General features: G+C 50.9%; 1 protein-coding gene across 1 annotated transcript; it reads left to right on the forward strand.

Annotated features, from left to right (window-relative positions):
• The first annotated feature begins 23,416 nt into the window (after positions 1-23,416).
• On the forward strand, positions 23,417-60,681 carry B3GAT1 (beta-1,3-glucuronyltransferase 1). The gene is made up of 6 exons (XM_083877862.1): positions 23,417-23,745; positions 46,045-46,181; positions 46,335-46,481; positions 49,264-49,772; positions 53,342-53,638; positions 60,019-60,681. The coding sequence occupies exons 3-6, from the start codon at positions 46,370-46,372 to the stop codon at positions 60,103-60,105; spliced, it is 1,005 nt and encodes a 334-aa protein (XP_083733988.1). The 5' UTR covers positions 23,417-23,745; positions 46,045-46,181; positions 46,335-46,369; the 3' UTR covers positions 60,106-60,681.
• The last annotated feature ends 3,590 nt before the right edge of the window (positions 60,682-64,271 follow it).

Genomic DNA, 64,271 nt, shown 5'->3' on the forward strand with positions numbered 1-64,271 from the left:
TATTAATTCTTATCTATGTTACAGTCTTACCAGTGGAGAGTTCTACAGCACTGCTGATAACAAAGTAGAAAATTGCCCCATCTCTCTCTCTACAAAGCCTTTTAAGGATAAACTGTCCAATTATGAAATGACACCTAAATTATTTTTACTTTTAACCCAATAACCAACCACCTGTGGCCTGCAATGAGGATTTTTCTATCCAATTACAAAATCCCACCCAGACCCACAGAGAAGATGAAAAAGAAGGACTCAGCCTCTGCCCTAAACTCTCCATCTTGCTTTATATATATATGTATATTACTATATTCTAAACCCTTAAACTCTGAGTTTTGCACCCTGTGCTATCACACACTTCTATCCAAACCCCACACCCACAATCCCAGGGCTGTCACTCAATTTTGGGAGCCTTTTCCACGGGCTCAGGTCAATGCAGTGTTTGCTTGGGGGTCAGTGCCTGTGAGCACAGAAATCTGGAATTCTCAGTGCCCAGGGTTCCAACACTCAGTGTTTGGATTCTCTCAGGTCTCCACCATAAGGAGCATCCCTGATCTCCTGAGCACTGTCCTCCCCTGGGAATCCAGTGCAAACAGGCTGTGCTGGAGTTGCCAATGGCAGGTTTGATCCAGGTGGGAATGCTGGGCTCCTCCCCCTGGCTGGAGCATCTCCCCATGGGCTGATGGAATTGTCTGAGCCCTGCAGTGAGCCTGGATGGGCCATGGACAGCAGAGATCCCCTGGGGGGAGGATGGGCCTGGCAGGGATAAAGAACTGCCCCAGCTGGTTTAACAGCTGGAGATGGAACACAAGCTGCTGTTTGCACCAGGCCCTGCTGGAGGTGGGGTCTGGGGCATTGTTCACCTGCTCCTGTTTTCCCTCTCTGAGCTGTTGTAGGAACACCTTTGAGGTGTTGCTCCACTCCAATGGCCTCTCCAGCTTTCTGTGCGAGGAGAGTGGTAATTCCACGATGATATTTCAAGAAATATCACTGGCTCTCTGTGTTTAAGGGCTTTGGATCGTGAAGAGAAAGGGGAAGTGTAATCTTCTTACATTATCATTAAAGGCATCAACTAATCCTGCTGCAAAAGGTGCGATTTGCTGATGGAAGGGAGAACCTTGCTGCTGCCTGGGAATGGATCTTGCCAGCTAATGAACACTTCTCCCCCAGTTCCTCAAAAGCTTATCTGTGCCTGATAAACTCCACATCCCCTCGTTAATGCACAATCCCCACCTGGCAGACGCTGTGGCACTTTCTGTAAACATTTTATTTTCCGCTGTGGAGTGAAAACAACAAAACTGCTGGTGCTGGGAGCTGGAGGTGCTGCAGATCAGGCAGGAGGGGGCACAGGCAGGTGGGCAATCATCAAACCAGCCAGGGTCACACACAGGTTCCTCATTTTGCTGCTGACTTGTTCTGCTGCCTCAGGCAAAGCACTTTGCTGCTTCCAGTTCCACCCACTGCAGAAATAAATATCAGCACACAAATATCAGTTTTGTCCCACTGCTCTGGAAAACAAAGGAGGGGAGGTCTGGGAAGAGGAATTTGGGCATTTAGCTGTGTGGCAGTGATCTCTGCCTGTTTTCTGGGCAGGATGAGGGAAAGTTTAATTGTTCCTTCCTCAGTTTGCAGACATGGGGCTCCTGTGCCAACCCCCAGGGGGAAGAGGGATGTGACTGAGGTTTGGGAGCCTCTGGGCACAGGGATTTATGGAGGACAGAGGCTCCAGTTTGCTGACAGAACATCTTTTTTCCTCCCTTGATAAGTTTTTTTACCATTGCAGGTGCAAATTGGTCAGATTTACCTTGCTGCTGTGTGATCCCAGTGTTCCATCTACAGCCACACAGCAAATTGCTTCTGCTGATAACTTCCCTTTCCTCACGTCCCTACACACATCAACCATTCTCTCCAGCACCCAGTGGCTTCCAAAAAGTGCTTGATGGCTTGGAATCTGCACAAGGAAAAATCCAAGCCAGAATGTTGAGGGCTGGCTAAAATGGTGTGAATAAAAGGAATTTTGGGGTTGGTGCAGAGTGTTGGGGTCCAAGCTGAGAATCATTTAGAGCTGAGTGGGCTGGGGACAACAACAGGGTTTGGTTCCAGAGAGTGAAGGTTTCACAGGCAGAAGGTTTGTGCAATCAAGATGAACCCAAAGAGGGGTTTTTTATGACTATGGAGGAGTTGAAGCATCTAAGATGTGAATAAGAAATATCCATGAAGAAACCCCAGGCTGGCAGGGAGCAGCAGCTGTGGGACAAGAGCAAGGATTGTCCTGGACACGCGGCTTGTCCATCCCAAAAAGCAAAGATAACCCCAAACCAAAGATAACCCCCAAAATCAAAGATAACCCCCAAAATCAAAGATAAACCCAAAAACCAAAGATAACCCCCAAACCAAAGATAACCCCCAAAATCAAAGATAACCCCCAAAACCAAAGATAACTTCTGCCAATGCTGTCAGCACCAGGAGCTGTGCAGCCAGCTGGCAGCAGAGGGGAACTCTCTCATTTCCACATTTATTTCGTGCCAGGGTTCCTCGGTGCATCTCAGTGACTGCAGCACTATTGGAAAACGAACACAATTATTCTGGATTTCACATTTCTTATCTCTATTTTTTTAAAAAACTTTTTGTTTGTTTGTTCCTTAATGACTTTCTTTTAGTTAATGAACTCTCCTGCTGCTTGGGAAAGGAAAGGATAGGCCGTGATTTCCAGCCAGATGTGTGTGTGCAGATTTGGGCAGGGATCTGAGTGCAGGAGGCTGATTGAAGGAGCAGGACATGAAATTCCTCTCATCTGCCTTTTTCTTTGTGAGCTGGAATTCAAATTTAGGGTTCACTTGTTGATGTAAGAACTGAAAATGCCCATCACCATCACTGATCTGGGTGGGGACATGCCAGGAACTAGAGTCTGGAGAGAAAATCAAACTTTCTGAGCTTGGACTCCACACCTCCATCTCCTGTTGGGTTGGACACAGAGGATTTTCAGAATCCTGGTTGAAAAATGGGCAACAGTTGTGATTAAAAAGGAAAACCCTTTGTCAGCTTTCTTAAAAGCCATTTTATCCCCCACGTGGGGAGAAAAAGGGGGAAGGATGTCTTTGAAAAGCTCCTGTGCCTTGGAAACATCTTTAATATCCCTTTAAGTATAAGCTGCAGCATATTTCTGGCTGATATGAATTGCTCTTATATTAAAAATGTAGCAGCGGTGTTTTATGAAGGGGAAACATTTTTAATGCCAAAGTAGTGCTATTTTAAAATGAGTTGCTTTTATGAAATGGATGAGGTGGTTTTATTTAAAAAAGACCATTTGGGAGAGAAAACTGTGGCTGTATTTCTGTCTCACAGTGTAAGACAAAGCTGCATTTTTTTACAGCACCTCTTTTTTGAAAACAAGGGGCTAGATTTGAATTTTTTGGGAGTTTCCATGGAGTCTGTTTAGGCTCTGCCTGCACATAAAAATGCAGTTTTGCATGAAGGGTGTGGTATTAGAAATAGTCAAAGGTGTTTCTTTGCCCCAAATATAAAGTGACCTTGTGAAAAACCCCTTTGGAATAAAATATTCATTTATAATTATAAATAATAACTATAAATCCTTCCCCTCTCACTGTGAAAATGTTGCTTTGACAGCAAACATGGAGTTTTAGCCACAGGCTCATCTTTCCTGCCAAAGTTGTGCCTGAGGAGAGGGCAGCGCCAGGAGAGGACTGTAACACAAACCCTGGAGAATTCAGAGAGGTGGGAAGGGAAGGGAAGGGAAGGGAAGGGAAGGGAAGGGAAGGGAAGGGAAGGGAAGGGAAGGGAAGGGAAGGGAAGGGAAGGGAAGGGAAGGGAAGGGAAGGGAAGGGAAGGGAAGGCAAACTCATCATCACAGCTCTGAACAACAAACCCCAAACCCAACAACTACTCTGAAAACGACAACAAACCACGGCTGCTTTTCCCACAGGAGCATCCAGGGCCAGTTTTCCCTGTGCTGGAGCAGGGCAGGGATGTTCCTCTGGGGCTGCTGCAGCTGATGGCTTCTCACCTTTGTTTCCTCATTAAAAGCCCTGGTTCTGCTCCATGATCCTGGTTTATCACCTTTGTTTCCTCATTAAATGCTCTTGTTCTTGGAACTATGTTGTTTCCATTCTGTGATTTGTTTCTCACCCTGATGCTTTCTCCATCTCACCCCTCATCTCTTACCTCTTCCTGCTTGTGGGCAGAGGGAGAAGCCTTGGGAATGTGCCTTCCAAAGATCAAATAAAAAATTAAAAGCCAGGAAAACACTTTTTTGAGTGTTCAGTTTGTACAAAACTGAGTGTGGCCATGGCTGTTGCACAAAAGAGTGAGGCTGATCTGTGCTCACACAGAGTGATTTTGAATCCAGACTGTGGGTGGCACAGGACCAAAGGCAAATTTAAACACTTTTCAGAGGTGAAATTCCTCCTTTCCTAAATTACCATCTTGGCTCATTTCGGGGTCTGAGTGGCTTGCAGTGTGTCCTGTGCTGGAGAGAGGCTGCCAGAGAGCTGGTAATGCTTTGGCAGTCCTGACTGACCTCAGGTGCTGCTTCCACCATCCATCCCAGGAAATTCCTGTTCTTGTGTGGTCCAGACACGGAGAAGTCACCAATTGTGTCACCTCACTCAGAGGGGTCACAAATTGTGACGTGGGTGCAGCCCCACACAGAGGACAGCAGGCAGCAGCAGGGCAGACATGGAAAGCTTCTTTATTTTTTCTGATTCCATCACTTATATACACTTTTTAAAGAAGGCCAGGGTTGGCTCAAAAAGGCTGTGACCTCATGGACTTCATTCATCACTCTGAGCATCAGTCAAGTTCTCCTCTCAGAGAAGAACTATGCAAAACACAAGATAATTTCTAAAAATACATATAGTTTACGTCAAGCTCCGTGAGAATCATGCTGTGAGGATTCAAACACTTGAAAGCAAGAAAAATCAGGGCAACATCCTTGAGCAGAGGGAGAAATCGTGGGTCCCGTCACCCAACAGCACATTCCATGCAGGAATCTCTCTCCCTGATCATCTGGGATGGAAATCAAGAAACTCACAGGGCTCTGCAGATCAACTGGTTGCACACAGAGTTTGCTTCAGGTTAAGTTTCTGTAATTGCTGCAGCTGAAAGGCAAAGGGGGAAAAAAACTCAGCGGTGTTTGTTTTGTCTTTAATCATTCCTGTGCAAAGGCAGTTCTCTGGCTCCCTGGGGTCTGGCTGGGTGGTTTTGCATATCTGAGAGATGCAGCGTTGGCCTCCCCCTTCCCTCTCCATTATTTATCTATTCCTTTGTGTCGGGTCCAGCTTAAGTTGTGAGCGTTCTCTGGGCTGTGGTGATAATTATATTTATCCCTCTGAGATGGTTTTCCTTGGGTTTTCAAACAAGACAGGAGCCTTTGAGATCCCACTGTCTTTGGCTCTCTGATAGCTTTTGAACCATTTGTGGATTTCCAGCAGATTTCTGCAGCGTGTGTCAGTCTCAAAGAGAACTCAATGAGGATGTTATTTTTATTGCCCAAAAGGACTGGTGGAATCCTATATTTCTGTGAGTTTCATAAACACAGGTGGTGGAGAAAAGGGGTGTTAATTCTATATTTCTATAAGGTTTGTAAAGATATAAGTTTTTATTTCTGCTATTAGTAAAGAAAATTAAGCATAGTGGTATTAGTTGATATAGTCTGCTTAAACTGTCTGTTTGACCAAAATAACACCCAGTGAACATGCAAGGAAGACCCTGCTATTGATAAAATATGATTAAACTGTCTGTTTGGCCAAAATAACATTCAATAAACATATAAAGAAGACCCTGCTATTGATACACCAACTGTCAGCATCTCCCATCTGAAGAAAGTCTGGCCCAAGGCCCAGGCTGGAGGTGATAGTGAAGACACAGCCCAGAAACACAAATGCTCTAAAAAGGCAAACCCAAGGAGGGGCCAGGCTAAACAGTTCCTGGAATATGGAAACTGGTTTGTGGAAATATATGAATTTTCAACAAATTAATACAATAGAAAGCGTATTTAAAGAAGGCCTCTGAAATAGCAGGTTGTGGACTTGGTTGAATGCCAAGTCATCTGGCCATACTTCTTTTTGTTTAATTTGTTTCCTAATTGTCTTATATTTTTTATTATTAAACCTATTTCTTAAAATTTACCAGAAAAGCGAACTCCATTTTTCACACCTGGGAGCAGAATGAGGTATCCGTGTTTGGGATGGAGGGGACGACGTGTGAGGAGCTCACAGCTCGTGTCTGGCATTTTGGGAGGCTCAGAACGCCCTGATCCCGTCCCTTCCTGCAGACAGAGACTCTCCCTGGGTGCGTGACCGGAGTGAAGTCAGTGATTTTGTCTCCCTGCCATCCTCGGGGGCTGGCACAGATGAACTCATGTCTGGGAGAGCACAGGGCACCCCATCCTCTCCTTCCTGAATGAACAAATCCTCTCCCTGCGTGTTCTGAGACCTGATTTTCGGCACTGCTCCCTGCTGAGCATCCCCATCCCACACAAAGGTGTGCAAAGCTTTCTGTGTCCAGTTTCCAAGGGAATTCCTGCGTGAGGAAAAGGTATGTCCTGGGTATAGAACAATTATATTTAAGTGCTTTATTCATTTTTAAAAGAGCAGTTTGTTCCTTTAGTGATTGTTGTGGTTTGAAAGCAAAACGAGTGAGAGGCTCCAAGTCAGAAATACAATTTAATAAGAAGAAAGGTAAAAGGTAAAATAAAATAAAATAAATGCAATAACACAAAAGAGCACTGACAGAGTCAGAACACACCCTGAGCAGGGTGGTGGGAGCAGTCCAGGGGAGGGGCTCTTCCTGAAGCAGTGATCCCACAGAAAGGTCTGGGAGCTCTGCTCCTCTGGGAATCCAGTGGCTCAGGGCTGCTTGTCCTGTCCCAAATCCCAGATTCTCTCCAGGTGGGAATGCTTGGCTCCTCCCCCTGGGCATTGGGAGCATCTCCCAATGGGATGAGGAGTCGTGCAGTGGCTCCTTGATGGCCCATTAAACAGAGAGAGCTCCTGGAGGGAGTTCCCTGTGAGTCCTGGGCAAGGCATTGATGGGCCATGAGCAGAAGAGCCCAAAGGAGGGGCCTGGGAAAACACTGCCCCACCTGGTTCCAGCAGCTCATGGGGATGGGGATGGGATAAATACTGTGTGCACATCCTGCACTGCAACCCAGGACAGTGATCTACCTCCTTCCCCACCCATCAGTAAATCAAAAAGGCTTTTTGGTGTGAGCTGGAGGGGACCTGCAGCCTCCCTGCCTTGTGACACAAGGACAGCCATTGCTCTTCTCTGTCAAAAGCTCTAATTCCTAATTTAGGAGGCAATTCTAGTGCAAATTAGTGCTCCTTGCAGATAGAATTAGAGTCTGTGTGATGATTTGGAAAATACAATCAATTTACTCCAATTGTTTGTACATGTCAGATCTCTCTCCAATAATGAAGAATTTACTCCTCGTGCATGAATACAAACAATGAGCCATTAGGCACGGAATGGGAGACAGGAACAGCAATTCCGGGGTGTGATGGGCTCCTTTGGAACCACAGGGAAGGTTTTTCCAGGGCAGGGAGGATGTTTCCAGGTTGAAATCCCCAACCCTGCCCAGTGGAAAGCTGCAGGTAGAGGAGGGTGACTCCCCCTAGTCAGGGATGTCCCTCCCCTGTCCAGAATGATGTTGGGAGGAGGATGAAGGACACCCAGTCCTGCTGCCCCAGCAGGGGAAGGGAATTCAGTGCTGGGGTCAGGGTGGCTCTGCCCCTGCAAGGGACACCAGGTCCTCCCCCTGTCCCCAAGCTCAGCTCTCACAGCGTGGCTGGAGTGGCCCTGTCCCCCAGCCAGGGGCTTTCACACAGTTCCTGCACTCCCCAAAGTCTTGCTCTGCCTCTGGAGCTCCTAAAAAAGCGCATTTATTGCGATATCCCACTGGGGACTCTGCTGTGACCATCACTAACAGTGAGGGGGTGATTTCTGTGCTGCAGTAATTCATCCTTGGAGGCTCTGCCTTGTGGGGAGTCCAGGCTGGACTTACAGCTGCATCCAAGAGCTCTGGACCATTTCTAAGAGCAGCAGAGTGTGTCCAGTGCATCCCTTGCAGAGCTCCTCCAGACCATCCCTTTGTTCCACATCCACCCCGAGCTCATTAGAGGCCACTCGGGGAGTGATTGTTACTTAAATTCTCAATTTCTGCTCTTTTCACGCCCTGATCTAAATAGCTTTTCAGAAAGCAAACAATGTGCATATTTCATGAAATTCAGCTCAATATCTGTTTAATTGTGAACGCCCTGGGTGAGTTTTCAGGAGCTGCTCCAGTGAATCACTCGGGCTGAAAAACAGGGAAACTGGGAATGGATTTCTGAGCTCCAAACCCTCATCATCTCCTGCTCCTCTCCCTCTTCCCTTCAGAAATCAGCTCCTCTGCCTTGGTCTGCCAGCCTGGGTTTTTCCCAGCAGAGTTTCATGGTTTTGGACTTTGAGCAGTTTCCAGGGAAAGGCTGTTCCCAGGAAAAGTTCCTTTTGATCCCCATGTCAGGAAAATTAATGTACAAACACCAGAGGTTTATGTCCAGAAAGGAGACAGAGGAGTCCTGGAAATTTATTCCAATAAAGGGAGAGGCCATGGGGCATTTCCCCTGGGGTCTCTCAGATTTTTGGAGGATGCAGCCTCCTTTTTATCCCAATTTTCCAGTCACATTTCCCTCTCTCTTTCCCCACTGGCTGAGGCACTTGGGAGTAACGGACCTGCCAAAGTGCCCAATACCTAAAATTCCCCATTAATGTATAACCCCCCTTTTAATTTCTAATTCTCATGGAATTTATGGCTTTTCCCCATTGTTTCATCTTTCAATATCCAATTTAATTTCTCAGCAAACCCACAGTTTGTTTGTAAAGGCAAATATCTCCTTTTCCATTCATCAATCAGTGGGATCCTCCCCATTGTTTCTTTTATTTCTCAGTACTGGTTTTATCTCCCAGCAGACCCAGAGTTTGTAAAGACAAATCTGTCATTCCTCTCACCCAAGGTGGCTGGAAAAGGCTGCTGTATCAGGTATGAGTTTTACCCATAACTTCTGATGGTCCAGCCTGGCACAGGCGTGGCTAAAATTAATTACGGCACAATCGAGTGTACATTGAAAAATCAAAAAGGTTTTATTAAAGAAGGAAAATAATGCAAAAAACAAAGCCAGGCACAGTATAGAGACAAGTCTCCTACTTGCTTCAACACTAAAAAGTGTAGAGTTTCTTTGTTCTCTCTCTTTAGCACTGAACAGCCCAGGTGGGCTTTTTGGCCCTTGGCCCAATGAGATGAACAACAGACCTTGAGTTACATTCTTGGAGTCCAATCCGTGCTCCTGGGCTGCCTCTGAGCCAATTACAATGAGAAAATCACAGAACTTTCCAGTTAAACTCTCTAAAATGTCCAAAGATAAATTGAAACTCTTTCCCTATTTGGAAGCACCTGCTGGAGGTGTGGGGATTGTATCACCACAATCAGAGCCCTGTGCTGGGGCTGGGCACCAGGGGTGGTTTGTACTGGATCCAGGTGGGAGAATCCCGGGGCTGTGAATTCCTGGGGCGTGCAGATGTTCCAGCATATGTATCCTTAATGCTGGGGGGAAACGCACGAGATGCTAAAACCTACATTATCTGGGATTTAGGATGTTTGCTTGGCAGAACAAGGGATTAGAGAACAGAAAGCTGAAATGACCATCTGTCTGCAGGAAAAGGATCCCGTGAATTCAAATTCCCAGGGTCGTTTTCCCTAATCTGCTTGACTTCATTTGATACCTTCTATCAGAGCTGAAGTCCTCGTGCCCCAAACAGTGACAGAGCTCATTCCCACATGTGAAGTTCTCTCCCATTTGTCTTTCTTTCTACAAGGAGCTCTAGAAACAATTTATAAATTCCCCTAGAAACCATTGATTAGCCATTTAATGTTAAACCATTTATCTGTCGCTCTTGAGTTTCCCATTGTTTGAAGCCCATAATTTTTTAGGGCTTCCAGCTCCTTCTACATTCAAAGAATGAGAGCTGGGTTTGTTTTTCTTCTACATCTAGAGCTGAGACATGTTTTCCTCTGGTGTGGGATGACTCACACTGTTGGACCCTATCGCTGCACACGAGTTTAGTCACCAATTCCTGCTGTTTAGACACCAGTGCTGTCAATTTTTTGCCACGTGCTTGTGAATCTGATGGTATTTGGTGTTTCACTGCAGAGCCCCTGCTCCTGGAAATGTGGGAACCTTGAAGTTTGGGGTTTGAAAAAGCTTTGAGGCCTTGTGGCTGTCGAGGAGAAATCTGAAAGTGTGTTAAAAGTGCTGCCTGTGAATCCACAACCCAGAGAGCTTAAAGCCCCAAGTTTATTAATTTTAAATCTCATTATCTTTAAGAGCAAATTATATTTTCCTTAAAATAGCAGAGGCAGAACACCTGCAAAGAGGCAGCAGATCCTTGGCTCTGTGGTGGGGCTGTGCACTGGGAGGTGCAGGAGCCTCTCCTGACTGACGAGACACTCAGAGCCTGAAGGAAATAAAGTTCTTTGCTGTGTTTTCAAACCTTGCCTTGATCCCGTTCTTTAGGATTTAGTTCTGAAGGCAGAGAGGCTGCCTGGGAGACCTGGATTCGGGGTATCTTCAGCAAGACAAAGAGGTTGCTGGGCACTAATCAGCTCTGCTGGAATGGTTTGTAGCTGTGCTGGCGTTACCATGGGCTCCCCAGGGGCTCCCTGAAACACCAAATAGATTGGGGTCCTCACCCCTGTGCAGCCTGCCTTGAAGCATAGAAACTTGAGATTTATTTTATATTTTTTTCCCCCACTCTACTCTGCGTTCTGCTTTTTCTGCTTTCCTCCTCTTTTAGCATTTCCTTGTTTACAGCAAGGTGAGTCGTATTTACAGCGCCGGGGAATTTGTCAGGAGCTGCATTCTGCTCGTCATCTGTTCCTCGCCCATTTCAGAAAGCAATTAGCAGGCGTAGCATGAGAATAACAAACTGTGCTGGAAGGGGCTGCTCAGCCGAGTGTGCCGAGCTGGGCTGCTCCTGTCAGAGCCGGGGGCTGACAGCCACAGCCACGGCCAGGGCCAGGACATGGAAATGCAGGACAGGACAGGGAGACACGGCTTTGGGGACATGGCTTTGGGGACACGGCTTTGGGGACACGGCTTTGGGGACATGGCTTGGGGCAGGGAGTGACAATAGGGACAGGGATACACAGCTTTGAAAACACGGCTTTCGGAACACAGCTTTGGGGACGTGGCTTTGGGGACACTGCTTTGGGGACACGGCTTTGGGGACATGGCTCTGGGGTCTTTGGGGACATAGCTTGGGGCAGGGAGTAGCAACTGGGGACAGGTATCAGCTGCAGGGAGAGGACAGGGAGCCATGGCTTTGGGGACACAGCTTTGGGGCATGGAGTGGCAGTAGGGACAGGGATGCACAGCTTTGGGACCCTTGGGGACACGGCTTGGGGCAGGGAGTGGCAATAGGGACAGGGATGCACAGCTTTGGGGACACAGCTTTGGGCAGGGAGTGGCAGTTAGGGACAGGTATAAACTGTAGGGACAGGAGAGGAATCCACAGCTTTGGAGCCCTTGGGGACACTGTTTTGGGGCCTTTGGAAACACTGCTTTAGGGCAGGGAGTGACAATTAGGGGCAGGTATCACTTACTTGGTCTTTCCTTTTCTGGTAGAAGCTGACGAGTTGTGCCTCCAACTCCTAGAGGTGTCCTGAGCTGTTTTAGTCTTAGAATCAAAGAAATGAAGCTTTCGTGCTCAGTTCTGCTGCTCGATGATGCAGCCTGGGCTCAGATGGAGCCTGTGACTGGGGGTTTGGCCAGGGGAGAGTTAAAAGGTGTGGGTAGTATTTCAGGGTAATATTTCAGGGTAGTATTTCAGGGTAGTATTTCGTAGACTCTCAAAAAAAGTCATCTACAAATATAAGTTAATATTTCACTCTGTTTGCATGGGATGTTTCCCTGCCCTCAGCACTGCAGCGAGTTTGGATGCTGGAATCAATCAGGGAAGGGCGAAGCAGCGGGATTTGAGTCTGCTTCAAGTGCAAATGTCTGTGCAAACAAACGTGGAGCTGCTACAGCCTTTTCCATTATTCATATACTGGGTGCCTCGCTCTAAGGTTGAACTTGGTATCTCCAACACTCAGCCTTTCCTTTATCCCTGCTCTAAACCAGAGGATGTTTTCTGACCCCTGTGATGAGGAACCAGGAGGAGAGGAGAGGGAACACCATCCTCTATCCCAGGCTTTTGGAGACTTCCCAGTATTTTCCTTCCCTCCCAGTTTTACTGTGCTGCCTCTCAAGCCAGCCTGAAAAGCAGCCCCACTTCAGCCAGCCTGGCCTCCAGCCGCCTTCCCATGAAATAATAATCACAGCATTTAGGAAATGAAACCCGCCAGTGTCGCCCGAGGGCAGGCGGTGCAAGGGGAGAGTGGAGAGCGTTTGGTGGGAGCTGGGAAAGAGCAGCAGGATGGAGCTGAGTGCAGGAGACACCCCCTGAGCCTGATGCTGCTTGACAGGCTCTGGCTGCTCCCTCCATCAGCCTGTGCCCCAGGGAATCCACCCCACCTGAGGCTGGGCTGGAAAGGTGAGGGAAGGGTGGGCATGGAGCAGCCCCAGTGTGTGTGTGGATGGTCTCAGGAAGGATTCCCAGGAGTGGTTGAGGGCACAAAACCCACTGTGGTTGATCCAGATGTGTTTCTGGAAGTGGTTTGCCTGGTGGGAATGCTGCTGTGCCTCACACAGATGAGAAATTATTGTCTTTTCCGGGCTGTTCCTTGCACTTGCTTCTTTCATGGCGAGGGGAAAATGTTATTCCCGTCCTGCCTGTTTATTCCTCAGCTGCTGGTGGGGGCTGCTTGTGTGTATCAGCACTAATCAGGGTGATATTTAATTTACCTGAACAGACATGAGCTGCTGGACTGTCACAAAGCAGAGCCTGGTGTCCTGTGCTGCAGTTCAGAGCCTGAAGGGCAGTGCCATGACCAGCCAGGCTCCCAGTGAGCCCTGATGGTTTGATTCCCTGAACAGCCAGCTTTCTTGGAACAGAGAGGGGAGGAGAAACTGCATCCAACATGACGTTAAACTGGGTATTTGCAGGTTTATTTAGTTCTGGGGACACTTTGGGGCAGTTTGGGAATGACCCTGTGGCCTGAGCAAGGGCTCAGCCCTGTTGCAGTCTGTGCCTGTGTCAGAGGTGCTCCAGCAGCTGTGCAAAAGAGCTTTGAGACCCAGCAACAAAGTGGTTATTGAGGAGTTTGTCACTTTTATAACAGTGTGGTGCTTTGAAATGCTGGGCTGAGCTCCCTGGCAGAGGCAGCTGCTGGCTGGGAGTGCCCTCAGCCCTCCTCTCCCTGCACAGAAATGCTCTGGGGGCTCTGCAGGGCCAGGGCACCTTGGTGTGTCTGTGCCCCTGTCCAGGTGCTGAGCCCTCCCCTGCCTGTGGTGATGCCTTAGGATTTCAGCTTTTCTATTTTTCATCCATCTGTAAACCTGCAGTTCTTTAGTGCAGAACTCCAAACTCCACACACACTGTGAGCTGCTGCTTCCCGACTTTGGGCAGACACAACAATTCCTCTCCAGGCCTGGCAATCAAGGAGCCCTCACTGCCTCAGGCCCCAGAGATGGGAACAAAAGGGAGTTGGGGGCAGCAAACTTGGGCTCAATGACTTCATGACCTGGAGCTGGAATTGGCAGATGAACCCCCAATGTGCAAATGGCCCAAAGTGATCCAAGTGTGCAAAGCCGTGCCCATTGTCCATTTTGGGTGCAGCCCCTGGGGGGCTTTGTCTGCCCTAAATGGACCTGAAGGCCCTTCAATAAACAGAACTGCTTTTTATTCTCTTCATTTTGTCTGGCCTCTGTTTTTAGGTAGCCGCAACAAGCCATCAGTGTGATCAGTGAAGATGGGAAGGAGACTGCAGCCCCTGCTCCTGCAGCAGTGCAGTCTCCAGGCTGCAGCCAGCCTTGGGGGGTTTCTTCCTGCAAGACTTGGGCAGTCCCTCCCCTGGAGTGTGCTCTGCTCTCAGAGGGAGCACAACATTGGCTGGAGGTTTGTCTCTCTCTCTTTCTAGACAGGAATGAGTAGCTGGGAGATGGGAGAAGAAAGAGAGGATTGTCAATAATTAGAAATTCAGCTAACTATAGAATGGTTTGGGTTCAAAGGCACCTTATGGATCATCTGGTTCCACCCCCTGCCATGGGCAGGGACACCTTCCACTATTCCAGGTTTTCTCAAAGCCCTGTCCAGCCTGGAACACTTCCAGGGATGGGGCAGCCACTACAGCTTAACAAATGTTACATTTTTGTTTATGAAAAGGCTCTTTGGTGAGCTGGTAGGCATTTAAACAGCTCCCTTAATATAGTGCAGTCTCTCAGAAAGGCCAGCAGTGGATTTGCAGCACCTGAGATGGATGAGACGGCTCCTCTGCTTTCACCAGGAACAATTTATTTGCAGGGCGAGGCTGTCAGCCCTGCATGAACGCTGCCAAAGCTGGCAGGGCTGCAGGATGAGCTTTTGTTGGGTTTGTATTTCCAGCTCCTTCAGCCAAAGCAACCCTGCTCGGGCCATGGCTTTGTTCTGAGAAGGATGAGGTGGTCAAAAGCAGCCCCTGTTCCTCTTGCCAGCTCCTCCTGCCTGGTGTCTCCTGCGTTTGGCATCGTGTGTGGGATGGCTTGGAGCAGAAATGAGAACTGCAAAGGTGTTGTTGCTCGTACCTCCACGGAGAATCAAAGCCTGATTTTTCTCTTTAGCTGGGAATTATTTGGGGGAGTGACTCACTCTGCTGTTGAGGCGGCTAATGCTGCCTGCAGAATGATCCTGGCCACTGCAGCTTGGACTCCTCGCTCACTCTGTTCCAGTTGCTCTTGGCTGTATTTAAGATTTGTAATTGTGGTTGCTTGTGCTTTGCTGCTCGCTAAGCTGATGAGGGGATCAACAAAGGAGGTGGGAGGAACTGTGGGGAAAAATCAGGGATTTCTTGGCGTTGCCAAAATGCCAGAGCTCAACCTGGCCTGGCTTGTGGGCTCCTTTATTCACCAGGAGAGATCAAATACCAAGAGCTTTGGATCTGCTGCCTGTAGCAGATTAATGTTTCTGTTCTGCTGGAACCTATGGCTCAGAAATAATGACCTGGTGAGAGGCACATCAAAATAGTCCATAGAAAGGTCATGATAACAATTACAGGAGTGTAATAAAAGCAATTAAGTATTCACAGCAAGCTTATTCCTTGGTAAGGGTAGAGATCTCCCATTTTGGAGAGGAGCAGAGGTCAGGCAGCAGAAAGGTGAGGAGCATATTTGATGTGGCAGGTAATGAATTCCCTGACTTGAGCAGGGTGAGTGTCCTTCTCATCTGTGCTCAGGGCTGGGCAGGAGCAGGGATCAGCACAGATTATGGAGAATCCTTCTCTGACACCTGGTCTGAAGGCAAAAAACCTGCAGGGCTTTGTGCTGTGGAGAGACAGGGAGGATTTTCACCAAACCCCAGTGAGGGCAAAAGTCCTTTGGGTAGAGGAGCAGCAGCAGGATCCTGGAGCCTCCTCCAGCAAGGAGGGGAAGGTGCACACCTTCCATGGCTTCAGCAGCTCATCCCTGGGCTGGATGGAGCGAGGTGGGAGAATCCCTGGGTTGGATGGAGCAGGATTGGGAGCATTCCTGGGCTGGATGGAGCAGGATGGTGTTGGGAAAGATGGGGCTACTACAGGATGGGAGAATTCCTGGACTAGATGGAGTGGGATGAGAACATTCCTGGGCTGGATGGAGCAGGATGGGAGAATTCCTGGGTTGGATGGAGTGGGATGGGAGCATCCCTGGGCTGAATGGATCGGGATGGGAGAATTGCTGGGCTCAAGGGAGCAGGATGGGAGAATTCCTGGGCTGGATGGGGTGGGATGAGAGAATTCCTGGGCAGAATGGAGCAGGATGGTGTTGGGAAAGATGAGGCTACTACAGGATGGGAAAATTCCTGGGCTGGATGGAGCAGGATGAGAACATCCCTGGCCTGAGTGGATCAGAATTGGAGAATTCCTGGGCCAGATGGAGTGGGATGGGAGCATTCCTGGGCTGGATGGATCAGGACTGGGAGCATTCCTCACGCCACAGGCTTTATCTGCCGCGCTGCAGGCCCGTTCCTTCAGCTCTGCCAAAGGGTTTGTAGCCTGCATCCTCTGCTGTGCAAAGGCAACGTTTTGCTGCCAAGGTGATGGTGTAACTGAGATTGAAGGCCTGTGTGTGTGCAAAACCCTGCAGTGTTTGAAATGGGACTGGGAGCAGCCGTCCTCAATCTGCTCTTTTGTTGCTGTTGTTGTTGTACGATTCGCAAGGGGGAATTCTGAGCCTTGAAAAGGAAAATACGTTTTCTGTGCCAAAGGTAAACGTTGTGACACTTCTGGGGGCAGTGAGGGTGTTTGCAGGGCTGGATGGATCCCTCAGTGCTGGGTTAGGAAGCGTTTGCTTTGATTGCTGGAATAATGATGAGTCCCAGGAGTCCCCACTGGTGAGGGCACATCCTGAGCCCCCCAGTGCCAGCAGTGGCTGTAGGAGCCTGCAGGAACATCCAGGGAGTTTGTGGCCCGATGTGAGGCACTTGCAGGAGACTCTGGAGTCTCTGCACACTCTTGGATTGTTGGTGTCCCTGAACATCCACCTCAGGGAGTGGATTCACCAAGGTTTGGCTGGGAGGCACACGGCCCATCACCTCCATCAGTGCCAAGGCTGAAGGGGCTGAGGATTTCAGTGCCTGGTGTTTGGATCCACAGCAGGGCTGGAATTAGGAGCCTGTTGGCTGCTTCTCAATCTTCTGCTAATCACAGCAGCCGAGGTGGATGAAGCCTTTCTCCAACCTTCTGCTGATGGTGCCCAGGGCTGGGAGGCAGAGCTTGGAGCGGGAATGGGGAAGGAGAGCTGTCAGTGCTGCTGCCACCCTGGGATGCTGTGGGATGCTGTGGGATGCTGGAGGGACCAGAATTACACTCCCTGCTATTAACCCCGGGCTGCTCTCTTTGCTCCTCCCCTCATCCTGCTGGCTCCCATCTCCTTTCCGTGGGATTTTTGTTTAGCAGCAATTTCACCTTTGTTGGCAGAGCGGGGCTGGACGAGAAGCAGAGTAATTAAAGTTTGCTCAGACAAAGGCGCTCGGTGACGAGACGCAGCGTTGCTGAATCCACAAGGGGCACAATTAACTGATAAGAGTAAACTAATTGTTATTCATATTAAATTAGGGCACAGGTGATTTGGAAAATCTATAGACACTCCCATATGCTTTGCAGTTTTGCATTGCAGATTATGGTTTTATAAGGCCCTTCTGGGATTCGGATTAGAGAGGCAAAGTGTGGAGCTGGATCTAAACTGAACATACTCCTTCCTGATTAACTACACAACAAAAAAACATAAATGTGACCATCAGAGGATTTATCACTGTTTGCATACTAATTTTTCTTTTCTAGGCCCGAACACAACAGGGGTTTTTTTTATATATATTCCAGTGATTTTGTTAAGTGGCAGCTTGGAAAACTCAGACAAGGTGACGTGATTCCTGTGTTGTCACATAATAGTTTGGAGGTTGATAGCAGAGAATGGGGACATGGCAGGGACATGATTGTCACAGGAGCTGCTTCTTTTGTGCTGTGCCCTCACGGTGCGTGGAATATTTGCAGGGCTGTGCTCACCCTGCCGGGATGAGGTGAGGCTGCAAAGAGCTGTAGTCTCTCCACACTGCCAGGCTGGAGCTTTTGGAGCAATTCTGTATCAGGCTCTGTTGGTTTGAAACATCTCCGAAATGAATATTTATAAACGGGACACGAAAAAAGAATCCAAATTGGTTGTGTGATCTTGGGACGTGAGATATTATGATTATTTATGCGCTTCTATGTCTCGCTTTATCAGTTCATTGTGTTGCAATCCCAGAGTGTCACAAGCTGCTCTTGAAGGAGGTTCTCTCTCAGTAAGAGCCAAAACTGCCTGGAGAACTGAAGTGGTGGAAAATGTGGGGACAGCAGAGCAGGAAATGGGGCAGAGGATGTGCCAAGAGCACGGCTGGAGTGTTGAGGAAGAGGATGAGGCAGGATTGGACCCCTAAAAACAGAAGGTCTGTGACTTTTGTCATCCTGAAGTGCCCATTTGGGGTTGTCTCAGCACGCCCCGGGACCCAGCAGTAATTCCAGCAGTGCCCAGATGTGTTGGCTTCCCCTCCTCCCTTCTCCAGCTGTGGCATCCAGCAAAGACAAGAGTTCAGAGTTCCCGACCTGTGTGAGGGGTGTGAGGAGGGTTTGGAAAAGGAGTTTAATCACAGAGCAACGTGGGGAGAGCTGGTGGTGTTTGTGTGCTCAGAGGGTGCTCCCCAATAAATCCAAGCCCTTGGGAGAGCAGTTTGATGTATGATTTAACATGGTCTGCGCCCTTCTGGTCTCTGAGCAATCTCTGCCTTGGAGCCTGGCCAGGATAACGATCGGGGAAAGGCTGGAGCTGGACAAGGAGTCTGGGGGTTATTGAGTGCTCTGCCAGCTCCCAGCAGTGTGTTAAACCATTTCCTCTTGGATGCTCCCCGAGCTCAGCTCACCTGAGGCGGGTCTTTAGCCCACGAAGAGTTTCTCCCAGGAGGTGAAGGAGCATCTCTGTCCATGGGGAGCTCCAGGCAAAGCTCTCACTGCCGGGCTCTGAGCTGGTGCAGGCTCAGCCTCCAGCAGGGCAGAGAATAAGGGGCCCAGGTGTCTTTACTGGAGGAAATCCCGGTGGAAAAACGCCAGGCTGTGGCTTAATTGAAGGGGAGAGCACCACCTGCTGATACAGCACCGGGGCTCCTCTGGTCTCCTCTGCCTCTGACCTGCTCCTGAGCACAGCCTGGAGCGTCCTGAGGGCTGCACACACAGATCAGGGAGCACAAACCTCCTCCAGACACTTCCAGAGCCTTGAAGGGGCGGACAGCTCCTCCTGCTGCCGGGGAGGAAAGTGTCCCGCTGTCTTTGAGGAGGGAAGGGAAGCCTGGTGGTCTCTGGCCCCTGGTCAGTAAAGCCAGGACAGCAGGTGCCTGTTGGAGGATGTTTGTGCCCAGTGTGCAAATGACAACTGAAGGGGGAGCAAAGATCTGCTCCAGAGAGTGGGAGGGACTGGGGTGGTGGAAGGGAGCACCATTAGCACTGGGGTGGGGGTTTGGTTGGATGGAGGGGGAACACAATTTGTTGGTTTGGTTTCTGGGCATGAGCAGCCACAGCCGCTGTGGGAAGAAGGGGAATGGTGTTAGTTTGGCAAAGTGGCCAGACTTGGGCATTTTTTTTCCTCCACAAGCTCTGGTCCCTCTCACCTGCATGCCAAGGTGAGTGGGACCATCAGGTGACACACACACAGAGGTGTTGCTCCATCCCTCTGGATGAAAATCACAGTGACGCACCCAGAGCTGCTCTTGGTGGTCAGAGCAGCAGAACAACCACGCAAAGACACTGCCCTGACATTTCTCAAGGTTGTTCCTTTGAACCTTGTGGGTTCAGCCCTGAACCAAGGTCAGGGTTGGGTCTGAGGAGCTCAGGCTGGTGTTTCAGCACACGGCCCATCCCACTCCTCTCCCCATTTCTGCAGAGAGTCACATCTCCAGTCTGGCTTCACAAGATGATGATAACCTGGGGAAACTCTCTGAGGGGAGGCAATTCCTGTGTTCAGGAAAAGGGGAGGGGAGGGGAGGGGAGGGGAGGGGAGGGGAGGGGAGGGGAGGGGAGGGGAGGGGAGGGGAGGGGAGGGGAGGAGAGGAGAGGAGAGGAGAGGAGAGGAGAGGAGAGGAGAGGAGAGGAGAGGAGAGGAGAGGAGAGGAGAGGAGAGGAGAGGAGAGGAGAGGAGAGGAGAGGAGAGGAGGGAGCTGAAGCTCTGTTTCCTCACAGGACAAAGCCTGGTGGGATCCTGCCTGCCCCAGCCCTGCTGCTGCCTGTCTGTGGCGTTGGGAAGGGCAAGACAGAGCAGGGTCAAGGACTGAGCCTGGCTGGGGCAGGCACAGGCTGTGGGGCTGGGAGCATCTCCTTTAGGCTTCCCTGAGCCTCCAGCCCCATGGTAACAAACCTTACATAAACCTAGCCGGAAGCAGAGCATTAATATTTAAAAAAAAAATGCCATTCAAGGTATTGGATCTATGCTGTATTCTCCAGCTGAGCGTCCCTGTGTCTGCGTGTGCGCGCTCACGCTCCGGGCTTTGTTTTCCTTTTATAGTGGATTGTTGTGTGTATGTATTTTACTCGGGGTGTTTTGTGCTATAATAAGAAGGGGGAGGGAGCAGGGAAATGCTGCTCTGTTTATACACACTGCTGTCAACAGCGATGCTGCCTCTGCCACATTCACATGCTCTGTGAGGCTCCCTGGATCCAGGCAAAGAGCACATTTTTTATCCCAGGATCCTGTGGAAGGGCTGGCTGAGCCTCTCTCTCCATTCCCCTCTCCTGGAATTTGGCCCTGGGGAGCGTGGCACAGTGGATATCAAGTGGATACGTGAAGGTTCAAAGGGACAACCTTGGGAAATGTCAGGGCAGTGTCTCTGCATGGTTGTTCTGCTGCTCTGATCACCAAGAGCAGCTCTGGGTGCGTCATGCTGTAATTTTTGTCCACAGGGATGAAGCAATGCCTCTCTATGTCCCTCCTCAGCTTCCTCAATAGTTTTCCCAATGCTTTCCACCTCTGTGAGCCTTCTGAGGCACTGGAGCAGGGCTCAGCCTGAAATGTTACCTCTCACCCATAATTTTTATAAATCTCAGGTGTAGCACATCTCCCTCCCCTCCCCCCCTGAATTTTTATGAGTTTAGGTTTTGTGGCAGGAGCATTTTTATTCCTCTTCTCTTTTTTTTTTTTTCCCCTGAAATATTCAACGAATGTGCCCTTTTCTCATTCTGATATGGGCCTCAAGGGACAGATCCTTCCTCTCCATCTCCAGCCTGCCATAACAGCCTGGGACATGCTGGAAAAGCACCGGCTCTGAATCCACCCTTTTGATATAAGTGGACATTATGCATTTTTAATAGGCATGGAGCTCAGTGAAACCCTTAGTACTAGCTGAGCTGGCACAAAATTCCCAGGCAAGGAGTCTTTGGAGCTGATCTCTCCCTGGGTACCTTGCAGAAAATGAGACCAAGGACAAAAAAAGGCCACGTTCCCTTTGATTGCAGGAGCTGCCGTGTTTTGCAGAGGAGGTGGCTGAGCAGGAGCTGCCTGGCTGTGCATGAAGGGCTCTGGGCTGGCAGTCCTTGCTCATCCTGTTCTTCCACACAGCAGGGGAGGCTGTTTAGAGCTCCTTCCCTCCAGCACCACCCTGGACAGTGTTTCAGCACATCCTGGAGGCATCATCTCCCTGCTTTGTCCAGCACAGGCTCAGCAAAGCTCGTTTCCACCTGAGGCAGTGGTTGTGGAGTCCTCCAGCTCATATCACTTCAGGAATAAGGAGTGTGAGAATCCCTGGATTTGTCAGTGGGCCTCGATGGCTGATCATTTGTGGCTGATGTTTGGATTTCCAAACTCGTCACCAGGAATCTCTGCATCCCCTGGAGATGCACAAGTGAAAACTGGAGTCTGAATGCTGCAGGTTCAAACCCAAAAAGTCCAGTGAGAACGGTGGGAATCCTTGGTGGAGACCACTGAGGTTGTGGGGATCTCAGGTCCCTGCAAACTCCAGCTTTCCCCAGTCACTGAAATGTTTTTTACTTTGTTCTTCCTTTTTTGGTAAAACATAAGTAAATCTGTCTATACCTACAGGTTTCCATGGCACTGTAACCTTACAGAGAGGGAACAGCAGATCTGTGGATCTGTGCGTGTCCGCTGTGGAACAGGAGCACAGGGTGGTACTGGAGGGGATTGATGTGCTGGGAGCAGCTCAGGACAGGGGAAAGGTGTCCTCACCCCCAAGCTCAGCAGTGGCTTTTGGCTCAGGTTAAACTGCCCAGCCGTGGCATTTGGAGACACTGTGGTGTGCAGGCAGCTGGCAGAGATGTGCTGCTGAGCATGAGTCAGCCCTGCTGGGTCAGCTACTAAAGGGCAGCTCCAGGAGAGGAGGAGAGAAGACCTTTGCTCTCCCTGCCCCTCCAAGCCCTGTCTCCTTCAAGTGGTCCCTGAGGAGGAAGGGAGCATCCTGATCCATCTGTGCATGGATAGAGGTCACACCCGGGTCCTGTGTGCTGCTGGGCTGGGTGCAGGTGTCAGCAGCTTAAGGGCAGCCCTGGTCACATCCAGAGCCTCCTTCCCATGGGAAATCACGCTCCTGCTGTCCTATATCCAGTGCCAGGAGCCTTGGCCAGCCCCAGGAGGGACAGGGGGGAGCTCAGTGTTTGGGTGGGGGTGGCTGAGGGGGGCCATGGAAAGGCTGGTGCTACAGAAAGGGGGGTGGGATGTAAGGGGTGCTGCCCACTGCTCCCAAAGCCCAGGAGGGCTCAGCTGGGAGCCACCAGCGTGGGCACAGGCAGAGAGGAGCCCAGGGTCTGCTCTGAAGAGCTGCAAGGGGAGCCCAGCTGTGCCTGCCACCCTAGGGGCTGCAGGGGAGCCTCGTCTTCATCACCTTCTGAGCTTCCTCTGAGCGATGCTGAGCACCAGCCAGAGCTGCTCCTGGCCCCATCCCATCCCATCCCCATCCCTATCCCCATCCCAATCCCATCCCCTCCCATCCCAACCCATCCTATCCCCATCCCATCCCCATCCCATCCCCAAACCCAACACCTTCCCCATCCCTATCCCCATCCCTACCGTATCCCCATCCTTATCCCATCCCAACCCTATCCCTATCCCCATCCCCATCCCCATCCCCAAACCCAACACCATCCTCATCCCATCCCATCCCCATCCCGTCCTATCCCATCCCATCCATCCCTATCCTCATCTCCATCCCCATCCCATCCCCATCCCCTTGTCTATCCCCAAACCCAACACCATCCCCCATTACCATCTCATCCCATCCCTTATCCCTATCCCATCCCTATCCCCATCCCATCCCCATCCTATCCCCATCCCCATACTCAACACCATACCCATTCCAATCCCTGTCCCTATCCTATCCCTGTCCCTATCCTATCCCCATCCCCATCCCACCCCATCCCCACCCGTCTCTCCCGTGCGCCGCTCCCCGATCCCGGATCCTCCCGCCCGGTGTGTGATGAGGTGAGGGGGGTGAGGAGAGCAGGACCCGATCCCCGTGTGGACCATCCGGGATCCATCCCCGCTTCCCCCGGCGGCTGTGGCCGGGAGCGGAGCCCCTGCCGGGGCGGGATAAATCGGTACAGACCATTAACAGCGCCGGGTCCTCCTCCTCCGGCAGGGAGAGAGAGAGAGAGGCTGTGGGCGCTGCTCTGGATACAAAGCAGCCACGCTCTGGCTCCTTCCTCCTGCATCCCGCTGGCCTCCTCCTCCTCCTCCTCCTCCTCCTCCTCCCCGCTCTCTCCCTCCCTGCCTTTCTTTCCCCGAAGGCCACAGAAGGCTGCAGAGGCAGAGCCGGAGCCGCACGGAGGGAGGGAAGGCAGAGCCGGGAGCTCTCCGAGGATGTTCCTTCGCGAGTGAAAGGCGGGCGGTGGAGAAGAAAGAAAGGGATGCGATGAAGCAGCGCCGCGGTTGCTGCCTGGATTAAGAAAGAAAACATTATTTTAAAAAATCCCAACAAAAACAGCACCAAAGGAGGAGAAAAGGGAGGAGAGGAGGAGCCGCTTTGAATCGCGCCTCTGTTCGCAGGGATTAGAGCATGAATGGGAGCCGCTTCCCGGCCGCGATGGAGAGAGAAGGCGGCCCCGGCTGTGGCCATAAGGTAACTCCTCTCCTGCATGGCTGGGGCGGGCAGGACACGGCTCTTCATGCTCGGGCTGTGGGGATGCAGCGGCCAGGGGATGGGAGGCAGCAGGAGACACTCGGAGCGGTTTTCCCACCCTGCAGAGCAGGTCTCGGGGGCTGCAGGGATCGCTTTGCCCCCCCTGTGCCCACCCAGCCGCTCTCCCCTGGGCTCGGGAGATGCTCCGGGTCTCCCCTGCAGGATCCCCCCAGCATCGCCCTCCCATCCCTGCTCTGCCCCGGGGCTCCCCTCGGGCTCCACAGTGCCCCTGCACCCTCCGGTGCATCCGTGCGGAATCAGGGCAGGGAGGAGAGAGCTGATTTTCCCTTCCCTTGGTCATTCTCTGCCTTTTCCTCGCCCCAGGAAGGGATGGGGCTCAGCAGGAGGGGGGACTGGGGTCTCTTCCATTCGAGCCAACTTTGATGCTGCTGGGAGGGAAAAGCTCCCCAAGTGCTGCGTGTTTTGGGGGAGCAGGAGATGGCTGAGCCAGGCTCGGCTGTCTGGGGAGGGATCTCTGTGTTGTGTTATGGAGTGGGAGTGGGAGGGGATGGAGAACAGCGATTGTGAGGGAGAAAGTCGGTGCCGATCAATGGAGCTGCCCACAAATGATGCTTTCCTCTCCCTGCTGGGCCTCTCCCTGACTCGGTCCCTGGCTCTCTGACCGTGAAACTCCCAATTTCTCTCAGTCCGAGCACAAAGCACAACTTCAAACAGCGCTGGGAGGTGTCTGAGCCCAGATGTTTGGGGCAGCCCCGGGGAGAGGCAGATGTTCCCAGCTGTGGATGCCCCATCCAGCCATTCCCAGCCAGCAGAGCTCTGCCCTGGCCATCCCCCCCTGCCCTGGGCAGGATCCTGCTGCTGCAACATCCATTTGCTCTCTGCCACATCCTCCCCCTGCCTTCAGGGGCTCCCTGATGGCTCTTGGCATGAAATTAGGAAACATTTGCTTTGATTGCTGAAATAATGACGAGTCCCAGGAGTCCCCAGTGGTGGGGGCACATCCTGAGCCCCCCAGTGCCACCAGTGGCTGTCAGAGCCTGCAGGAACATCCAGGGAGTTTGTGGCTCTGGAGTCTCCTGCACTGGTCTGAACACTCTTGGACTGTTGGTGTCCCTGAACATCCACCTCAGGGAGTGCATTCACCAAGGTTTGGCTGGGAGGTTACAAGGGCTGGGATTGTCTTGGTTTACCTGGCAGAGATGGGGCTGAAAGGAAAATGGAGGCACTGGGGAAAGATGGGGAAAAATACCTTGTTTCTGTGTGAAACTCCAAACTCTGGTTTCTGTGCCAGCCTCGAGGAATGTGGGAGATGTTCTGGTGAAGGAAGAATATTTCTCCCAGGAGGGTTAATTCTGTGCTAAGAGCTTTGGAAATGGCCAAAGCCAGCAGGACACTGGGTGCTGCTATAACAGGAAGGCAGCTGATCAATAATTTTATTTTCCTGTTCGAATATTTATGGAGAAGGCAGAGGAAGGAAGATGCAAACAGTGATGTTGGCTCTGAGCACGTTCCCAGTCCAGCTGAGTTAGAAATCCCTCCCTGCACCCCTCCAGAGGCATTCCTGGGGAAATGCTCTGGGATTCCCTGGCAGCTTCAGGGGGAGCAGGGTGCAGAACAGGGGAGACAAGTCTCACGTTTTGATTCTCTGGGACAGAAAAACCACAGGGTTTCCATAAGGGTCAAGTGGAATTGTCACCAAGAGGAGACAGGGAGAGCTTTCCCACCTGCCTCCCCAAAGTTTCCTGACCCACTGGGGCGGCTCAGAGGGGACAGTGAACACACAGTGCCCCAACCCTGGCAGGGGCTGTCACCCCTGTCAGTGTCACAGCTGCCACCAGGGCCAGCCACTCTGTGCCTGTCCTCAGCAGAGCCCAGCCAAGCTCAGAGCTTGGATTCCCTCCTCCCTGCTTGTCCTGCACCTTTCTGGGCTTTCTCTGCAGTTTTGCCCCTGCTGAGGCAAAGGGAGCTGTGAGTGCCCCCAGGGCTGGTTGGGTTCAGCATCCTCAGCGCTGCTGCATCCCCCTGGCAGCCTCGGGGAGATCTGGCCTAAGCTCACCAAGAAACCTTCCAGGAGTGAAGTGTGAGCAGACACTCTCCCCTTGGCCAAATCTGGCTGTTCCCTGCCAAAATGGTGCTTTCTGAGCCCAAAACAGGCCGTCTGCCCTTCAGTCTCTTCCTGTTCCCACAGGAAAGAGAAGACAAGAACTGTCTTAAAAAGGACACTGGGGCAAATGTTGCATTTTGTTTTTCAGTGTTTTTTTCAAACTCACCTTTTGAGATGATTTTTGTTCTCTCTTACCCTTCTATTTCTACCAACTAAAAAAAAAAGTTGTGCAAAAAAGCAATTTTTAGTTCCTCCAACAAAACGCAGTGGCCAGCTCAGAATGCAGAGGAGGACAGGCTGTGGTGCTCTCTTGCATTTCTGTGCATTTTCTCCAGCAGGGATGAGCAGTGCCAGAGGTTGCCTGGATTCCAGGGCTGCTTTTCAGCAACATCCCTGACTTGCATCCCCTGGGGATGCTGCACCTCCCTCTGTGGCCATGGCCTCTGTGGCCTCCTCACCTCCACTTTTCCTGCAGGCCTTCATTTGAAAAGTTAAATTGGCTGCAGCTCTAAGTTGTGTTCAGCTGGAGGAGGATTTGGTGGGGTTTCAACCCACCCCAGGGCAAAGCTCCTTGTGGGATCCTTGGAACAATCCAGTGTCCACCCTGCAGTGGGTGCTCTGTGGGTCCTTTTTCTCTGTCTGTTCATGTTCTGCCTGTGGAGATCCTGGAGCAGCCACCTGCCCGTGTTTTGGTGCTGTGGGGGCAGGAGAAGTGAACTCTACAAGCTCAAGGGCTGAAAGGGAAGAAGGGATTCTCTTTTCCTCCTGCATTCCTCCACTTTCTGTGTCTGGGTTGTCAAGCTGACATCAGGGCTGGACTCACCTCCAGGGGCTGAGGAGGGGTTTGGTGAGCAGGGGTGATGGGGTGGGGTCTGTAATTCATCTCCCTCTCCTGCTGGAGGCACAAGGAGCACCCCCAAGACCCGTCAGTGACACTGTGCTGGTCACCATGGAATACATCCTCCTCCACATCCCCAGGGAATGGGAGAGGGGGCAAAGAATTAACAGATCCTGCTCTCTCAGTGCTCTGTCCCAAAAATTTAGCCAGTTCAGCCCTCCTCCTATCCTTACCCCTCTCCCTCTGTGGGTTTTTTTGGTTGTACCAAGTGACACTTCCTAAAGGAAGTGTCAGAAAATGATTCCTGGGCAGTAAAACACCTTGGGGCACACTTCCACACCTGTGTTTTCCCATCCTGGAAGTGATTTCCTCCCCCCTGCACAGTTCTGAGTAGTAAAACACCTTGAGATACACTTCCACATCCATTTTTTCCGTCCTGGATGAGAGTTCCTGTCTTCTGCTCAATCCTGGGCAGTAAAACACCTCAAGACACACTTCCACACCTGTGTTTTTCCATCCTGGAAGTGAGTTCCTTCCTTCTTCTCCATTCTGGGCAGTAAAACACCTCGAGACACAATTCTACACCTGCTTTTCCATCCTGGAAATGAGTTCCTTTCCCCTGCACAGTTCTGAGCAGTAAAACACCTTGGGATACACTTCCACATCCATTTTTTCCATCCTGGAAGTTAGTTCCTTCTATCTTCACAGTTCTGGGTAGTAAAATGGCTTGGAGCACAATTCCACACCTGTGTTTTTCCATCCTGGAAGTGAGTTCCTTCCCCCTGCACAGCCCTGTGCAGTAAAACACCTCAGGGCACAGTTCTACACCTGTTTTTTCCCATCCTGGAAGTGATTTCCTCCCCCCTGCACAGTTCTGAGCAGTAAAACACCTTGAGATACACTTCCACATCCATTTTTTCCATCCTGGATGAGAGTTCCTGTCTTCTGCTCAATCCTGGGCAGTAAAACACCTCAAGACACAATTCCACACTTGTCTTTCCATCCTGGAAGTGAGTTCCTCCATAGTCCTAGGCAGTAAAACAGCTTGAGATTCACTTCCACACCCATTTTTTCCATCCTGGAAGTGATTTCCTTCCCCTTGCACAGCCCTGTGCAGTTGTTCTCACTCTGCCCCTGCCCTGCCCGGGCACCACAGAGCCCTGGAGCAGTTTCCCAGCTGCAGTGGTGCCTCTGAAATCCCTGCAGCTCTGCCCTCCCGGTGAGCCAAGGCGAAATGCTGCCTGTGACAGCAGAATAAATAGGAAATGCTCCAGATCCCCCTCCTGCCTGGATCTGAGCTCTTTCCCTAAAGCCAGGACAAGAGCTAAGCTTTTCTACAGGGATTTTTGTGCTGTTCTTGAAGAGCAGTGCAGAGGGAATTGGAAGCTGTGGCTCAGAGGGAGAAATAAGTCTGCTCATCCCCAAAAAGTGGGGAACCCTTTGTTTTAGTGTCCTGATGTTTGGGGTGTCCTCAGGTAGGTCCAGCTGTAAAGAAAAATAGGAATTTCCAGGGCGAAGCTGATTTGATCTCAAGGAATTCTCCTAAAATAGACCAAATAAACTCTCCCTGCTGTTTGCAAAAAGAATAAAGACAGGCAGGCTCTGCTGAGGGGACCTCCCTCCTCCTGTGGACACACACTTCACTCTCTGACAGCAGAAAGAGCCACGGGATTTGTCTCACTTCCCTTGCTGGACATCATTCCTAAATACCCTGCAGCTTCCTCTGCAGATTTGGCACCTAAAAGGCAAAAAATATTTTTAAAAAAGGGCTAATCCAGGAGAAATGGAATCTGCCTCACCTTCCATTCAGCTGGAAAGAGCCCCGGAGCAGAGGGATGGATGCTGAGGCTCTGCTCTGGATTTCATGAATGGATGAATGTGGAGACGCAGGAGGGGATTTTGAGGGGATTTGGAAGCCTGCTCCAGGATTTGTCTGGCACACAGAGCATTTATAATACTTCCAGCATTATCATAACATAATCCAGCATGATTTGGGGCTCCCAGTGAATCCAAGGCAGAATTCCTGTGGCCATCAGGGGGTCAGGGGCCTCACCTTGGATGAGCTGGAGTTTGCACAGTCCAGACTCTTGTGCTGGTGGCACCAAGCAAGGGCTGAGATGCTCTTGGGTGCTGCTTGAGGGTGTGAGGGTGTCAGAGAGACAAAGGTCACCTCCCCTTGGAGCTCTGGATATAAAATTCCATCTTGGAGTTCTGGCTGAACTCCCTGAATTTCACCCTTTGTGTTTTTCCATCTCCTCAGCAGCTCCTACAGCTGAAAAATAAATGTATCCCAGTGAATTTCTCTTCCTAGAGATGGCTCAGTGAGAGCCAGGACTGTTCTCACTGGGAAATGTTCTTGGGGACATCCATAAGAGGGTGACCTCTTATGGTTTTTACATCTGAATCCCAGAGACTGTGACACAGAAAATAAACCTGGAACTGTGCTGGGACCAGTGAATCCAAGTGAGTTTTTTCCAGCTTCAGCTCATGTCAGCCTCATCCACCCATTAAAAAAAAATAAAAAGAAAAAAAAAAAAGAGAGAGAGAGAGAGAGAGAGAGAGAAAGAGAGAAAGAGAGAAAGAGAGAAAGAGAGAAAGAGAGAAAGAGAGAAAGAGAGAAAGAGAGAAAGAAAGAAAGAAAGAAAGAAAGAAAGAAAGAAAGAAAGAAAGAAAGAAAGAAAGAAAGAAAGAAAGAAAGAAAGAAAGAAAGAAAGAAAGAAAGAAAGAAAGAAAGAAAGAAAGAAAGAAAGAGAAACCAGTCCTATGGTAGGAATTTGTCCCGTGGAATCCTCTCCCCAAGGCCTCCCTTGCCCAGCAGAAGCACATCAGGGTGCTGCAGTGTTTCTGGGTGCTCCAGTGCAGGATTTAGGGCTCTTTTTTGTGCTCTGAGTGTTTTGCTCTGTTTTAGGAGGGCTGTGGGTGCTCAGAGTACAGGGAGACACAGGTGGAGTTTGAATGTTCCATCCTGCTCCCGCTCTCCTGCCCAGGCTGTGCCACCAGCACCTCTGGGAGGATTTCCTGAGTGTGAGGATGAGGGAAATCATCCACGGTGTTTCACTGGGTGCAGGAGCTGTGCTCCAACCCAGAGCAGGGATGAACTGGGTTAAATCCTCCCCACCACACCTGGGTTCAGGCTGGAGGGAAGGAAGAACTGATTTGTAGGGCTGGATGTGTCCCTGGTGTGTGATTTAAGTCCCTGCCCTGGCAGCCCCCTGGCCTTGTGGGGAGCTCTCTCCAGCCCAGGGGGAGGCTGGAATTTGTGCTCTGTGCAGGAGGGGAGGGACCCTGAGCTGTGGCTGTTAACAAGGGACCTTGGGCAGATGATGAGGGAGAGGCTGGCAGGGCTCCTCCTGTCCCTCAAAGCCATAAATCCCTGGGGAGGGACCCAAACCAGAGCAGATCTTCTCTCCTCTCCCCGAGTTCAGGCTGGGAATGGAGCACAGCTAAAACAGAAGGGGTTTTGTCAGGCTGGGTGTTCAGTACCTGGAGCCTGTTTTGGCTCATGAATAACTCGATATTTCTCCTGAATAATAGATGCAGGTGGTGGTTGCTGAGAGGCAGAGCTGGGAGGGGGCTGGGTGTGGGAGGGAGGCTCAGGGAGTCAGCCCAGTCTGAATTGGGAGTTGTTTGGGGGCTGGAAAACTGGCAGAGGTGATGTTTGGATGTAAATGTGTGTGAGAAAGGGCCTGCAGGTGGTTTTGTGTCTCCTGCAGCCAGCAGGAGTATAGAATTGTGTATTTATATAAAAATATGTTATATATTAGTGCAATACAGCACTGCCCAGCTTGGGCTGTGGGGCTGGGGAAGGTGAATATTTGTAATTTCTCTGCCTCCAAGAGGGGCTTCCTGTGGCTGTATCCATGGCAGGAGAACCACGTTTAAACCACTGGTGCTGTGAATAAACCCCAGCACAGTTTATTCTGTGGGTCAGAAACCCAGGACAGGTTTGGGCCAGCCCAGAGCCTGTGGGGATTTTTGGGAGGCACTGGCTGTGCTCAGACCAGCAGGATGCTCTGAGCTCTCCCTTCCTTGACAGACAGCTTTCACCTGACTTTCTAGTGGCACGTTCTGCTTCTAATTTGGGAGAGAGAGAAAGAGAGAGAGAAGGATAATCTGGCACAAGCCTGCCACCTCTGAAAGGCTGCCAGCCAGTTTATGGCACTGTCTGCCTGCTCCCTGCAGCCTTGGAGATGCAGAATATTCCCTCCTGCCATCCCTGGGAGGCTGCAGAGCTCCAGGAGAGGCTGCTCTGGTTGCAGGGCCAGCCAGGGGTTTATCCAGCTGGGCCCTGATCCCACCTGGGTGAGCAGCAGCTGTTTATGGAGATTGGAGCCACAGAAGGCACTGCTGATGAATAATTCCTCCAGTGTCTTTCTTATAATAGTGTCACATCCACCAGGCATGACTCGGGCATGTTCATCTCCCCAGCTCCTGGAATGACCTTCTGTGAGGCTTTGGAATTGTTTCCTTCTGTTTGTCAGGTCCAGGAGCATCGTCCCTGATGGGATTTTTAGCGGGGGACACAAAATTACAAGTGCTAAAACTTGGGGAGTTGTGGGCTTGATATTTCTGGGTCTGAGAGATTTTTCCTTGGGGAAAAAATCAGCAGCTGCCAGCAGGATAAAATCTCTCAGAGCCAGAAACATCAGGCCCACAGGGAGTGTTGAAAAGATGGATTGGAATCCGTGTGGGAAAGGGCAGCTCTGTCAGAGACTGGGCAGCAGCTCTGGTGGTGAGAGCTCAGCTCACTCTTGGCTGGCCCAGTTTGAAGCCTCATCTCCCTTGGAGTTAGTTATTTCAAGTTATTGAATTATATTCCTTTAACTCTGAAATTCTCCCAAGTGCAAGCAGACAAAGTTCAGAGAGGAGCACTGGGAAGGGGCCTGGCAGGCACAGCTGGGAATAAAACCAGTTTATTGACCTCTGAGGTGACTCCACTGGGAATAAAACCAGTTTATTGACCTCTGAGGTGACTCCACTGGGAATAAAACCAGTTTATTGACCTCTGAGATGGGCAGCAAGGGGCATCTGGCTGGATCCTGCAGGTGTAGATTCTGTCCCTGCCTCCAGTCTGGCCTCAGCAAAGAGGAAAAATGGCAATAAAAGGTGCCTTTCTATAAATAAAGCCCAAAGGAGGGGAGGAGAGGGAGCTGCCAGTTGCTGCCCTTTGTGGAGGAGAGGCTGTGGCATTGAGAGGATGCAGGAAATCCTGGCAGGGAAATGCTGCACCCCATAAATCTGTTGCTGCTGAAGGTTTTGGGGGTTTTGCAGCAGCAGGAACATGTGGGAGGGGAGCAGGAGGACCTCAGCTCTGCCCCTGCCACTGTCCCTTGGCTTTGGGAGGTTTGGCAGCTGTGAAAGGTGGTGGGAAAGGATTTGTTGCAATCCCCCAAAGGTGTCACCCCACAAGTGCATTTCCCTCCTTCCACCCATTTGTCTTTTGAAAACACTGCCAGCACTGTTCCTGCCTCTCCTGGCAGCCCTTTTTGTCTCCTTCCAGAGTGAATAACTCCCCTGAGAGCCCGAGTTATCCTGGTGCAGGGCAGGGTGGGAGCCCTGCAGTGCTGGGACAGGGCCCGTGGGGTGGGGAATAATCCACTTTTGGAGTGGGATCAGCACCTGCCCCCTCTGCTGCTGGTGCTGTGGGACATTTTCAGTTTGTAACACCTGGGATGATTCCCAAAGCTGTGCCACAGTGGGGGGAGATGGGAAAAGAGGGGATCAGGAGCCCAGGGAATGCTGCTCCAAAGGCAGGGTTAGAACAGGACAACTCCAGCAGCAGGAGGACTCCAACCACAGCCCATGTTGGCGGCAGAGGAAAGGAATGGCTTCACTCTGTGCTGAGAACCAGCACACTCAGAGAGGCTGGGACAGAAAATCCCTTTTTTTTCTCAGCATGACAGTGACTGTGACGACCAGGAGTGCCCAGATGTCCCCAGTGATGGGCCACATCCCCATTTCCACAGCCTGCCTTTGGAATTTCCCTGGAAACCCCAGTCCCTCCTGCTGCAGAGTGGCCCCATTCAGCACCTTCAGAGCCCGTGCAGCTCTGGTTCCTCCCTCTCTGTCTCAACCATCTTTTCTCCTCTGGCTCATCATCAACTGAGTCAATGAGTTTAGTAACTCGTGTTTTTCAAGATTAGTCATCTACAGGAATGACATTTGAAAGACTGACAGCTCCAATCAAATCACAAGGGCCGTTCTTGTGCCTGAAGATGGTTGTTTAATTAAAAAGAAAAAAAAAAGGTAAAATCAGCCTGACTAATTAAGTGTGGTACCTTGAGATGCAGCTGAGGGAAGGACAGACGTGGCCCAAGGAAGGAGGAGGATGCCAGGCTGGTGGGGTTTGAGCTGGGCAGGCCTGGAGGGAGTGTGGTAGAGCTGTGTGCATGTTCCCTGCTCCCTCCTTGGGGCTGATCCGTGCCAGGCAGGGCTGGTGACAGCCGTGATAACGACGCTGTGATTTGCCTGGTTGATTTGAGATGCGCCATAATTACCGCGTGATTACAATATTCTTAGAGCAGCCCTCACAAACCCCCTCCAGCTCCTCAGAGCTCCCCAAGGGCTCATCTGCCACCTCACCTTGCAAGTAAAAGCCTGCAGGGGAGGCTGGGTGTCCCTGAGGCACGTCTGCAGCTCGGCCACCTGTAGATCAGAGTTCCCCGCTGCTGGGACACTCTGTGGACCACAGGGAGGATTTGGTGCTTGGCCAAGCAGGATGAGCTTTTCCAAGGGCTGAGGATGCTCCTGGGAAGGGCAGGGGCTGGGGAATGCTGCTGGCAGGGGGGAGAGCATTTGGGGATGATTTTCTTCCTGTGACAACCTGGTGCTCACTGAGTTATGAGTTGTGAAACTGGCAGCTTCATTCTGTCTCCAGCTTCTGTTTTGATGCCTTTTTGAGGCTGCCTAAAAACAGAGGCCAGATAGAATTCAGAGAATAAATTCTATTTATAATTCTATTTATTGAAGGGCCTTCAGGTCCATTTAGGGCAGACAAAGCCCCCCAGGGGCTGCACCCAAAATGGACAATGGGCACGGCTTTGCACACTTGGATCACTTTGGGCCATTTGCACATTGGGGGTTCATCTTCCAATTCCAGCTCCAGGTCATGAAGTCATTGAGCCCAAGTTTGCTGCCCCCAACTCCCTTTTGTTCCCATCTCTGGGGCCTGAGGCAGTGAGGGGTCCTTGATTGCCAGGCCTGGAGAGGAATTGTTGTGTCTGCCCAAAGTGGGGGAGCAGCAGCTCACAGTGTGTGTGGAGTTTGGAGTTCTGCACTGAAGAACTGCAGGGTTACAGATGGATGAAAAATAGAAAAGCTCAAATCTTAAAGCACCAATTTGTCTCCTCCATTTCTCATTTAGAAGATCTGGACGGGCTTGGACCTTCAGTGATCCTAAAATCAGGAGAAATGACCCTGTCCAGGCCATGGGATTGATGAGAGCTGGGCTCTGCCAGCACCTCAGGTGTCACTGCCTGTGTCACCTCTGTGCTCACCCTCTGAGCTCCATGAGCTTTGTGACTCCTGCCCAAAAGTGGGCAGCTGCTCCCATCTCACCTCCAGAGCAGCTGAGGTGAGGTGAGCCAGAATAACTGAGCCACAGGGAAGGCAGAGTGAGAAGCAGGCTGGGGCTGGAAGCTGGACAAGCCGCTACATTCATCCTGTGCCTTTCCCTCCAGGAGCCAAATCCCATTTCCTCAGGCAGTGCTGGAATAGCTCCGGGTTTATTGGATTGGCAGGCAGGTTTTTGTGCTGCCAGGAGAGAAGGAACGGCTTCCCTGCCAAATTCCTCTCCCATGGAAGATGGGCCAGGTTACCCTGGCGTGTCAAAGGTTCCCAGGCAGGCAGAAGTTCATGTTCCCTGGGGAGAGAGCTGGTGGGCCAAGGATGATGAGAGCACCTCGGGAAGCTCTGTGTGCTCCTTTCAGAGTGTGCTCTTTTCACAATTCGGGCAGGGAGCGGAAATGCACCAGGGAGGCAATTTAAAAATGACCTTCCAAGCAGGGTGTGGAGGTTTGTGGCTGCACTAATGGACTCCAGGGCTGTGAGCACCAATTGATTGAGCTGCAAGCTGCTGAATTATAGCCTGGCATCTGCTTAATCATGCCAAATGCCACCCCCCCTGCTTCCCCTTCCACACTGTGGCATCAAAGAATCAACATTAATTCCTCAGTCCCATTAGTGACTCCTGTTTGGGCACCCAGCACTGAGCAGGGATCAGGATTTGAGCCTCATCTCTTTAAAGGAACCTTCTAATGGGGATTGGAGCTGGGAATTTTCTCTCCAGGCTGATGTAGTGGCTGATTTCTTGTCCAGCTGCTCAGTGGGGAGCTGGGAGCTCTGAGTTCCACGCTGAGCTTTCCCTGAGCTGTCCTGAAAGGCCATGGGAGTGAAAACCTGCTGGAAATGCTCCTGTTGATGCCTTTTTGGGGCTACCTAAAAACAGAGAACAGACAGAATTAAGGGAATAAAAGCAGTTCTGTTTATTGAAGGGCCTTCAGGTGCATTTAGGGCAGACAAAGCCCCCCAGGGGCTGCACCCAAAATGGACAATGGGCACGGCTTTGCACACTTGGATCACTTTGGGCCATTTGCACATTGGGGGTTCATCTGCCAATTCCAGCTCCAGGTCATGAAGTCATTGAGCCCAAGTTTGCTGCCCCCAACTCCCTTTTGTTCCCATCTCTGGGGCCTGAGGCAGTGAGGGGTCCTTGATTGCCAGGCCTGGAGAGGAATTGTTGTGTTTGCCCAAAGTGGGGGAGCAGCAGCTCACAGTGTGTGTGGAGTTTGGAGTTCTGCACTAAAGAACTGCAGGTTTACAGATGGATGGAAAATAGAAAAGCTCAAATCCTGTGGCATCACTGTGACTGGCACTGCTGTGCCCTAAATCTGTTCCTGCAGTGCTGGGATGTGCTGTGGTGTTGCTGGGACAGGAGGTGAAGGACTCGGGCTCAGGGTGCAGGAGTCACCCTGGGAGCCCTGGCAGCTCCTCTGCAGGGAAAGGTGCTTTGGAACAAGGCAGAAATTTCAACATGAACTCACAGCCCATACACTCCTCAGCTCAAATTCCCAGTCTGGCTGCTCTGGGTGCCTCTGACAATCAAAGCAGCTCCTGTCAGGCTCCCCCAGCTCTGACCAGCACCGTGGGGAGGGGCAGGGAGGAGATCCAGGGTGGGAATCCATTGCCAGGATCACTCTGCCTCCCCCAGGCAGGAACAGCCTCACTCAGCTCCAGGGCAAGGAACACTCCTGGCTGCTGGTCTGGAGCATCCCTCAGCCTGGACATTCCACAGTGTCCAGCAGCTCCAACAGCAGCTCCTACAAAATTGGAGGAAGTTTCTACTTCATCTCTGTCTTCAGGGACTTGTGCCTGGAAACAGCTGTAACAGTGATGGAGAATTTGGATGCCTTCATGTTTTTTTCTTTTTTGAAAAAAACCCCCCACCTTTAAGATATTTGATGTCTGCTATTGAAAAGAGAATAATCATGTCTTTAAAAACTAAATCCCTTTCTAAGGTGTTTAGAGAGCCCAGTGGTGGCTTTCTGCAGAGGAACTCGCTCAGAGCTCTGCGAGCTGCTTTCTCCCCTTCTCTTTTATACATCAGAATCAGGTTATTAATAACTCTTTTTAAATAGAGCAGGATTTATTTTCTTCCAGGGGCAGGGAAGGACTCTTTAATTAAAAGTGAGTGCTGATGGCTGTGGGGCTGCTGAGCTGCTGCCAGGGGATGCCAAAGGTGTGTCCCCCCCAAACTGGCTGTGGGGGGAGAGCAGTGTCCTCTCCAGGTCTGCAACTGAGAACTTGGGGGATTGGGAGATAAAATTGGGAATTTGGGGATTGTGGCTTGCTGGGCACAGCTCTTGCTGTCTGAGGGTTGGATTTGTGAACTTTCCCAGGTTCCCCATGAGGGGAGGCGTCATTATAGGACACAAAATGAACGATACGCACACGGTCAAGTCATCAGGGCAAAAAGAGGGAAGTTTATTTTTCTACTTTAATTTATATAGATTTTGGACAATGACCACGGATTGGAGGATGAGGTGGACACCTCTTCAACCACACTGGTCAAACTAGAAGTTTATCAATTGTCTCTCCTCAAAAAGAACATTTTACCATAACATCACTTCGTTTACATGAAAATCTATGAGAAACTCCACTAGAAAAATGCAAACATCAGAAGGCTGAAAAAGATCAAGGCAAGAGGGAGGCAGCTCCCAGTGTGTCCCACCAGCCCAGAGCTCCAGGTGCACCCACAGAACCCTCCAGCATTCATTCACACAGGGTATAAAAGCCTGGGCTTCTCTCAACCATCACCAGCACATGCTGTGGGGTGCTGGAGCTGATCAATCCTTGCCCCAGCATCAGTCTGGCTCCTTTTATTGCTCTGCTGCCTTGTGCTGGTTTGGCTTGTTAGGCTGCCTTGGGTAGAGGGAGAAAGGAAAGTCCAGAGGAAGCTTTGACATATTTGGCAAGATGATTCAGCCTTGCACATCCTGGAAAAAAAATTAAAAAATGCATTTTTCTGGCCTGCAGGTTGGAGAGGTGAGGCTTTTTCCTCTGGAAAAGTGAGGTTTGGTCATTGTGACCTGCCTGGCACCATGAGGTGTCAGCTGGTGCCTTCAAACCCCTCGGACAAAGCGTATGCAAAACCCATTGTGGAGCTGTGCAATTGAGCCTGATCACGTTGGAATTGGGTCATCCTTTGTGAATGTCACTTTTTCAGATCCGCAGGAGCCGGTGGTGCACAAAATACTCTGTGCAGTGCAGACCACAGAGGTGGGAATAGAGAGGCTGGGGATGTGTCTGATGCTGGCAGTGCTCATGGGGCCTGAGCTGAGCACAAGGGACACCTCGAGGTGTGTTGTGTCACCAGAGGAGGAGATTTGGATGGAGAAACCCTGAAACGAGCGAATTGCTGGAGCATTTCCCCAGCGCTCACCCACAAACAACCTTAATGAAAACCTACCAACTTTTTCCCAAAGCAAAACAACTCCCAGTTGCCTTTCTATATTGGAAGTGGGCTGGAAGTCAAACAGCTTTTCATCTTGGGAGAGATGCTTTTTAAAAACCATGTGTGAGGTGGAGCCATTCATCAGGGAGGATTGAGTGCTGCTTCCCAATCCCAGACCTGAGTCAATCCACAGCTCTCCTGGCTGGAGAGAGTGGTAACAATCCTGGCAGAGCAGAGCAATCCTCTCTGGAAGCAGAAAGGGTCCCTGTAGCCCTGGTTTTGTGCCTGAGGTGTTTTGTTTTTCTGAAATTCTTTTCCCCGGTGTCGTGGTTTGAAAGCAAAATGAGTGAGAGGCTCCAAGTCAGAAATACTATTTAATAAGAAGAAAGGAAAAAAAAGTAAAATAAAATAAAATAAAATAAAATAAAATAAAATAAAATAAAAGCAATAACACAAAGGACCCCTGACAGAGTCAGAACACACCCTGAGCAGGGTGGTGGGAGCAGTCCAGGTGAGGGGCTCTTCCTGAAGCAGTGATCCCACAGAAAGGTCTGGGAGCTCTGCTCCTCTGGGAATCCAGTGGCTCAGGGCTGCTTGTCCTGTCCCAAATCCCAGATTCTCTCCAGGTGGGAATGCTTGGCTCCTCCCCCTGGGCATTGGGAGCATCTCCCAATGGGATGAGGAGTCGTGCAGTGGCTCCTTGATGGCCCATTAAACAGAGAGAGCTCCTGGAGGGAGTTCCCTGTGAGTCCTGGGCAAGGCATTGATGGGCCATGAGCAGAAGAGCCCAAAGGAGGGGCCTGGGAAAACACTGCCCCACCTGGTTCCAACAGCTCATGGGGATGGGGATGGAATAAATACTTTGTGCACATCCTACACTGCAACCCAGGACACCAGGGAATTTTCTGTCAACAGGAGAAATGTTTTTGTAGCTGTACCTTTGTTATTCATTCCTTTCCCCAGGAGGGACTTCTCCTTGCTGTCCCTCTGCTCTGACCAATGGGAGTGAAGAGGTTTGTCTTTGTGTCACCAATCCAATTGGTCTGTGTGAAATGGGATAAAAGGGAGACACATCCCAAAAATCAAGGAGTCATTTTCAGCCTTCTGTAGTCAAAGTCTGTGTCGTTGTGGTGTAAAACAGTGTCAGGTCCCTAAAAGTGCTGCCATTCCCTGGTGAGGCTGTCCCAGGACCCACAGCAGCCTCACCCCTGCTGCTGCCAGGGCTGTGACACTTTGTTTTGCTCCTTCTTTGCTCAGCACATGAAGGTTGCAAAGCCCAGGTTCAGCCCTTTCCAAAAATCACTCAATGAAAGGATTCCTGCCTTTTCCAGCCTTGGAAAAGATCCTTTTGGAGTGACCAGGAGAGGAAGTGCAGTGCCTGTAGTTAAGGAGAAATCTGGACAGCACTTGGGCACTGTGGGGATGAGTGCACTGTGAGAGCCTGCACAGGGAAACAAACACATTTAGGACAATAAATCAAATTTTTTCAAGCTTTCCCAGGAGATGGGCCTTGCTGCTGGAACCTTGGGACTGTGTCACAGCACAAGAGCAGTGCCACCACCCCTCCTGCCCTGATCCCGCCGTGGAGGGGGGGATTAATCTGGAGAAGAGAAAGTTTCTGATGCTTGTTAAAATTTGGCTGAAGCCTCCGAAACTCGAGGGTTTACATGTTTTCCAAACTGGTGGGTGGTTCATTCTAATTCTGGATATGCAGTTTATTCACATACACAACTAATCCTTTTTCGAATCCTGTTAAGTTCTTGTTCTTCTCAGTATCCTGTGGCAATAAGTTCCAGCAGCTAATTGTGCTTGTGTTGAGCTCCCTTGATCCACTTTACTCATGCTTGCTTGAAAATTTAAGTGTTGTTCTGAGAAGCTCGGGTAATTTTTATTTTATTATTTATTTTTTGTTTTGTTTTGTTCTGGGAGATAATCTGTGTTCTTGATCCCATTTGTGGCAACTGGGAGGAGGCTGGAAGGGAAGGGTTTTGCCTCAGCTGTTGCAAGGTCAGGGAAATTTTGTGCCTCAGTTGCTGTGGCAGCTTGGGGAACACAAGGAATGGCTCTGCAGCCAAGGCAAGAGCAGTGACTGTGGTTTGTAGGTGAAGCTGGAGAATATATTGAAAATATTGAAAAAACAGCTTTCAGAAACTGAGCTTCCTTACCAGGCTTTTCTTTTCTAGTATCTCTAAATATCTCTAGTATCTCTAGTATCTCTAATATCTCTGAATTTCTAAAATCTTAAAAAAAAAAAAAAAAAAATTAAAAATGCATTATTTCTGTATTTCTGGCCAAAGGAATTATTTTAATTTTTAAAAGAAGGAAACAAATGCTGGGTGAAGACATGATGTAAACCCTCACCCTCCATTGCATCATTGGCTCCAAAATCCAGATTCTCATGGATGAATCCAGGTCTCCTCTAGCAGGAAGGATTCTCCTGGAGACCTGAAACATTTCTGATAATTCTCCCTGCTTTTGTTGACTTGCACTCCAAGGTTTGTGCTGCACAGATCAGCTCAGGGATGGCCATTTCCCCTTTCACAGCACTCTGGGAGGGCTGCCCTGAAAATCCTCTGTCCTTTTGTCTCCTGGATGGGGAGAATCTGAGCTTGAAAACACCACCCCCGATTAAATCCTCCAAGAAGCAGCAATTCTGTGTGCTCATTACTCAGTTCTGGCTCTGTTCTGCTTAATAACTAAACACTAATTAGCTCCACGGTTTTGCTACTATACTTATAATAGCCCCCATTAAAGTTATGGGGTTTTTAGGCAGTAATGGCTTACAGAGTAATTAACGAGCAAGAGGCTTTTATTGCCACCTTTATTTTTAGCCTGTGCTTTACAAGCCTGTTCTGCCAAACACACAAAATCTTAGACAGAGGTTTGGAGTGCCCATCCCCTGCCAGGTGGAGAGGAGCAGGGATGGGTGTGGAGCATCCAGAGCTCAGAACTGCTCCAGAATCCCAAAATTCCAACCTGGGTTGGGTTGGGTTGGGTTGGAGGGACCTTAAATCTCATCCAGTCCCACCCCCTTCCATGGGCAGGGACAAATCCCACTATCCCAGGTTGTTCCCAGCCCCATCCAGGCTGTCTCTTTGTCCTGACCCAGCCTTGTCCCCAGTGTCTGCTGGGCTGTCACCACCCTGTGCCTCAGTTTCCCTCTCTGGGCACAGGACATTCCTGGGGTTGATTCCTGTGCCTGGGTGTGAATTCAGAAAGGGTTTTTGAGTCACAAAGGTTGTGGGTTGAGGTGGGCAGAGCAGAGGGACCAGCTCTGTGCCCCTCCAGCATCATTTTCCAGCAGGGATCAAACCCAGCTGCTGTTGAAAAAACAAAAAGAACCAAATCTGTGTTTGGATTTTGGGAGGGAAAAGCTTTTGGAGAGACTCTGCTGAAGTGGGAGCGTTTATTTTCTTTGCAAAGCTTTTGTTGCAGGTTTTGGCAGCGTTTGTTTGTTATTTCCTGGCTTGTTTGGAGCACAACAAAGTGTTTGCTGCGTTTGTCTGGGGATTTTTTTGGGGGGATGTGTTTTTTGTTTTTTTTTTTCACATCCAGACAATGTTTTTACTCCAGTAAGATGTATAGGTACAAATTCAAATCAAGCCATTCTTTAGTCTAACATTTTCTAAATCACTCCTCTTCAGTGTGGGCAAACCGAGGATTAATGACACTGGGGCTGAGCAGCCCCAGAGGAGGAATGAAGGTAAAACTGACTATAAAGGTTGCAGATCAAATCACTCGTTCCTATGGCAAGTGTCAGAGCTGATGCCAATTAACTTGATTTAAAAAAAGAACCTTCAGTGTTTAATAATCCAGCATGTTACTGACACGTGGCTCCGGGATTTATTAAAGCTTTTTTTTTATTAGATCAGTGCCCTTTCCATATTGTCATTCCTCGACACCATTGCCCTCTGCCGGAGGATGGGGATCTCTTTCATCTTGTGGCACCCGGTTCTTCCTCAAAACAGTTCAAAATTCCTTTGTTTTAGGAGTATTTTAACCCCAAAATCATTTACACTTGAACCAGTGATTTGTGGCTTTCACCTCATTTCTAAAAAGTGGAAAAAAAAAAAAAAAAAAAAAAAAAAAAAAAAAAAAAAAAAGGCAGGATACTTTCTGTAGTGGAAAATGGAGTTTGATTGTTTTAATTGATGTTTAAATTTGTTCCTCCTCCTTCGTTTCCCTGGGGAGGAGGAGATAGGAGAAGTTTAAAAGTGACAATCTGAATAAGACAGGTTTTGTTTGGAACAATTTCAGTGGGAAGAGGAGAGTGCTGTTGTGGATGGGGAAGGAGTAGAGTCAATGCCATGAAGAGGAACATAATTTTTCCCAGAATAATTTTTGTCTCATGCCACAAACAGCAATAAAAATCATCGCCTGGCTTTGGCAACAGGGGAATTTTGGGGTTTAGGGCAAGCCCTCTGTCTCAGGCTGCTCTCACCAGCAGTGTAAAATCACAGGCTTTCATGCAATTCCTGGCTGATGTTCACAGGAGGAAGTGGATTCACCTTTGGCACCTTTGGCCCCTGATGAGAGGGGGGAGTGTGGCTTTGTCACACTGAGAGCCCTCAGTGGCATCAGAGTGTTGAGAGGGAAGATTGAAATGCTCTGGATGGAGATTCCACACTGGAATTCTCACCACAGCCCTCAGCCAGGATCATCAATAAAAGCAAATCCCTTCAGGAATTAGCAGTGAGGAGATGCTGCAGAGCAGAGCCCCTGGTGCTCCCAGGGCTGGGCTGAGCCCCTGGTGCTCCCTGGGGGTTTCTGGGCAGCTCAGGGTGCAGAGTGTGGCCAGAACTGGGGTCAGGCTCTGGCTCCATGTCCCTGCCAGCCACCCATGGCCATCTGGGACCCCCTGGGCTCGTGTCCCTTTGGGGACACTCATGGCACCCACTGCATCTGAGTGCTCATGGGGAGCTCAGCCAGCTCTGGGGACAGGGAATGGAGCCCGGGGACATTCCCTGTGCCTGGCAGCTCTCCCTGCTGGGCCACGAGTCGGCTGTGCTGGCCCTGGGCAGCTGGAGCTCCACGGGGACAGCTGAGTGACCAGGGACAGCTGAGTGACCAGGGAGCTGCTGGAGCTCCATGGGGACAGCTGAGTGACCAGGGGACAGCTGAGTGACCAGGGAAACTGCTGGAGCTCCATGGGGACAGCTGAGTGACCAGGGACAGCTGAGTGACCAGGGAACTGCTGGAGCTCCACGGGGACAGCTGAGTGACCAGGGAACTGCTGGAGCTCCAGGAGGACAGCTGAGTGACCAGGGACAGCTGAGTGACCAGGGGACAGCTGAGTGACCAGGGAACTGCTGGAGCTCCAGGAGGACAGCTGAGTGACCAGGGACAGCTGAGTGACCAGGGAGCTGCTGGAGCAAATGGAAAGGAATCAATGCTGGGGACAGAGCAAAGCACAAATCATTGGAGCCTGGAGAGGCTGGAAATCAGAGCAGCACCCCAGCACAGAGAGGCCTATTTCCCATCATGGCAAGCCCAGCCTGGCCCATGGGATGGGGATGAATTGAGCCTGGATGGGCAGGAGGCAGGGAAAGGCAGCTCTGAGGTAGGGGCACTGTGTCTGGAGGAAGCTGCCCATGACAAACAGGGCATTTGGTGAGGCCAGCCCGCTGTGGCAGCTTGCCAGGGCTGTGAATGGGCTCTGAGTGGCCTTTTTAGCTGCTGTTTCCTCCCACTCCCTCTCCAGCAGCAGAATCCTCTCCTTGCTGCATTTCTGGGGAAGGCACCACACCGGGGAAGGTGTTCAGCCTTTCCACCTGCCCCTTAAGGCCCTGCCCTGCAGGGATGCTCAGGGAACCTGCTCCAGCTTTATCAGAGGATTCCAAGGATGCCAACACTCCTTGTCTGCTCAGGCAGAGTCAGCAACCAGGGACAGCAGGGATGAGGCCAGATGCTCTTTCCTCGGGGCACTGTGCTTTGGCAGATCGAGGCCAGCAGGAATTCTCTGGCTCCAAGAGCTGGACAGGGATGCAGCAGAAGGCTGATGCTTGCTGGAATAATTCCTCCTCTTCCTCCCTGGTTTATTTTGTGTGAACGAGGCTGCTTTCACCAATTCTGGAAACAAATGAGAGAGCTCTGGCTGGGGAACTGGCTGTTTGCTAGACTTGGCTGGAAATTTTCCTACAAGTTTGGGGTTTGTATGCATGGAAAAAATAATGACTCACTGAAACTTATTTGAGGGACATTTACATGACACTTTTAAGGACAAAGCCCAACCTGTGACCCCCTTCCCTCTTGTTTTCCCTGGTAAATGAATACCTTTGTGATTGAAGTGCTAATTTGGAAGAACCAGGTTGTATCCAGCCACTTCAATATTCCTTGATTGCAAGATTCCTTTAGAGGAAAAACCTGTCAGTTCTTGGATTCATTTCACTCCAAGTGGGCTCCGTGCTGGGGGCTGGCTGTGCAGCACAGTGGCCAAGGGAAACTCAGCTCAATCCAATTTGGGCTAATCAGGGATCTGAACATGGATTTCTCCACGCCTGCCCCATGCAGCCAAGAAGAAGGCAGCTCTGGAAAAATATTTGCACAAGTAGAGTGGCACCAAGAGCTTGAGGGTTGTGGTGATGGAATCCCCACACCTCCAGCAGGTGCTTCCAAATAGGGGAAAAGTCTCACTTTACCTTTGGACATTTTAGGGAGTTTAACTGGAAAGTTCTGTGATTTTCTCATTGTAATTGGCTCGGAGCCAGCCCAGGAGCACGGATTGGACTCCAGGAATGTAACTCAAGGTCTGTTGTTCATCTCATTGGGCCAAGGGCCAAAAAGCCCACCTGGGCTGTTCAGTGCTAAAGAGAGAACGAAGAAACTCCGCACTTTTCCTGGTGTTGTAGCAAGTAGGAGACTTGTCTCTATACTGTGCTTGGCTTTGCCTTTGTTTTTGTATTATTTTCCTTCTTTATTAAAACCTTTTTGATTTTCCAAGACACACTCCATCATTCCATCTCACCAATTAATTTTAGGCACGTCTCTGCCAGGCTGGGCTGTCAGAGGTTATGGGTAAAACCCACAGAGGGATTTAAGGAAGGGATCTGATAACACCCAGGCCACTCACTGGGAGAGTGACGCTTCTCCAGAGATCCCAAAGATTCTCCCAGAGCACCGTGCTCCCTCTGCAGTATCCCTGGGCTGTGCCTGCCTGCACTGCAGCCCTTTTCGCCTCCTCTGAAGCGTGTCCCCACATGGGAGCAGCAGCACTAAAGTGCTACCCGTGTTTGCAAACTGCCCGCGGTGCGCGGCGGCCGCGCTAAGTGCAGCGCTTTGCTCGCCGGCCTCAGATCCAGTCTGCTTAAATCTTGGATGTGCTCGTGTCGCGTCAAACTAAGCCATTGTGGCACTTTAATATACTCCAGGCACAGCACCTCTGAGAGGGAAGCAAACCTGAGCAGGCTGTGCTGGAAGGCTGAGCTAAAAGTAGCTGGGTTGGAGCTGCCTGCAGGATGGGATGAGCTGAGGGAATAGGGATGGGAATGATGACTTTTTCCAGGGCTGCCTAAAAACAGAGGCCAGATAAAATTAAAAGAATAAAAAGCAGTTCTGTTTATGGAAGGGCCTTCAGGTGCATTTAGGGCAGACAAAGCCCCCCAGGGGCTGCACCCAAAATGGACAATGGGCACGGCTTTGCACACTTGGATCACTTTGGGCCATTTGCACATTGGGGGTTCATCTGCCAATTCCAGCTCCAGGTCATGAAGTCATTGAGCCCAAATTTGCTGCCCCCAACTCCCTTTTGTTCCCATCTCTGGGGCCTGAGGCAGTGAGGGGTCCTTGATTGCCAGGCCTGGAGAGGAATTGTTGTGTCTGCCCAAAGTGGGGGAGCAGCAGCTCACAGTGTGTGTGGAGTTTGGAGTTCTGCACTAAAGAACTGCAGGATTATAAATAGATGAAAAATAGAAAAGCTCAAATCCTAAGGCATCAGGAAAATCACAAGCTGACATTTCTGTGCCCCAGGAGCAGAGGTGCAGCCACCCCAAGAGCTCTGCCTGGCCAAGGGAGAGGATCTGGGGGGTCACAGTGTGTGCTGATGTGTCAGTGGTGTGGCTGTGGCAGTCTCTGCCTCTTCCATGGGCTTGGCTGGCTGGAGGGGAAGGCTCAGACTGGTTCTGCTGGGAAGGCTCTGTCTGCTGGGATGGCTCAGGTTCCACTGGGGTGGCTCAGACACTGCAGCACTGAGCGGTTTTCACTCTCCTGACAAGAGGGACTTGCTTGACACAGGGATGCAAAGAGAAGGCAAGGCCCTGGACACCCAGGAGACATCTCCCTGGAGGGGTGAGACATTGCTGCTGCTGCTCACTGCCTCAGTGGGGTTTATCCTTCTCGAGGAGAACTCTGCTGCTTTCTCTGCCTACTGGCCTTTGCTCTGTGTTGCAGGTTTCCTTCCACATGAGTCCCTGAGGCTCCTGCTGGCAGCTCCAGCAGTGCCCTGCAGAAAGTGCCCTCCTGCTCCTGGGCTCAGCAGCCGAGGCCCCTCCAAACCTGCTTCTGCAATGGGTGGGTTGTAAGCACTGGTAAGACCCATGAGTCATGTCTCCTTGGCTGCTCTCTCCCTCCTCTCTCGCGCTCTCTCTCTCTCTCTCTCTCTCTGTCCTTGCTCCTTCCTGCCCATTTATTTCTGTTCTCCATGTGCTCTGCTGTTCTGTCTCTGGGGTTTTCACTGTCAGGTAATGAGGAGCTGTGGGCCCAGTCAGTCTTGGAGATGCCGAAGAGACGAGACATCCTGGCTATCGTGCTGATAGTTCTGCCCTGGACACTGCTAATCACCGTCTGGCACCAGAGCACCATTGCCCCACTGCTTGCAGTGCACAAGGGTGAGAGAAAAACCAAACCAGCCCATGCCGAGCCCATGCATCCCCTCTTTCGTCCTCATCTCCTCTGTCATTTCATCTCTCCATGGCAGCCATGCTCATCTCAGCTCCCAGACCATGCCCATGCAGGAGCCTCCCCACCTCTGCTGTAGGAACAGCCCGGTGCTCATAGGGGGTTCTTCAGAGGCATCAAACTCCACGCCATGGGATGTGCTTGCTGCACTTGGAGAGCTCTTTATGGCCCAAACTCCAGAGTGCTGCTTCTCTTTGTTCCCCCGAGAGAGGATTCCCTCCCTGCTGGCCTCTGCAGCGCTCTGCACACAAAGTTATTCCAGCAGGGGAGATAAAGCTGCCACTCGAGGCAGCTGCTCTGGGAGACGTGAGGCTGAGAGCACTTTTTAAGGAAAGCAGAAAAGCAGCGCTCTGGCACTTGAAGGAGAAGGCAAGAGGCAGATCTCACCTGTCTCGGGGAGTTAAAGTGCTCTGAGATGTTGACTCCACACTGCCTGTCACACACTGCAGTAAATACAGCCCTGGTCCACATCAGAGGGCTCCAGGAGGTTCTGAGGGATCCCTTTTGGCCAAAAGCATCCCAGTTTGGTCCTGTTCTTGGCACTGCAGCAATATCTAAGGGCTGTGAGGGCTCTTGGAGGCTGGAAGAAGCCACGCTGCCTTCTGCCACCTTCCTTCTTGGTTCTGCCCTTCTGCTGTGGGCAGGCTGGCCTGGGGGAAGAAGGCCAGCTCATTTTCAGAACACTTTCATCCTCTCTGGTCCTTTTATCTGAGAGATTCTCTCCCCTTTCAGTGTTTGTCCTCCATAGCTGCTTATCCCTTTGCTGGGCACTCTGATGTTCAGTTTGACTTGCAGGAAGTTCAGTCTGTCCTGAGCTGTTTTCCCTTTCTCCTGGCAGCCACCTCTGAGGCTTTGGGCAGGGGAAAAATTACTCTGATCCCTTCTGGAAGGTGGAGAGTGTTTCAGAGGATGAGGGAGATCTAAAAGAGGACTTTAAAGATGAGTAAAGATGCTGCCTGTCTGAACAGCAGTTTGATCACTGCCCTAAGAGCTGTTTTCTCTGAATGGCCTCTGCAGTTACAGCACAGACACCGCTCCAATGGCTCGGTCAAGAACTCACCAATGACTTTGATGAGACACTTCTCTGCTTCTCAGAACCCCCAGTGGAAAGCAGAGACCAGCCTGAAAGCTCTTGAGAGGAATCATTTTGTTCTTGTGAGGCGTTTCTGAGCTGCTCTGCTCACAGGTGCTGAGAGAGATTGTGCACCTGGAGGTGCCCAGAACAACATTTCCCCGTGCCAGGGCTCACAGCTGAGCCTTTGACCTGCAGGGCTTTGCAAACTGTCTCAGGCACCGTCCTGGCTAATTACATTTGTGTCTGTGTCCAATGCATTTCGCAGATTTGTTTCTGAGTTGGTTCCGGTGTTCTCTGCCCGCAGAGAGCTCTGCTGTGATGCTGAGGTGCTCTGCAGTACACAGGGCCTGACAGCAACATGTACCCTGTTCCCTCCCCCAAATATCCACCCCTCCTCTGTCAATGCCATGGGGTACAAAGCCTTCATTTGGTTCAGGTATCAAAGTCTGTGCTGCTGGAAGAATAACTATGAAAATGCCATGGGTAGTCCCCTGCTGGGTCAGATCTAATGGCTCTCTGCTCCTATTCTTTCTCATCTCAAGTTCCTGGTTCAAAATAAAAGAAAATAATCTATGGCTCAAAGTGTTCTGTGCCCACCGGAGAGGCAGCTTTACATCCTGAGTGGGGCCCCCTTCATGTCTGCAGGCCGTGGCATTCCTGCTGCTCTGCAGTGGAAAATGTGGAAGCTGCACCCTGGAAAAGCGGCAGGTGCGTCAACACTGGTTTTCCTTCAGCTGAATGTGAACAATTTGCAGGGATTTTATCTGTTTGGATCAGAGTATCTGCTCTTTAGGCCGTTCAATGCTCACATCTGCACCCCTGAGGGGGCTGCTCTGTTCACAGGCTGGAGGGGCCTTTTTGAGGCAGGTGAGTTAGAGGCAGGGGAAAGTCTCTGCAGGAAAAAAAACCCTACAATTACAGACTTTAATTTCCACTCTCCATTTCTGGATTTGAAGTGTGTCTTTCCCCACTTCTCTGTTGCCTGTCAGAGAGCAGTGGGGCACTGCAGTGTCCTGCCCAGACCGTGCTGCTGGGGATCTTCACTGGCCTGGTGTTTTCCACCAGTTTTTTCCCTGCCTCAGGTCCAGGTGCTCCAAATATCCACCCCCCCTCTGTCAATGCCATGGGGTACAAAGCCTTCATTTGCTTCAGGTATCAAAGTCTGTGCTGCTGGAAGAATAACGTGCTATGAAAATGCTCCAGTTCCTGAGTGCAGATCTGTGAGTCCTGCCCCCCTGAGCATGGTGCCCAGAGCACTGGAGCTCTCCAGGGGTGATGGATCATCAATCCACGTGGCTATTTTCTTTATCTAGACCTACTTGCTCTGCACTCCTGTCTCTTCTGGGTACTTTCTGAAGCTGCTTGTTGTCAGCACTCAGCCCAGTCATCCTGGGCTCTCAGACCTTTTTTTTTTTTAGTGCTGGTTTTTTGACACCAGAATCTTCTTTCCTCATGTACGTTTGTCCCTGATGCCTTTATTTATCCGTGCCCTTATCTATGAAAGCCTCCCGAGCCTGTTTCCTCTCCTGGCACCCACAAGGGTGAGGCACTGGCGGCCTCAGCCCACTGTCTCAGCCCAGGGGGTGCCGGACACCCGAGTCCATGCGGCTTTCTCTTCTCTCCATGCCCTTGCCCAGATGATGGTGGTGACTCCCAGCGTGATCTCGCTGCAGGCTTGGACTCCAAGGAATACTGCCTGTCGGACCGGGACATAGTGGAGGTGGTGAGGACAGAGTACGTTTACACGCGGCCGCCCCCCTGGTCGGACACGCTGCCCACCATCCACGTGGTCACCCCCACCTACAGCCGGCCGGTGCAGAAGGCAGAGCTGACCAGGCTGGCCAACACGCTCCTGCACGTGCCCAACCTGCACTGGATCCTGGTGGAGGATTCCCAGCGCCGCACGCCGCTCATCACGCGCCTGCTGCGGGACACGGGCCTCAACTACACCCACCTCAACGTGGAGACCCCCCGGAACTACAAACTGCGGGGGGACATGAGGGACCCCCGCATCCCCCGAGGCACCATGCAGAGGAACCTGGCCCTCAGGTGGCTCAGAGAGACCTTTAACAAAAACAACAGCCAGCCTGGGATTGTTTACTTCGCTGATGATGATAACACCTACAGCCTGGAGCTCTTCGAGGAGGTGAGAACCTGTTGGGGGGATGAATTCAGTTGATTAGCCTGGGGAGGGGGTGAGAGATGGTGGCATGTCCTCTCCTGAGTTCTGGATTAGTCTTGGCTGTAGCCACTGCAGCTGTGCTCTGATTTTCCCTGGAGCTCTGTTACCCCGTGTGTTTGCAGAGTCAAAGCATCTCGTGGGAAGCAGTGGGAACCCTGGTTTATCTGTGCCGTGTGATCAGGAGGCAGCTCCCATGGAAAGGGAGCTAATGAGGAGCTGCCTTCCCCTGTGGGGAGCCTTGTTAGGGTTGGAACATCCCCTGCTGCCCGACGTGCAAAGAAACCTCAGCCATCCTCCTTTCTCGCTTCATCCCAGAGATCTCCAGCTGATCTGGTGTTACCCACCTTCCTCCTCCACCACTTGGCTCTGTTAACTCCTGTCTGCTTTTATTTGAGGGCTCCTTTCCCTTCCCTGCCCTTTGCTGGCCTTTGCCTGCTGCCATCCCAGGGTTAAATTCCTGGTTGTCAGGAGCCTGCTCTGCACAGTCCCTGCCTGAGCCAGCAGAGCCCTGCCAGAGCCACCCCTGAGCTGTGTCAGCACAGCCACGGCCTCTCCAGGACACCTCGGTCGAGATCTTCTCTGGGCTTGTCTCTGCCTTGCTGCACACACAGGGAGGAGCAGGAGTTTGTCAGAGATTTTGCTTCCCCTCCTGGAAAAGCAGAGCCCTCCCTGCAGTGCCTGGGGGAGATGTCTCTGTGCCAGGAGACAAGTGCAGCTTTTCCCCCCTGGAGCAATTCCTGTTTCAGCCCCTGGGCGTGGATGTCTCCCAGGCAGAGGGGCTGAGATCTTCCCCTGGAAATTTGCAGCTCCAGGGCTGAACCTCAGCGTGTCCTGACAATCTGGTTGGGCTTGAGCAGGGGAAGCCTTGCCGTGGGCTGTCCCACCTTTGCTCTTTGTTCCACTCCAGCTGGGGCTCTAAATGAGCTCCTGTCTGCAGGTTTGAATGGATTTACAGTGCCAGGGACCTCACCTGGCTTCCAGCTCAGAAATTCCTTGCTCTCTTGAGGCCAAACCCAAGGGACAAGAAAGGAAGATTGGTTCCTTCCCCACCAGCTGCCAGTTTTCATACCAGGGGTCTCCTATTTATTTCCTCATGCATGCCTCTTTCCCTTCCCCAGTGACTCTCACTTTAGCTTGCACAGCCACAGGACATGCTTTGAAAGCTGAAAGTGAATTCAGACTGAATTTCTTTCTTCCCCCGTCCCCTTTGAGGCTGGCTCTGGCAGCATCTTGAGACAGACTCCTCACATGAATAAAGCAAGAAAGGGTTCCTTCATTCACTCGTGTGCTGTGCTCGTAGAGGCTTCTCCTCTCAGATATGTCTCTGCAGTTAAGGTCACTGAGCCAAGGAAATGTGCTGTGAAATGCAGGAGACACACATTATTGTTCCCTGTGGACAGGGGCTGCCGTTAGCAGCTGTATAATGCAGAAGGGCAAGTGCCAGAGCTCTTCTGCTCTCGTTTGCAGTAATTAGCAGTGATGAGATGAGCTCTGGGAGATCCCTGATCTAAGAGAGCAGAGCTGAGAGCAGAACGGGAGGCTGAGCCTGGCAGGGAGCAGGGCAGGGTGCTGGGGGTGAGTGGCATTCAAAGCATTGCCTTGACAAGTTCAGGTGGCCAAAGGTGGCTCCAACACATTTCTGGTGAGCACAGGGAGCAGAGGCACCCAGCATCATTCCACAGGGCAGGAGCAGTGAGACAGGACTGTCCTGCCTGCTGGGAATGTCTGGAGAGGCTGTGCAGGGCAGGAGCAGTGAGACAGGACTGTCCTGCCTGCCGGGAATATCTGGAGAGGCTGTGCTTCCAAGCTGTGTCCCCCAGGCTGGGAACAGCAGTGCCTCATTCTGGGGATGGCCTTAGCCTTACCTAGCCTGAGACTGCAGCTTAAATACCTCAGTAGAGACCAGCTTCCTTCCTAGATGTGCCATTCCTGCACTTCCAGGTGGCCTTGGACAAGGTGGTTCCCTCCTGTGTCTTGGCTTGCCCATGTGGAGCCCAACAGCTGGACAAAAACCTCACTCATAATCCCAGCTTTGTTTTCAGTGCTGAGTCCAGCTCAGTTCTGTGGCCACTGGTGTTGTTAGCTGCCACTTCCCAAAGCACTTCACTTCTCCAGCTGTGCCATGGGCAGCCTTTTACAGGTAAGTGCTAAGAGCCACAGAAGGTGCTGCCTGGGGTGGAACTGCGTGAAGGTGGATGTTTCAAATGGAGAGGGGAGAGCTTGGACAAGTCCCTGCCTCTCTGCTGGCCTCTTATTGAGGTGGTCAGCACCCCAAAACCCACTGTCACTCACAAGTTCTTGACAGTGGCCAAAAAGCCATTAGGCATGGGTAGTTTGTTCTTTAAAATGGGTCGATGGTGCTTTTTATGGGGCGGGTCCCCAAAATGATGAAGTAAGATGGGTCTTCCTTGCTTTAACTTTTCAGCCTTTTAGTGTTACATGACAACTGAATCCTGTTTTTCCAGGACTGTTTGATTTATAATTGTATTGTATTGTATTCTTGGAGTCTATTGATTAGTCAGGATGCACAAACATAAGCTGACAGGTTTCATGATTTATCAGTTCCAGCTTCTGTTAACAAAGGGAAGTTTATCTCTTACCTCAGCAATATCTAGTTTAACTAAAGTCCTTAATTCTTCAAAATTAATGTCTCACTGGAGAATCAGAGAACCAAAGAACCACAGAATCACAGAATGAACTAGGTTGGAAAAAGAGCTTTAAGCTCATCTAGCCCAACCTATGACCTAACACCTGTTCACCAACTTAAACCATCTCATCCAGTCTACTTTTAAACACACCTGGGGATGGTGCTGCTCTCTGTGGATGGTCCAGGAGCCACCACAGCAGGTCTGTCCCTGTGTGTGCCTGTTACAGTTAGGGACATGAAAAGAACCACACTCACCCGTCAGATAGAAGCAGGGAAAAGAAGGCAGTTTATTATGATTTAGGGTTTATATAGTATTTGGGGTTTGGTTAAGGATTGGTCAATGAGAGGAACACCTCTCTGACCCCAGTGGTCCATTCTGAAGCCTATCACCGAGAGGAATGAAAACAATATACAATACAGATTGTATAGGGAGCTGGGGTTGTTTAGCCTGGAGAAAAGGAGACTCAGAGGTGACCCTATCACTCTCTACAACTTCCTGAAGGGAGGTTATAGACAGCTGGGGATTGGTCTCTTTCTCCAGGCAGCACTGACAGAACGAGAGGGCACAGTCTTAAGCTGCATCAAGGGAAATACAGGTTGGATATTAGGAAGTTTTTCACAGAAAGAGTGATTAAATACTGGAATAGTCTGCCCGGGGAGGTGATGGAATCACCATCCCTGGAGGTGTTTAAAAGGAAACTGGATGTGGCACTTGACACCATGACCTAGTTGAGGTGTTAAGGCTGGGTTGGACTCAACGATCTTGAAGGTCTCTTCCAACCTACACATTCTGTGATTCTGTGACTCTGTTTTGAGAGACTCCAAAGGAAAATACATAAACAACCATCAGAAGGCTTAGCATCATGGCAATGTGTGCCCACCCCAGATGCGCAGCACCAGGAAGGTGTCGGTGTGGCCCGTGGCCTTTGTGGGCGGCCTGAGGTACGAGTCTCCCAAGGTGAACGCAGCGGGGAAGGTTTACGGCTGGAAAACCGTGTTCGACCCGCACCGGCCCTTTGCCATCGACATGGCCGGATTCGCCGTCAACCTGCGCCTCATCCTCCAGCGGCCCCAGGCCTACTTCAAACTGCGCGGCGTCAAGGGCGGCTACCAGGAGAGCAGCCTGCTGCGCGAGCTGGTCACGCTCAGCGACCTCGAGCCCAAGGCCGCCAACTGCACTAAGGTGTGTGTTTGTGATGGGGCGGGGGGAGGAGGGGTCAGAGAGGGAGAAAGGCCAGTTTTCCCAACCTCAGTTTTTCCCAGTCTCAGTTTTCCCCAACTCCACTTTCCCCAACCCCATTTTCCCCAGCTACAGTTTTCCCAAGCCTGGTTTTCCCCAACCTCAGTTGTCCTCAACCCAAGTTTTTCCCATCCCCAGTTTTCCCCCACCCCTGTTTCCTCCACAGCAGTTTTCCCCACCCTAGTTTTCTCCCCGCCCCAGTTTTCCCCAACCCAGTTTTCCTCAACTCCAGTTTTCCCCATCCCCGGTTTTCCCCAGCCCCAGTTTTCCCCACTCCAGTTTTCTCCAACTCCAGTTTTCTTCACCCCCATTTTCTCCAGCCCCAGTTTTCTCCCAACCCCATTTCCCCCACCACAGTTTTCCTCAGCCCCAGTTTTGCCCAACCGCAGTTTTCCCCATCATTCCGTCACTTCACAGAATCACAGAATGTCCTGAGTTAAAAGGGATTCACAGGGGTCATCCAGTCCAACTCCTGCCCCAACATCCCACCCTGGGGACCCTGGGAGTGGTGTCCAAATGCTCCTGGAGCTCTTGGGGCTGTGCCCATTCCCTGGGGAGCCTGGGCAGTGCCCAGCACCCTCTGGGGGAAGAACCTTTCCCTGATGTCCAACCTAACCCTGCCCTGGCACAGCTCCAGCCATTTCCTGGGTCTTCAACAGAAAGAAAAGGGATCAGTGAAGAATTTCTTCACTTCCTGTCCATCCACTGCCCCTCATGAAGGAATTGCACGTGGCTGTGAGCCTCCCCTCAGTCTCCTCTTCTCCAGGCTGCTCCTCTGTGTTTGGAGGGAGCACACCCCCATTTAATAGGAACTGGGAATGGGGGATTATGCACTAAAATGTTGGAGGGCATGTAATCTCTTTCAGTTGCAGGCTGCTAGTGGTTGCATAAGCCTTGGAATAGAGTCTTCTCTCCCCTGTAATGTTCTTCTTCCTTACATTACCCCTAAAAGATATTATTTTCAGAGTGGGTTTCCTGTGACCTTGGAGCAGGGAATTCCATGGGAGAAATGTCAGTTATTTAATGTGAGTTCCTGATTGGGGTTTGAGTGCAGTGACAGGCTGTTTGTCTCCGTGGGCCCCTGTGAGCTGTCACCCAGGAGGAGCAGCCACAGCCTTTCCTGCCTGCAGGGAAGGGCTGCTCACACAGCCTCTGCCTCCCTGCCAAGTTGTCTTCTCCCTCCTGACATCTGTGCAGTGTCTGTGCTGTAGGTGCCCACAAAAACCTGGATTTTTCTGCGTCAGAGATAATACAGAAATGTTTTAGTGCCTGGGATGTTGCTCTGAGCTCCAGGAAGCTCCATTTGGGGGGATTTTACTGCTGTCACTGACTGATCAGTGCTGCCTGGACACATTGCTGGGTCAGGGAGCAGGACCCCCTGTGCTAAACAACACAGAAACAACACTGATGGTTCTTCTCCTGAAGACTTCCCAGTCTGAGATGAGAAATGAATCTGTCTGGGCTGACAGGGAGCGTGGGAGACACCATGAGACAAAGCTGGTTATAGCGACAGGCATCAATCACAGCCCATCTGTCAAGGGCTTTGAGCTTTGTGAGTGGTTCCCTAAATACTGGAGGTGTGATGGGGGTCCCTCTGAGATCAGACCCCCGTGTAGGACTCTCACACCTTTGTCTGTTATAAACATCAGCCAGTCTGATTTAGAGAGTCTTTATTGCTTAATTACCCCAACAGAATTGTTCTTTTATTGCAAATTAGTTGTTACTGCCAACAGCCCCAGTGTTGGATTCAGGTCTCCATCATTTTTAGGATAGGAAAGAAAATGTGACCAGTACCCTTTGCCTGATTTCCATGTGCTCTGCTCCAAAGCCATGGAAAAAACCAGGAATCTGAATGTTCAGCAGTGCTCTCACAAGGAATCCAGGAACAAGGAGGAGGAGCCAAGGGGATGGAGCAAATCTGGGTTTTATCTGATACCTGCTGTGCCTCTCTGAATCCCCATTTCTGTGGTTATGGCTGTCCAATGCTGGGACAAATAACCCAACCAGCCTCCCAAGAATGGGGAAAGAGATTGGATTAAAATGAGATCCCTGTTCCTAGGCACTGTGTGGAAATAAATGTGTTTCCTACAGGCAGGAGAGATGGGCAGGCTGCTTTTACACTGTGTACAGGAGATTAGGGCTGTTTACTCCGTGGCCAGTTATTCACTTTGGTCCGTTGTCCCTGCTGTAAATAAACACCTGTTGGAAGGAAACTGTGCTAAAAGGCTGAGGGTGGGAAATGAAAGGCCTTGGAGGAAGGAGAGGAAGGAAAATGTTGTTTCCAGGCAGGAGGAGAGCAATGGTGCTGGAGCCAGGGCAGTGGCACAGGTCAGGGATGGGGAGGAGGCAGCAGGGATGGCTGCCCAGCATCGGAAGCAGACTGAGTTTCTTTTCTTGGCTGGGCTGGGCAGAGCTGACAAGGGCCCTTGTTGTGAGCTGAGAGCTGCCTGCTCCTGGCAGGCTGTGAGTGCAGCTTTGCAGGTTGGGCTCTGCCTTTCTGCCTCAGTGCCAGCAGCCTCCATTTCCCTGGAAACCTCCACTTCTGCTTCCACTCACCCATTTCACCAGAAGAAGAGTCTGGGCCAGCAGCAGAGGAGGACCTGGGGCCCTCTGACCCCGAGATCAAAGCACAGGCTCCTCTCTGTCTCTGCTGTGCTCCCAGCACTTGTTGTGCTTTGCTCCTGTTAAACATAACCACACACCTGCTTTGCAGGGAGATTTACATTAAAAATTATGATGTGCTTAGACAGAGTCATTAAGGAGGGATCAGAGGAATGTGTTAAGATAAGCACAGACATCTGTTCTCCAAAAATGCTGCTTTCCCTGTGTGCGCACTGCTGGTGCTGGTAAATATTGATCAGAATTCAGCCCACAAACGCACACTCCTGCAAAAAGCTGAAGTTTAGGGCAAAGATCACATATCCTGCTTATTTTCTTGGGTTTGGGAGGCTGATGGAAGGGGGGACATTCTGCTCCCCATTTTCTATGAGCACCCAGAGGAACAATCTGCAGTGAGCTCAGCCAGGGAGGACTAAAGCACAGACTGGGGCCCGTGGGCACCATCAGTGCCACACCTGGGGAACATTTTATTGTCAGACTGGAGCAGGGCTGTCCTTTCACCCCAATGTCTTTTTTTTTTTTTTTTCCCATTCTGTAATTTTTATTTCAAACAACAATTCCTGAATCCCTCCTGGGAGGGTCTGTGTGCTGGAAACCCTGTGATCCCCTCCCACTGCAGGTCGAACCCTTCTGTTTGCTTTTCAATCTCCTGTTGGGAGACAGTGAATTGTTCTGCTGTGGAGATGCAGCCTGGTTATCTCCTAGATCTGTTTTGAATGGCAGGGCTGTAAATGAGTGGAAAAAAAAAAACTTTTTAATTTTTTTTTTTTTGCAGTAAAAAAAACTTTATTTTTTAAGGGAAGTCCCTCAGGTGATCTGTATGAAACCACTGCTCAGGAAAAATCAGATATTTGGTCCCCTTCACTGTCTGGTCTCTTGTGAGAGAGCCAAAGCTTCTCTGAGGCATAAAACACGCTGCTTGTTGAAAAAAAAACAAACAAGCAGTGGCTGAAAGGAAAAGCGAATGTTTCTGTACTGAATGGTGATCTACCTCCCACGTTAAAGAGCACAGCATGAAAAACAGTAAAAGCTTCTGTCTCAAGCTGCAAACTCTGAAAATGGGTCCATTTGAGCTCATTTAACCTGCCTTTTTTTGTGGCATTTGGCTTTAGCAGTGCAGAAGTGGGATCCAGCTGGAGGGAGCACTGCTGACTGTGGGTTGTGCCCTCTGCTCTGAGTGTGTGCTCAGAGATATTGAAATGTGAGCGAGTCCCTGAGCAGGGCTGAGTGCCAGGAGTGCAAAGGGCTCTCAGCAGCTCTCTCTGAAGAGCAGAATTGGGCTGCAGGACTTCCCCAGCACCTGGTTTATCCTTTCCTATTGGAGTCCAGGGCATCACTCTGAGTGCCCTGGGAAGTCACAGACCTTGGCAGAGAGGCCTGGGACCTGAGAAAGAGGGTCTGGGGTCTGTGCAGGGGGGTTTGCCTGGCACAGAGCCCAGGAGGACACAGGCTTTGAGTTTGGTCCATGAGAAAAAACATCCAACACAGAGAAGAATTACAAGTCACAAATGTGTGACAGACAGTGGTGTGGTTTATCACCGTGTAGAAGATTTTGTAGTTTTGGATTTTTAGAATGTAGGTGCAGAGGGACAAGATGGAGATTTCAGGGCGGTGCCCTGGGTTCTTCTTCTTCTCCCTTGGCATCCATCTCCTGCAGTGACGTGGGCACAGGGGAGTTTCAGTGGATTGGAGCAAAGCAGAAATGACCCTTCTAGTCCAGGTGTTAGACATTGGCACAGAATTGTAAATAATAGACACATAATTATCTGTATAAAAGCAGAGTGACCTCCCATCACAGAGGGAGTCACATCGTGTCCAGGCTGCTGTGAACACCTTGGCCAGACACAGAGAATTGTAAGATAAGAATTAATAAACAATGCAAGAAACCAAGAAAACCAAGACCTTGAGACTCCTCATCCTTCTCGTGCTGCACCGGGCTCAGCACAGACTCACACTCAGATCCTTCAGAGGTCAGGAGGGAAAAACACTCCCTTGGACCCACACAAACCACCAGCCTTGAAATCTTGGGAAGAAAAAAAAACATTAAACCTGGGACTTCCATGACTGCAGAGCCCTGAGAGCCTCTCCTGAGCCCTGCTGGGTTCTGCCTTTTCCTGGAGGAGCAGCGCAGTAATTGCAGCATTGGGGGGCTGAAAATGCAGTAATTGTGGAACAGGGCTGGAATCAAGGGTGACTTTGATGGGCAGGCTCTGAACTGGTTGTGGGGGACGATAAAATAGATTTTTGGACCCACTCCAGCCAGCAGTTGGTCTCCAGCACTTTGGTGTTAGCAGAGATTTGAGCTCCACGCAGGAGGTGACTGCTGACATCAGAGAGGGATTCGGTCAAACAGGCTCCTTGGGAAGGTGGGGGAAGGTGCCCTGCTTGAACCAGGAGGGCTTGAAAGGTGCTTTGTTCATCCTTTAGAAGCAGAAGGTGGTTTTTCAGGAAGGCAGGAAGGGGTTTGCAGGATTCAGTGTGCAGGGGATTGTCATGGCAACCACAGGGAAACCCCACAGGGGTGGGAAAGAGGCAGGAACAGGTGAGGGGAGCAGGAAACCTGCTCAGGAAGGATAAATCCTCCTTCTAGGGGACAGCAATGAGTATAATTGAGTGTTTTAAGCCGCTTCCAGAACCATCTGAGCGCAGCAAGGAGAAACAATTTCCCCTAACAGCCCCCCTGAAATACTCAACCAGCTCAGGTTTTGCCAGCTCTCCTCCACAGATGTTGATCTCTGCTGCAACTTCCCTGCCAAGACCCAGGGAGGCTTTTAGGAGAAGCTTTAGCTCTGTTTCAGGCAAGCTGAGGAGTGGCTTGAATAGCTGGGACAGAACAGGGGGTGGCTGTATGGGGCCAGAATTCCCAAGGGAATGGGGAGGGGGATTTTGGGGGGATCCAGAGGGTAATCCTGGGTTATGATGAGGGAGTTTGTGCAGCCCAGAGCTCGTGGGATGAAGGGAGAGCTCTGCAACAGCAGCTCCGGGGCAGCAGTGGGTCCTTCCCAGCTCAGTGACACTCTTGTGGCTTTTTAGGAAAGGATTTAAAAGTGCAAAGTGATGCTGAGGTAAGGGGGGCAGAAGGATGCCTGCTCCCCAGGAATGGATTTCCAGGGATGTGCTGAAGAACTCAGGTTATATTTCCCCCAGCCAAAGGCAGGGATGGTGAGGGAAGAGCTGCTGGTGCCTCTTCCCTCACAATGTCAGAAATTTGCATTTCCCCTCCAAGTGGTTCCCAGGCCAGGGGTGTGAGGTGATAACCAGGAATTGTGGGAAAGTAGGGAGGTGATTCCCTGGCTGGGAGGGAATTTTCATTTCCCCTCGGAGAGGTTCCCAGGCCCAGGATGTGAGGTGATAACCAGGAACTGGTGGGGAAGCAGAGAGGTGATTCCCTGGCTGGGAGGGAGCTCCTTACCCCATTGCCAGGCTGATGAGCCTTGGGAGGGAGCTGCTCCATAACTACATGGAAGGAGCAGGTTAATGTCCCACGACAGCACACTGTAAAAGGGGTAATTCCTGTGCACTGTGCATTTTGCAGGGAGCAGCAGCTCTGCCTAAATGAAGGTTTATGCAAAGCCCCTCTCAGCGGTGGATGCACCATTAGGCTCCAGGGTGGCTGGTTAAATTGCACTATTGATTTAATGTGCAGGAATATTTGTTAGTGCACTGGAGAGGTGCAGCTAATGACTTCTTGCTGGCTCCTGCAGATTTTAGTCTGGCACACGAGGACAGAGAAGCCTGTGCTGGTGAACGAGGGCAAGAAAGGATTCACAGATCCCAACGTGGAGATCTGACTGTGCGTGGCTGAATGGAGACCAACACCAGGTGAGAGCAAATGTTTCTAACAGCAGTGAGAAGCCACACAAGGGCAGGAGAAAGATAAAAACTCTTTTAAATGTGCTTTTTCTATTTTTCTATTTTTTTCTATTTTTCTATTTTTCACTGCCCTGACCTTCCCTTACTGCTAAACTTCTCAAGACCATTTGTTAATCTCTTTTTTTAAAGTTAATCTATTTTTAAGACCATTTGTTAATCTCCCTTTTTTAAGGTTAATCTGTTTTTAAGACAAAATGTTAAATACCTGCTGAGAGGCTGAGGGGAAGAGAAATGCAGGGAGTAGGAGTTGCACCATTCAGAAAAATCCAAGATTGCCAAATTAATTTTAATACAGCTATAGGAGGGTGAAGGGTGTGGATTCATCCACCTGCAAACACCTGAGGAAAGCTAAAGCAGCACCAGCAAAAAGATTTTTGGCCAGGTAGAAGCTTTGACAGAGGGAAATATTTAATTTAGACCCACGCTGAGGCCACAGAGAGGCAGTGACAGGTATGGGAAGGTGTGGGTTGAACCCCTGAGGAGAGCATGGGGTGTCTTTTCCAGAGGGAAGGAGGAAAGAACACACACACTGATGGCTGACTGGTATTTCTTCATGCCCTGGGTGTTCAGGAGTGAAGGATGAGCTGTTCACTTGTACCTGCACCCAGCCTGTGGAGGTGTCCTTCATCATCATGGGCAAAAAAAAAAAAAATAAAATAAATGCACAACTCCCTTTCACTGGAGTGTAGAACCAGGCCTGGAGGGAGAGGAGGTTGCTGCTCTCAATTCCTGAGCAGCAAGAGCAGGAAGGAGGTAGATCTGCTCAGCAGAGGTGAATTTTTACCTGCAGTGAGCTCCCTTATGTCCCATTCCCTGGGGGAAGCAGGATGGAGCCCTGCCTGGGGCAGGGCAGGAGGAGAGGCTGCACCAGGCTCTCTGTGCCAGGGGGAGGCTTTGCCCAGGGGCTCTGTGGAGTCCCTTGTGCCATTAAAGGAATTCCCAAGTGCCTTCACCTTGGAAAGGCGAAGATTAAAGATCCCCCTCCCAGGTGTAACAAAGGCTTCTCCCCCATGGATCCCTGCAGACATTGTGCAATCTTCTCTCTGGGTTTGGGAAGTCCATCACCTGCCCCATGGGATCCCCTGTCCCTGTTTCCCCATTGGTTATGGGGCCGGGTGTCCTGTTCCTCTCTTCCCTATGGCCACTTGCCCCCTGCCCTGCCCCCTGTACCACCCATGAACCACACACCCTGAATAACTGAGAAACACCACAGGTTCTCTCTTTTGCTCCAGATTAACCTTCAGCACATGGAATAAACACTTGTTGGAATTGATTTGGGGCTGGGAGCCCTCTGCCCCTCTGCTGAGCCAGCCTTGTAACGTGTGTGGATGTGTGAGCTTGAATTGCTGCCTGAATTCTTCCCAAGCAGTTTCTCCACTGGAGAGGCTGACTGGGGTATAGAAAGGCTGTGGCTGCACCCCAAAAGGACACACTGTTACAGGGCTGGAGCTCCAGCACCAGCCCAGCTGCCTGGGCAGCACAAACCTGGGATCTGCAGTCGGACAGGGCTCTGGGATGGCTCTGCAGTGGGACAGGGCTTGGGGACAGGGCTCTGCAGTGGGACAGGGCTTGGGGACAGGGATCTGCAGGGGGACAGGGCTTGGGGACAGGGCTCTGCAGTGGGACAGGGCTTGGGGACAGGGATCTGCAGGGGGACAGGCTTAGGGATGGCTCTGCAGAAGGACAGAGTTTTGGGATGACTCTGCAGTGGGATAGGGGCTCTGGGATAACTCTGCAATGGGACAGGGCTCTGCAGTGGGAGAGAGCTTTTGGGATGGCTCTGCAGTGGGCCAGAGCTCTGCAGAGGTTCAGGGCTCTGGGATAACTCTGCAGTGGGACAGGGATCTGGGATGGCTCTGCAGTGGGACAGGGATCTGGGATGGCTCTGCAGTGGGACAGGCTTTGGGATAACTCTGCAGTGGGCCAGGGCTCTGCAGCGGTTCAGGGCTCTGGGATAACTCTGCAGCCAGGCACAGGGGTGACACCCACGCTGCTCGTGTCTCCGTTTGCAGATTTCTTCCTGCACAGCCCGCGAGGTTCCTCTGCACAGCCTCCCCCCCGCCGGCCAGGCGGGAGCCGGGACCTCCGCCCGCTCCCACGAGTTCCAGCCTTGTGATAAAACCAAGCAAACACCGCATACATGAACTGCCCGGACCCCCCGCCCTCCCTGCAGGACTCGGAGCACCAGCAGACGCTCCGGAGGCGGAGAATAAAGCACAGAAAAGCCAGGATTGGCAGCTCCCGGCGCCGAGGCTCCGTCTGGGATGTGTTTGGGTCCCCCGGCAGCGCCCCAAAGGGGGGGGACTTGGTTCTGCTGAGAAAAACACCGACCTTGTGGCCACTGAGCAGCTCTCTGGCCGTGGAGGGGACAGCTGCCTTCCGAGATGGCACCTTAGCCCTTAATTTTAAACCTCCTTAATCAGTGTTTGTTAACGCTGCACAAGACGGGAAGGGTTTGGGGAAGGGGGAAAAGCAAGGCGGGTCAGGACAAACCCTTTAAGCATCGCTGGTCTCTGATTTCCCTCCCCTTTTCCTGCCTCTGTTTCAGTTTTGGGGGCACCCTGATATTCCTCTGTGGTGATGGAATCATGGAAGGGTTGGGGGTGAAGGGACTTGAAAGGGACACCTGCAGCTGGACCAGGTTGCTCCTGGCCTTGAATATTCCCAGCAATGGGAATCCCCCACCTCTCTGGGCAACCTGTGCCAGTGTGACACCACCCTCATTGTAAAAAAAATGTCCTTATAGCTAATATATCCTCTTTGAGTTTAAAACCATCAACCTTTGTCCTATCCCTGCTAAAAGGTTTGTCCCCATCTTTCTTATAAAACCCCAGAGTGGGATGGAGGGACAGGATCAGGGAGCTCTGATCACCCCGGTTCACCACTGATCCTGGATGGAATCAGATCTACACCATGTGGTTGTTTAAAAGTGCTACAATAACTGGAAGTGGGGTTTAATGAGATTGATGGGGCCACACACCAAAATATTCATCCAGATCTTGGTCCTGTTGAGCCCTAATTTGGTTCCCACGAGCACCAGGTGTGGGATTCTCTGAAGGATGCTCCTAAATAAAGCCAAATTTCTACTCTTAAACAATAAAACTGCTCCAAAATAGGGACTGGGTGCTAAGAGGTGATTTTAGTGCATTTCCCATTTGACTGGACTTTATCCTTCAGCCCCAGCCCCTTTTTCTGCTGCTGCAGAGCTGGTGTGAAAAGCCCCCCTGGAGCAGTTCCCAGCCCCCCTGGAGCAGTTTCCAGCCCCCTGGAGCAGTTCCCAGCCCCCTGGGAAGGGGATCCTGGGCTCAGGGCTCTGTTTATTCAGCACCTGCTGCTGCTGCCACCGTGGGTGACTCTGAGACTGCCAAACTCACTGAGGTAAAAACTGAGGTACAACAGGCCCCTTCTCCCCAGCCAAACCCTCTCAATTCCCTCCCCCTTCATATTTGTCAAACCTTTGATCACCCCCCACCTCCGCCGCTGTCCCAATTCCTTCAAAAAAATTTTGAAGCACAATTTTACCTTTTGAACTGAGGGAAAAAAAAAAAAATGTAATCCTTGCAATAGACTTGGTTATTTTTAGCCCTAACACATAGAACTATTAAAAAAAGCTCTGGGTTTGATTGTTGGCTTCACGGTGCAGAAGTCTCCCCTCGGACTAATGACATTGTGTATTTCCTGATATTTCAAAAGGAAAATATTTTTTGTAAGTTATTTTCTCCCACTGTATATCAGAACCGTTGGGGGAAAAAAGTCACATTCTTTTAGTTCCCAGCCACAGAAGCCTTTACAAAAATGTTCCTTTTAGATGCAATGGCTGAAGCACTGCTTGGAAAGAAAGTGTTGGATGCTGCTGGCTGCTCTATGGGAACAGGTATTGTTACCTTGGATTAAAACTCTGCACTCCAGTAGATTTATTCTGTTATTGTACTGGCCTTCCCAGCTCCCTTCAGTCTGCAAACCCTACAGTGGAAAAGAGACATTTTTTCCAAGGACTACACCAAGTTTTCATAGCGTTGAAATAGTTTCCAGCTGATGTCCTCTCCGAGCTGCATGTTTTGGTTCACTAACCTGAATTCCAGTC

The sequence above is a fragment of the Zosterops lateralis genome (genome assembly GCF_965231275.1).
Source record: "Zosterops lateralis genome assembly, chromosome: 25".
Lineage (NCBI taxonomy): Eukaryota > Metazoa > Chordata > Aves > Passeriformes > Zosteropidae > Zosterops > Zosterops lateralis.

Bases quoted from the DNA above. Each gene is read 5' to 3' on its own strand.
- B3GAT1 (XM_083877862.1), top strand. From the start codon at position 46,370: ATGCCGAAGAGACGAGACATCCTGGCTATCGTGCTGATAGTTCTGCCC. The intron at 49,773-53,341 runs GTGAGAACCTGT...TGCCCACCCCAG, and splicing joins GCCTGGAGCTCTTCGAGGAG to ATGCGCAGCACCAGGAAGGT. The intron at 53,639-60,018 runs GTGTGTGTTTGT...TGGCTCCTGCAG, and splicing joins AGGCCGCCAACTGCACTAAG to ATTTTAGTCTGGCACACGAG.